Source organism: Callionymus lyra, chromosome 14 (genome assembly GCF_982586985.1).
Source record: "Callionymus lyra chromosome 14, fCalLyr1.hap1.1, whole genome shotgun sequence".
Taxonomy (NCBI): Eukaryota; Metazoa; Chordata; class Actinopteri; order Syngnathiformes; family Callionymidae; genus Callionymus; species Callionymus lyra.
The window spans coordinates 14174236-14246324 of NC_141831.1; the positions used below are offsets into that span (position 1 = coordinate 14174236).

The 72089-nt window shown below is 36.2% G+C and overlaps 1 protein-coding gene across 1 annotated transcript; it reads right to left on the reverse strand.

Moving 5' to 3' along the window:
- Positions 1-1054: 1054 nt before the first annotated feature.
- LOC148066070 (fibroblast growth factor 11-like) lies at positions 1055-58045 on the reverse strand. The gene is made up of 6 exons (XM_087806661.1): positions 57540-58045; positions 56831-57279; positions 29708-29818; positions 29265-29368; positions 2355-2553; positions 1055-1378 (listed from the first exon to the last, which is right to left on the reverse strand). The coding sequence occupies exons 2-6, from the start codon at positions 57021-57023 to the stop codon at positions 1242-1244; spliced, it is 744 nt and encodes a 247-aa protein (XP_087662787.1). The 5' UTR covers positions 57024-57279; positions 57540-58045; the 3' UTR covers positions 1055-1241.
- Between the last annotated feature and the right edge of the window lie 14044 nt (positions 58046-72089).

Here is a 72089-nt window from a genome sequence, read left to right on the forward strand (position 1 = left end):
TAGTATTACTCCACAGTTCTACTCTGAGATTCTCCCTAGTATTACCCCGAGATTAATCGTAGTATTACTTTGTGAGGCTTCATAATAATTGACAGAGTAATATAATGAAGCCACACTATATTTATTTGGTAATTCTTGAAGACTTCAACCCGGCATAATGTATGCATAAAATTGTTGTACTAGTATGTACTAGTGATGGGCTGATGAAGCTTCATGAAGCAGTGTCATATTGTTTAGAGGTCAGTAGTTTAAAAATGATGAGATGAAGCGTCATCAGTCCATCAGTAGTATGTACTAGTATTTAGATATCGCTAATAATAGTCTCCTGTCAGAGCCTCATTCCAGCCAACATGATAAATGGAATTATTTAATTTACCGTATTTTTTTAAATATATAAGGCACACTTAAAATCCTCAAATTTCCCAGAAAGTAAATTGACAGTGTAGCTTATAATTCTTTCGTACTAATTCTGATTGTACTCACTGACCTTGAAGGGATTTTATGAGGAACAAAGCGCTCAAAAATATGTCAAAACTGCTATGATTTGTAACCGTTGACACCCCTAGTGTGCACCATCGTAAACCAAAGCGCCAAAACAATTTAACAAAAAAAAAGTCGGCTTAAGAGTCTTATTTCGTACCCCTGCCCGGAACCAATCTTTGGAGGCCACGTGGCTCTGACCCGGACCCCGGATTCCAGCTGATGTCTTCACTCTTTGAGCCGTTTCATCTTCCTGTGAGCTTTAGCTGACCTTGGTGATTAGCAGCGCCGGATAACAGATGGTGGGTGGGAAACCACGGCGTCACTTACTTCAGGGCTCAAGAGGCCACCCGTCGGTGCGCCTTAGGGTCACTGCTAGACTTGCATTTATTTGAGGAAAAAAAAAAAACTGTACAAATTGGGGGACGTTGGGTGGAGAAACGACGACGTTGTCTGTGGGAGAAAGTAGCCTGAGTCTGATGGAGACATGAAGGAGACTGCATCAAGAAATCATAAGGGGGCGACGGAGCAAGGGAGGAGGTGGTAGTTGGAGCTGCAGTCCTGGGCTGTTTTTTCCTCTTGAGGGGGGGACTCCTCTTTTCATCTTGCGGGTCTGCTGATCGTGTATATACTGCAGCCCGTCTTCTGGTGCACCGTCAGAGCCGCAAAAGCCATCCTCGGTCACGGTCTGGTGAGCAATGAGTTCCCTGGTTCCGAAACGGTCGTCCTTCCGACCAGCGTCCCACCCTCAATATCCTGTGCTATGAGGCGTCTGCTTTAGGGGCATCTTTCGGTCTATGCTTTAAGGACGGCGAGTCCGACGTCTTTACCGTCTTCCGAGGCGGACTCACGGGTTCGCTTGTGAGCTCGTGAAGCGAAGGCTCCTTGTACATCGCAACTGGAAACAAAGAAAAAGGATTGTCATAAATGATCGGTGAAAATACTGAAAAGAGTAAACTGTTGATTGGTTTATGAGGCCTCATGAAACAGCTGTGTAGGGAGGACACTGTATCATGACACCGTGTTTTAATTTTAAAAGTCCACTAAATGGCATTTTAGGTTTGAAAATAATGCCAGGTTTTAATTGAGTAAGTAGAGATCAAAGCCAAAGATTTTTAAGTACTTTCATGATACAGCATTAACTGCTCTGTTGTATCATGAGGCCTCGCCAACCCAATAGCACTGTACTTTGAAGTAGTTTTAAAGAGAAAATCAAATGCTTTGAAAGACTGTTTTGGACTCTAGTTTTCTTGGAAGAATGAATGCAGGAGATGTAATGGTCTAATTTCCAGCAGGATTTCAGATAAACCCCTTTGGGGTATACATATACTAAAAGTATATTGTAAAATTATTTTTGTTTCAGAGTGTTAACTTTTGTTTCAGTACAAATGTTATTGTACAGAGCGTAGGACATTTTCGGTAAGTTTTCTACGTATTAATATTGTATAAATATATATTTAAAATGTTACAATAGCATAAATATGAATGTAAATTGGTTTACATCGTACTATTCTCATTGGGTTCTAGTTCCAGACAAACATGTGTCTTTATAATATCAACGCAAGTGTTGGCATGATCAATGTAAGAAACTAATAATAATACAATACAACAACAATAATGATAATAATAATTTTGGAACATGGAACTTCTTTAATGTAACATTTTATTTCAGATTTTCTGCGATAATTGGTTACAATTTAAACAGTTGAACTCTTATTTTAATAATGGTCTTTGATATGTAACCTTTACCAACATTTTCTGCAGTAACAAAGAAAAACGGTAGGGGGAGTCAGAAGCCAATCTGTTCAATCTCCTGATATTCACTGTAAAATTAATTATAGCAGGTTTCATAGAAAGTATAATTGGATTCAAACCTTCAATAACTTTAGGTAAAAAGTGTGCAGCTCCTTTGGTTTTCTTCACCCGGTTACCCTTCATAACCTGGCCGTCACGGTTGATCCCGATGTACCAGGACCGGCCGGACTGGGTCTGGCGGTAGAGCATGGAGGAATATGTGACGTAATAGTTCTCGAACACACTCTCCTTGAACCGGCATTCTGGTGTAAAATTCTCCTGAAACGAGGAAAAAAAAAAAAAAAGAACAAGGATCAGAGGTGACTTTTATATTAGCATATTTAAATAATTTGTGTGCAAACACAGCTTGTCTTTGAACGTGAACTCTGCAACATGGACGCAAATACTTAAATAGTAATTACATGGATGCAACAGTGACGTTTAATAATGAGGAGAGTGTATCCTGAGGCGAAGAATGAAGACATCTCGACCTCTGCTTGGTGAAAGTATGCACATCGTGGCCCAGTGGGAGTGAAACCCGAATGTGAACCATATGAGAAGCAATTTCCCTTTCGTGTGTGCTATGTTTATCACGATCTCTAAGGGGAGAATATACTTGCAATATAAATATTTGCTTACATTTAATTGAATTAAAGAGAGGCACTATTTAGCCCCCCAACAAATGAACAACAAAAGCTACATTATTTCTTTTTCCTTTGCCTTATATTCTTGCTGTGAAGTTTCATTGTATAATCTCAGACATTTGTGGGAAATGTAATTTCCTCAGGGGCCACATTTTATACAGTGGCTGTTGTGAGGGGCCGCCAAGCAAAAAAATAAAGGAGCAAAAAGTCTTAATTTTCTGGGAACACTAAAACAAAAGGAGAGAAACCCCTGAAATGTATTAAAATCTGATACATCAAGCTGAGTACCATACTTGTTCATTGTAAGTTCTTTCATTTTTTTTCACTTAAATCTTTTTGACAGGTGATAAATACTCACAAAAATGAAGGACAAAAGACCAAAAACAAAAGCCCTATAAGAGCTCAACTAGTAAATGAATAATAAAATACATTTTTTTGTATCTCTACATGATCTGAGCTTTTCTTGGATTTCTTGAGGTCCACATAAATGCAGTGAAAGGGTCACATGTGGCCCCTGGGCCAGGTTCATCTAAGTGCAAAATAAATTATTGTAAATGTATTGTATGTGTGTTTTTTAAGTGGTAAGTAATGGTTATTTGTAAAGCGCCTATCTAGACCATAATCACAAAGTGCTTGAACAATCAAAAACAATATACAGTTAAAACATATACTTTAAAAGGCCAAGACACATAAGACAAACACAAAAGTTCCAGAAATTCGGAGAAAAGCCTGCACAAATAAAAAGGTCTTAAGATGTTTCTTGAAGGAGTCAGTAGATCATCAAACACAGAGAGAGAGGAAGATCGTTCTAAAGCTTAGAAGCAACAGTCTGGAAGGATTTCTCTCCTCTGATCTGGAAGTGTGTTCAGGAACCATCAGTAGATTCTGATCCACAGACCTCAGAGCCCGAGCTGGGGTGTAAGGCTGGATCAGATCACTGATGTAAGGAGGAGCCTGACCATGAATAGATCTGAAAGTAAGAACCAGAATTTTAAAAATTGATCCTGAAAGAAACTGGCAGCCAGTGAAGAGTTTTAAGAATTGGGGAAATGCGAGTTCTTCTACTAGAGAGTTTTGTATTAACTGCAGGAGTGGTAAAAAGACGTAGTATTTGACACTTATAAAAGATCATCACCATTTTTCATCGATTTTTTCTTCAAAGATTGAACGACATTACAATTCAACGGCTGCTAAATAAGTTTATCAAAAAATCCAAAACTAAATACTTTTCAAAAATAAGTGTTTTGCAGTTTCAGTAATTTGGAGCTCCTTCATTCAAAATCAGTCAAAACACACATTTGTTTAAACAATGTTGTTTATGGGATTCTTGCTGGCATCAATGAGGCTTATCGTGGAAGTTTCAGAGCAGACTTTTTTTTTTTGTCCCAGAAAAAAAGCACAATTATTTGTTGTAACAAAGGCAACTGACAACTTGATATTAATGTCTAAATTTGAATGAACGTTGCAGATCAATTCATCCCAACTTGGCTTTAATCCATCCATGGAGTCACTAGTAAACGGCCATGATTTAGAAGGGCTGCCACTTCTCTTCTGTTCCCAACATAAGGACAACTGAACCCTGCATAATGTCTGCTGCTGATATTAAGCAATAGCGACACATATACATCTCTCTTAGCCTCTATCAGGGTCTCGACAGGGTCCTTCTCCTGTCAGAGAGAGAAGCCAATCTACTGGATTGATTAAGTCGGGGCAGCGGGGCAGAAATAGCTGACTATAGGAATTTCACGGAGACTCTATGAGGACACAGGAGGTCCTGAGGAACACTTTTTTTTAAATTCTTTTTTTTTTTAAACCCGTTAATAAAGATCCTAGACACGCTCTGAGACACCTGTCAAAGATCATCTTCTTTCTTTTACGTTACAAATCCAACGCTAGTTGGTAAGTTAAATGACCTTCAAGGTTAAGGGTGGGAGAAAATATCGATCCACTGATAAATCACGATATTTTGTTTAAAGATACTGTATTAATTTTCAACAGAAATTCAAAAAATGTTAGAAAAAATAAAATAATAAGACAAATATTTCTGGCTTTCATACATTTTATTATTATGGGTAATATTTCAATAACATGTGTGTAAAATATATATATTAAAAAAAAACAAAACATGAAAGGTGTTTGTTAATTTCTTTGTTGCAGTTGAACTTCCGGCCGCTAGATGGCAGCAGTCATTACATCCTCCGCAACCAGAGGAACAATGAGGAGTACGAGAGGATACAGTCGACTCCAGCAGCTTTTAAAGCTGATGTAAAAGCAATACAAGTCTGCAACGGTTAAGTACTCGGACAGTACTAAAGTACTTCCTACAGTATCAATATATATCATTTTATATATATATATATATATATATATATATATAATTATATTTAATTATTGTTACCACTGTATCGTAATGCGTATCATAATTATCATATAATATAATAATTTATTAAAGTTGCATTTATCAGTAAAGCGCTATATAAATAAATATTACTTACTTACTTACCTTATACAATAAGTTGGACTTTTATTAACTATTTTCAAACATGTTCTTAGTAATCCAGGCTCATAATAACAGCTGAATGTTTTTTCAGGGGACACAAATTCTAACGCTATATAGAAAAAACTCTAATTAAAAAAAGGTGACAAACGCATCACTGAGCTATTTTGTGAGAGTGGCCTGGTGTTTCCACTGAGCTCACACAAAGAGGATGGGGTCGATAAATGATCACCTTCATTCATTATTAACTGCGAGAGGAGGGAAGTGCCCGGGACAAAAAGGGAAGCCAGAAAAACATGAGATAACTTCTAGGGGACCCGGGGTATATATACCGTCTGTAAAACCTGTAATAGATATCGTATTCATTTCAATACAAATTGGATGTATTTCAATTTTCGGTGGGATCTCCTGCCCCACTTCAAACCCCCTTATAATTGACAAAGGAAGCTTATATTATCCTTCACTGTATGCAAGTAATACATTTGGTTTATATTTCATCAAAATTGGACGTAATTTTTATGGGGGTCCGTAGTCTTCAAGCTTATTTTTGAGCAATTAAAATTATTTATTTGAGCAAGGAGTTTGTAATTCTATCTTGGCAGAGCACATAACTCTTTACAAAGTTATTTTATTTGTTTTGAAACCAAAATATGTAAAAACATCAGCTTTAAGCCGCTGGAGTCGACTGTATCCTCTTGTCCTCAGTCATCTTGTAACATTTAATTCTTCCTTTACCCCGGAGGACGTAATATATATTGCGATATATTGAAATACAGTAGGAACAAGGGTATAATTGTGGTATTTTCGAGTACTTAACTCTGGTGTTGCAGAATTTACAGTGGGCCACATGGGGCCCATTTCACTGTAATTATAATGGCCCTCAAGAGTAATTAAAATATTATTAATTTCAACATAGAACAACACCATAACATGTTTTTTTTGTTTTTTTCCCTTTTAATTTTTTCTTTTTCTAAATATTTTCCCCCCAAAATAATTTTGAAGTCAATTAAAGAAATATTTATTGGAAAATTAATAATAATAAACATTTTAGCTAATTTAGCTTCGTTATGAACTCCTTTTTTCTCTCTTTCTTTTGACTTGACGGCCCCTAAAGTATGTAATGTGACCCATAGGGAAATCAAATTGCCTGCCCCTGGAGTAGAATAAATATAGAGAGCAAGTCAATAAATTCCTTATTTTTTAAAACTTTTTTAGCTTGTTCTTTTGTAGAACATGTGCATCTTGCACCCGGCGACTGACCAGTCAAATAAAACTGTCCAACAATCTCTTGGTGTAACACTCAAGGATGTCACAATCGTTCTTGATTTCGTTCACATTTAGAGTGTTAACATACTTTTGTTTGAGTGTCGCCGAGTTCTGCATGGCTGCCGCCAATTGTGCCCCCGAGCGAGGGGCCGCACAGACTCTCAGACAAATAATGAGAAATGTCAAATATTGTTATTCACGTTACATTCGGGCAGTTTTTTCCCCCCAAACTCTGGAGCTACAGACACTATTGGATCCACTCGTCCTGAGAGAAATGTCGCACTGTCCAGGGCTGACGGTCGGACGGTGAAACATCTTGACACTCTAAAGGAAGGACGAGTGTGACCAAGGTTTCAAGGAGGACAAGACGACTTTTAGAGGCTTAAAATATTCCAAATAAGGTTGTAAGAAGATACTGAAACCCTGCCTTTACACCATTGTTTTTTTTCAAGATGCTGCATCTATGTTCGACATCATGTTATCTAGTTTCATTTTTTTTGGCTTTTAAATCATATTTTATTTTTATCATAGTTATTTGATGGTTTATGTTACAAGAAAGTTTGTGTACATTCTTTAATTTGTTTCATTTTATTTTATTTTATTTAAAATGAACATGTATTCACTGTGTTTGTTCATTTTTGTGTTGCAATTTAAACTTCAACCCGCAAAATGGCTGCAGTCATTATCTCCTACAGAGATATTGGAACAACAGCCCGGTGATGACTGAGGATGAGAGGATACAGTCGACTGCTGCAGCTTTTAAAGCTGATGATTGGACATAATTTGTTTTTCAAGAGCTTCGTCATGTGGTCTGTAAATTCTGCAACACCAGAGTGAAGTACTCGAAAATAGTACATATTATTATAATATATTCTTGTTACTACAGTATCACAATATATGGCAATATTTATGCGATGTAATATATATTGCCATATATTGTGATTGTGGGTAAAGGAAGTATTAAATATTGCTAGATGACTGAGGATGAGAGGATACACCGATATATTGCAATGTATTTTCTAATGATACTGGACCAATATTCAACAGCACTGTATTCATTTTTATTTTATTTATTTATTTTTGGCTTTCTAGTCATATTTTAGATTTGTCATAGTTATGTTATGGTTATATATATTTTAATATAAAGTGTATATCAAATAAAGCAATTATATGTATTTATTTACAATTAACATGCAACACAGACATTTGGGAATATTTGCAATTAAATTTCTTGCCACTATATGGCAGCAGTGAATTAGTCCTCCGCAGCCAAAGGAACAATAAAATCTTGCAAGATCCCGGCGATGACTGAGCATGAGAGGATACAGTCGACTCCAGCACCTTTTAAAGCTGATGTTTGGACATATTTTGGTTTCAAAACAAATAAAAGCAGTTACGACTTCATCAAAAGTCATGTCTCCTGTAAATTCTGCAACACCAGGGTGAAATCCTCCACAATACTACAAATATATCCTTGTTTCTACAGTATCATAATATATCGCAATATATATTACATCCTCTGGGGTAAAGGAAGAAATAAATGTTACAAGATGACTGAGGACGAGAGGATACAGTCGACTCCAGCAGCTTTTAAAGCTGATTTTTGGACATATGGTGGTTTAAAAACAAATAAAAGCAGTTACGGCTACATCAATAGTCATGTGGTCTGTAAATTCAATACCAGAGTGAAATACTCGACAATACTACAAATATATTCTTGTTACTAAAGTATCACAATATATTGTATCGTTGCCCCTGTATCGTGTTACGTATTGTATCCCCAGATCTTGCCAATACACATTGGAGTTCCAAAGATAATGAAATAAAAGTAAGGTTTCATCGAACGATAACTGCCACTAGTGTAACGTCCCGTATAAGGCGAGGAGGAAAATGAAAACGATCCCCTCTTGGTCTGAAACAGGAACAGACGCAGCTCATGATTTGACACTCCTGTCCCTCCGCAGAGCAAACACATCACTCAGCCATAACACCCTTCAGCTCAACCTCTGAAGTGACACCAGTGACAACCACACTCTCAAGTCATCCTTTAATTATCCTTCGTCCAGAAATCAGTGCAACGGTTCTGTCGTCGTTCCTGCTTTACAAACTGCTACAGATACAATCAGATCAATATGGTGAACGTATATATTGAAAATAGCTTGATTACAGTTGTATTGTTTGATTTACAGTTAGGGTTAAGCATTACAATTATTTCTTTGCAGTTGAAAATAATTTAATAAATGTTAAGATTATTTGATTATAGCTTTAAAATGATTTGATTACATACATAAATTGTTAGATTTTTGTTCCTAGGTGAAAATTGTTTGATAAAAAATAACAATTATTTCATAATGATAATTGAAAATGGTTTGATGAATTTTTTTTTTTTTATAATAGTAAAAAATAGTTTGATTGACATTTAATTGTTTGATTAGGGATTACATTTATTTTAATAATATGTATATATATATATATATATATATATTTAGATTAAGGATTGAAATGATTATTGCGTTAAAATAATTTGATTTCATTTAGAAATTGTTTAATTATAGTTTAACATTTTTTAATTATAGTTTGAAAATCTTTGACTATGGTTGATTTTTTATTTTTTTTAATACAGTTGAAATTAAATGATTGAAGTTAAATTGTTTGAATGTAGTTGAAAATTGTAAAATTGTATAATTTATGCAAAACAAAAACTTCTTATGAGTCGAAGTGTAGGATTATTTCAAAAGTACAAATATTACGTAAAAAGACGTGAAGGACAAGATGACATTGAAATAAATCGTTTTTCTTCATGACTTTGATCATTTTTTTTAATTTTTTTTAAAATGTTTTTTTGATTGGCTTGTGACATTTTTTTTTCATTTTTTTATGTTGGTTATTTGTTCCAAGCAACTATGTATGTAAAGCAATATAGTTTATAATATTTGATGTGATGGTAGTGAGAATGTTGCTCAGTCTGTACTAATAAAAAAATAAAATAAAATGTAGGCCCGCAGGGTTAAGACCCCAGTAAAAACATAGTTTTAAAAAATAAGATACAATTCTTACACAAAAATAACATTCAAACGAAAAACAAGCCCCCCGTCCTCCACACACGTCCTCCATCTCCTGTGCCGCAGCTGGATCTAATTCTCAGGTGGGAAACCAGACCAGGAAGTTGCCCCCGGATCCAAACAGAGCAGACCACCCTGGGTTTCGAGCGCCACATCCACCTGCCCCCATGAATTATTCTGGAGTGTGTTTAATATTGTAGCGGAAAAATAAGGGGTCCACGATTCTGAAGGGCGACTGGGGAGTAGTTCTATGTAAATGTCACGGACTGGCCGGTGCGCCGACTCTCGCTCTCTTCATTGACGGACCTGGAAAGACTCTGTTCCTGCGTGTCCCAGGCCAAAATGAATTTAAATGGAATCAGATAAGCAGAGCGATATGTAGCATTCGTGCTGAGAATCCCCAAGATGGGGAAGAACCTCTTTATGATGCAGAGCGGCATTGCATCCACATGCCTGTGCACCCCCCCTCCCCCCTCTTGTCTGATTACATCTATTCCAACTGCTTCAGGAAGCTTAACTCCCCGTGCCACCATCCACACAAGCTGCACTTCCCACCAAAATAAGGGCAATGCAAGACTAATAGTTAGTGTTGTGTATTGGCGAGACTGTGGCGAGACGACAAGTTTCACAATACAGGGACAACGAGATGATATACTGTAGGAACAAGGATATATTTGTAGTATTGTCCAAGTACTTGAATCTGGTGTTGCAGAATTTACAGAGCACATGACTCTTGACGAAGTCGTAACTGCTTTCATTTGTTTTGAAACAAAAATATAACCTAACATCAGCTTTAAAGGGTGCTGGAGTCGACTGTATCCTCTCGTGCTCAGTCATCGCCGGGATCTTGCAGGATTTCATTGTTCCTTTAGCTGCACAGGACTAATTCATTTCTGCCATCTATAGGCCAGTAGTTTAATTGCAAAAAAAAATGAACATAAGCTGAAAATGTATACAACAACCATAAAGTATTGTGAAAAGAATTGCGATATTTTACAGTAGGAATAGTAATTTAGGAGTTTGTATTTGTGAGAAATTGGCAATTTGACATCTATCATAAAAAGTGGTACCGATACGAAACATTGGGATACTGTAGGAATGAGTTTATATTTGTAGTATTGTCGAGTACTGTCGAGTCTCTGGTGTTGAATAATTTACAGACCACATGACTCTTGACAAGGTCGTAACTGCTTTCATTTGTTTTGAAACCAAAATATATCTTAACATCAGCTTTAAAGGGTACTGGAGTCGACTGTATCCTCTCGTGCTCAGTCATCTTGCATAATTTCATTGTTCCTTTAGCTGCACAGGACTAATTAATTGCTGCCATCTATTGGCCAGAAGTTTAATTGCAACACAAAAATGAACATGCACTGAAAAAGTTTGCAACAACCCAAAAGTATTGTGAAAAAAATGGTGATATTTAAGGGTAGAACTAGTAATTTGTGTTTTTATTTGTGAGAATTTGGCGATTTGACATCTATTAAGAAAACCTGGTGCTAATGCGATAAATTGTGATACTGTAATAACAAGGATATATTTGTAGTATTGTCGAGTACTTGACTCTGGTGTTGAATAATTTACAGACCACATGACTCTTGACAAAGTCGTAACTGCTTTCATTTGTTTTGAAACCAAAATATATCTAAACATCAGCTTTAAAAGCTGCTGGAGTCGACTGTATCCTCTCGTGCTCAGTCATCGCCGGGATCTTGCAGGATTTCATTGTTCCTTTAGCTGCACAGGACTAATTCATTTCTGCCATCTATAGGCCAGGAGTTTAATTGCAACAAAAAATGAACATACGCTGAAAATGTATACAACAACCATAAAGTATTGCGAAAAGAATTGCGATATTTTACAGTAGGAATAGTAATTTAGGAGTTTGTATTTGTGAGAAATTGGCAATTTGACATCTATCATAAAAAGTGGTACCGATACGAAACATTGGGATACTGTAGGAATGAGTTTATATTTGTAGTATTGTCGAGTACTTGTCTCTGGTGTTGAATAATTTACAGAGCACATGACTCTTGACGAAGTCGTAACTGGTTTCATTTGTTTTAAAACCAAAATATATCTTAACATCAGCTTTAAAGGGTACTTGAGTCGACTGTATCCTCTCGTGCTCAGTCATCTTGCAGGATTTCATTGTTCCTTTAGCTGCACAGGACTAATTAATTGCTGCCATCTATTGGCCAGAAGTTTAATTGCAACACAAAAATGAACATGCACTGAAAAAGTTTGCAACAACCCAAAAGTATTGTGAAAGAAATGGTGATATTTAAGGGTAGAACTAGTAATTCGTGTTTTTATTTGTGAGAATTTGGCGATTTGACATCTATCAAGAAAAACCGGTACTATTGCGATATATTGTGATACTGTAGTAACAAGGATATTTTTGTAGTATTGTCGAGTACTTGACTCTGGTGTTGCAGAATTTACAGACGACATGACTCTTGACGAAGTAATAACTGCTTTCATTTGTTTTGAAACCAGAATATATATAAACATCAGCTTTAAAAGGTGCTGAAGTAGACTGTATCTTCTCGTGCTCAGTCATCGCCGGGATCTTGCAGGATTTCATTGTTCCTTTAGCTGCACAGGACTAATTAATTTCTGCCATCTATTGGCCAGAAGTTTAATTGCAACACAAAAATGAACATGCTCTGAAAATGTATACAACAACCAAAAAGTATTGTGAAAAAAATTGCGATATTTAACGGTAGGAATAGTAATTTAGGAGTTTGTATTTGTGAGAAATTGGCAATTTGACATCTATCATAAAAAGTGGTAGCGATATGAAACATTGGGATACTGTAGGAATGAGTTTATATTTGTAGTATTGTCGAGTACTTGTCTCTGGTGTTGAATAATTTACAGACCACATGACTCTTGACAAGGTCGTAACTGCTTTCATTTGTTTTGAAACCAAAATATATCTTAACATCAGCTTTGAAAGGTGCTGGAGTCGACTGTATCCTCTCGTGCTCAGTCATCTTGCAGGATTTTATTGTTCCTTTAGCTATACAGGACTAATTAATTGCTGCCATCTATTGGCCAGAAGTTTAATTGCAACACAAAAATGAACATGCGCTGAAAATGTATGCCACAACCAAAAAGTATTGTGAAAAAAATGGTGATATTTAAGGGTAGAACTAGTAATTTGTGTTTTTATTTGTGAGAATTTGGCGATTTGACATCTATCAAAAAAAACTGGTACTATTGCGATATATTGTGATACTGTAGTAACAAGGATATTTTTGTAGTATTGTCGAGTACTTGACTCTGGTGTTGCAGAATTTACAGACGACATGACTCTTGACAAAGTCGTAACTGCTTTCATTTGTTTTGAAACCAAAATATATCTAAACATCAGCTTTAAAAGCTGCTGGAGTCGACTGTATCCTCTCTTGCTCAGTCATCGCCGGGATCTTGCAGGATTTCATTGTTCCTTTAGCTGCACAGGACTAATTCATTTCTGCCATCTATAGGCCAGGAGTTTAATTGCAACAAAAAATGAACATACGCTGAAAATGTATACAACAACCATAAAGTATTGCGAAAAGAATTGCGATATTTTACAGTAGGAATAGTAATTTAGGAGTTTGTATTTGTGAGAAATTGGCAATTTGACATCTATCATAAAAAGTGGTACCGATACGAAACATTGGGATACTGTAGGAATGAGTTTATATTTGTAGTATTGTCGAGTACTGTCGAGTCTCTGGTGTTGAATAATTTACAGACCACATGACTCTTGACAAGGTCGTAACTGCTTTCATTTGTTTTGAAACCAAAATATATCTTAACATCAGCTTTGAAAGGTGCTGGAGTCGACTGTATCCTCTCGTGCTCAGTCATCTTGCAGGATTTTATTGTTCCTTTAGCTATACAGGACTAATTAATTGCTGCCATCTATTGGCCAGAAGTTTAATTGCAACACAAAAATGAACATGCGCTGAAAATGTATGCCACAACCAAAAAGTATTGTGAAAAAAATGGTGATATTTAAGGGTAGAACTAGTAATTTGTGTTTTTATTTGTGAGAATTTGGCGATTTGACATCTATCAAGAAAAACTGGTACTATTGCGATATATTGTGATACTGTAGTAACAAGGATATTTTTGTAGTATTGTCGAGTACTTGACTCTGGTGTTGCAGAATTTACAGACGACATGACTCTTGACAAAGTCGTAACTGCTTTCATTTGTTTTGAAACCAAAATATATCTAAACATCAGCTTTAAAAGCTGCTGGAGTCGACTGTATCCTCTCGTGCTCAGTCATCGCCGGGATCTTGCAGGATTTCATTGTTCCTTTAACTGCACAGGACTAATTCATTTCTGCCATCTATAGGCCAGGAGTTTAATTGCAACAAAAAATGAACATACGCTGAAAATGTATACAACAACCATAAAGTATTGCGAAAAGAATTGCGATATTTTACAGTAGGAATAGTAATTTAGGAGTTTGTATTTGTGAGAAATTGGCAATTTGACATCTATCATAAAAAGTGGTACCGATACGAAACATTGGGATACTGTAGGAATGAGTTTATATTTTTAGTATTGTCGAGTACTTGTCTCTGGTGTTGAATAATTTACAGACCACATGACTCTTGACAAGGTCGTAACTGCTTTCATTTGTTTCGAAACCAAAATATATCTTAACATCAGCTTTGAAAGGTGCTGGAGTCGACTGTATCCTCTCGTGCTCAGTCATCTTGCAGGATTTTATTCTTCTTTTAGCTACACAGGACTAATTAATTGCTGCCATCTATAGGCCAGAAGTTTAATTGCAACAAAAAAATGAACATACGCTGAAAATGTATACAACAACCCAAAAGTATTGTGAAAAAAATTGTGATATTTAAGGGTAGAACTAGTAATTTGTGTTTTTATTTGTGAGAATTTGGCGATTTGACATCTATCAAAAAAAACTGGTACTATTGCGATATATTGTGATACTGTAGTAACAAGGATATTTTTGTAGTATTGTTGAGTACTTGACTCTGGTGTTGCAGAACTTACAGACCACATGACTCTTGACAAAGTCGTAACTGCTTTCATTTGTTTTGAAACCAAAATATATATAAACATCAGCTTTAAAAGCTGCTGGAGTCGACTGTATCCTCTCTTGCTCAGTCATCGCCGGGATCTTGCAGGATTTCATTGTTCCTTTAGCTGCACAGGACTAATTAATTTCTGCCATCTATTGGCCAGAAGTTTAATTGCAACACAAAAATGAACATGCTCTGAAAATGTATACAACAACCAAAAAGTATTGTGAAAAAAATTGTGATATCTAACGGTAGGAATAGTAATTTAGGAGTTTGTATTTGTGAGAATTTGACGATATGACATCTATCATGAAAAGTGGTACTGAAACGAAATATTGTGATACTATAGGAACAAGTTTATATTTGTAGTATTGTCAAGTACTTGTTGAAGAATTCACAGACCACATGACTCTTGACGAAGTAGTAACTGCTTTCATTTGTTTTGAAACCAAAATATGTACAAACATCTGCTTTAAAAGCCGCTGGAGTCGACTGTATCCTCTCGTACTCAGTCATCGCCGGGATCTTTCAGGATTTCATTGTTTCCTTCAGCTGTGGTGGACTGAATCACTGCTGCCATCCAGTGGCAGGAAGTCTAATGGCAAATATTCCCAAATTTTAAATTAGTAAATAAATACATATAATTTCTTTATTTGATACACACTTTATATTAAAATATATATAACCATAAAATAACTATGACAAATCTAAAATATGACTAGAAGCCAAAAATAAATAAATACAATAAAACAGTCACGGACAGAAGTTGCGAAAAAATGTAAAGTTATTTAAGTTTATAATAACTTTTTCTTACACCTCAACTAATAACACACATTCTTGACGAGGCGGACTTTCCCAAGTGTTACAAAGACGTCTCTCTCTGCATGTAATGAGCTGCAGTTGCTTTAAAAATAAGTGAACCCATGAATAATTCTCAATACCGTCTTCACTCGCTTCTCCACTCAACATGCAGGCAGTGCGTTTTCAAGTAATTTCCCTTTAAATTAAGCTTCTAGTTCCGGAATTTCAACTGCCGAACGTTCCTGACATGGCAATTATTCCCCCCCCGCCCCCCTCACACTCCTAACTCCATATACAGTAAACAGCAGAGGTCACGATGTCACGCACGCTCCCCACATCCTATTGACTTGTCCCATCAGCGCTCAAGGTAATCTGTGGTAAAGTGTGAAAGCTGCTCGGCTGCAGTAATCCCACATACTTCTGCTTCCTGCTGCATCACCGCTGCAGCATTTAGAAGCATTTAGAAGAAGCATCGGAACGTAAACAGAGGCACATGTTCGCTGTGATGTGGAAGTAGATCAGTGCCAAAGGAATATTTAATTGTTAAGTTTTCAATGAAGAAGAAAATTTGGATTGTTTAATTAATTCATTTAAAAAATGACCTAATTTAACAACTTTTATGTTTAAAGTTTTTTTATTATTATTATAATTATTGTTTTATTATTGGAATTCGATAAAATATTTTTATTTAAAGGTTTATTTTTTATAATGAACTGTTGTTGTAAACATAACACATTTTAAATATTTTCAAAAATAATAGCATTTTTTAACACATGAGTAAGTAAGTAAGTAATTTTTATTTATATAGCGCTTTTCCAGACCAGGGTCACGAAGCGCTTAAACAATCAAAACAATATTTAATAAAGTATATACTTTAAAGGTCAAGATAAAACTGAAAACACAACAGAAGTTCTAGAAAATCAAGGAAAAGCCTCCAATAATACAAAAAATACATTTCTGAATGCAATATTTTTTAATTTGAAGCCTTTTAAATTCGATATAAAATGTTATTATAGTGCTACCAGACAATATAAAATGAGGACCGAGCTACTTGATCGAACTGTTAAACCGACATTTTGATATTTAACTTGAAAAGTTTACAAATTAAATGTTGAATTTACATCATTATTTACAGAATTATTGGAATTATATATACTATGGAGGCATGGAAATGATATGTAAAAACAAAAATAATGTCTCTAATTATGACAAATGCAAAAATATATTTATAAAAAATACCTCAATATTGAGGTAAGCTGCGGAGGACTAATTCACTGCTGCCATCTATTGACCACAAGTTTAATTGTAACACGTAAATGAACAAATGCTGAAAATATATGCAACAACCAGAACAATCTAATTAATTTAAACAACACTTTATTGAAATATAACACTTTAAATATATATTAAGTAGTTTTGAAAGCCAAAAATACTACTTTGGGGAAAAAAAAAGAAAATTCATACAGTGCTGTTTAATATCGATAAAGAATTTAAAACAATATTTGCGATATTTAAATAATTAGGAGTGTGTATTGGCGAGAATCTGGCGATACAAATACGTATCACGATACAAGGGCAACAATACGATATATTGTGATATTCTAGGAACAAAAATATATTTGTAGTATTGTCCGTTGTCTGTTTTCATTTATTCTGAAAACAAAGAAAAAAGTATTGTGAAAAAAATTGCGATATTTAAGGGTAGGACTAGTAATTAGGAGTTTGTATTTGTGAGAATTTGGCGATTGGTAATACGAGCAGGCCTGGAAATGTTATGTAAAAAAACAAAAACAATGTCTTTAATTATGATGAATGCAAAAATATATATAAAAAGGCCTCAATATTGAATAAAAAGGGAAAAAAAAAGCTGGAGAGCCTACTACTGCAGCTGCAACAAAACAAGATTTCTAAAATAAAAACTACACAATAATTACAATGCCAAGTCAAGGATCAAACCTAAATATATAGGGATCAATAGTGGGGTGCTCTACCAATTCAGCATTACGGACTATTGACGAAATGGGGGTAATTAATAAGAGATCAATTAAAGAATTGTTTAGTATTTCTTGGCCATTTTTTTTTCAGAACTTTGTGTCCACAAATCTTTTTTATTTTACACTGCCATGTCTGGGACTCCGTAGAATAATATATATATATATATATATATATATATATATATAAATAAAAATATAATAAAAAAACAAACATATTTTAAATATATTCAATTTGTTATTAATTATTTTCAAAAAACAAACAAACATTTTGTCAATATATGAATTAAATTAAATTATTCAATAAGAATACAGTCAACATTTCAGTATAGTAATTATTAAATTACATTATTTAAAAAATAATTAAATGCTTAAAAAATGCAATAGAAAATGAAATACAGATTCTAAATGTTACATTCAATATCCTGATGGCACTGATGTACTTCCGTAGGAGGCCACCAGCAGGACGTGTCACTGCTGATGCTAGTCCGGAGCCAGATGTCGACGCCACGTTACACAAGTCAATAGAGCGTGGACCTGCTTATTAAGAGGTTTTTTTTTTTTTTTCTTTCAGAGGATGACAGTCGACGTCGACTCGAGGCACACGTGTATGTTTTCTAATTCCTCACGATAACGGCGTCGCCACTCCGACGGCTGACAGCTGGACGTCTCGCGTCGCTGTGATGCATCCGTGACAGAAGGGCAGCTTGTGTTGTATCAAATCCCTCCTGGCCGACCCTTATTAAGATGCACCTTGGACGACTCAATGACAGTTTTAATCACATCGGTTCATATTAAGTTCATCAGATGTGTTGATTTAATCCCTCGGGAAAAAAAAAAGAAAAGTGGATTTGTTAAAAAAAAAAACAGGATTATTTGGTGCCTACTGACTTTTTACATCTGTATCAAGGGTGTCAAACTCAATCACATTAAGGGATAAAAATCTGTCCACGGGTCAAGATCTAATGTTGACAGGAAGTTCCAAAAATGATCTCTTTGTTTCCTTAAAATTCCCTTAAATTCAGTTGAACTCTCTGTACCATTCAAATCTCTTGCTTGTCTTATCTTAAACACTGGAATCTTAACAATATCCACATGGATTTCACTGGCCAGACTTTAACCCCAGGCCTTCAGTTTAACAGCGTTAAATGTACACACTTAAAACACAGGAAGCTTTAAATATTTAACGTTGTGTTACCATGAAAAATTCAAGGCCCTAATTGCAACATCTAGTGTGTCACTTGGCAGCGACCAATTAAAATTAATAGACCTTGAATACTAGACGTCTCCCTCCGAAAGTAAAAAAAAAAAAAAGGAAAAAAAAGTTTCTTTCCGTCTTCGCCTTCAGATATAACTCAAGTGAATTTTAATTACCTCTTCCAAGAAGGTTACGTAACTCATTGAAATCATTCAATTTTAAATGGATTTTCAGGAACACACTCGTGAACTTCCACGAGGCCGTAGTGACACTTTTTTTTTATTGTTCGTCTGGGATCGTTTTAGGAAAGTTGGATGAATAAATACTGTAGTTTATAGAAGTCTGGTGGAGCGAATTGTAGTACAAATTAAACTGAAGATGTAAACCTGACATGGTTTATGTTTTGGCAATAATAGCTTTCACACAAAGACAGGAAGCAGAGTTAGAAGAGTCCGAGTTGAAGATGCTTCAGGAAGTAGTTTGATTTTCTATATACTTTTCCTCTTATTATTTATCATAATTTACATTCATCATCTCTATTCTTGATCTCATCTTAATCACCGACATCTTTCAAGGTCATCATATCAACATAAAAAGCCGGCCAAAATATTAAATCTATATCTATAATGCAGTTGATTCAGAACTCTGCAGCGAGAATTCTAACCCGCTCAAGTAGAAGAACTCACATTTCTCCGATCCTTAAAACTTTTCACTGGCTTCCAGTTTCTTTCAGGATCAACTTTAAAATTCTGGTTCTTACTTTCAGATCTATTCATGGTCAGGATCCTCCTTACATCACTGATCTGATCCAGCCTTACACCCCAGCTCGGGCTCTGAGGTCTGTGGATCAGAATCTACTGATGGTTCCTGAACACGGCTCAGGACCAGAGGAGAGAAATCTTTTCAGGCTGTTGCTCCTCCGATCCTCCTCTCTCTTTGCGCTTGATGGATCTACTGACTCCTTTAAGAAACATCTTAAGACATTTTTATTTGTTCAGGCTTTTCCTTGATTTTCTGGAACTCCTGTGTTGTTCTCAGTATTATCTTGATCTTTAAAGTATATACTTTTTTGAATATTGTTTTGATTGTTAAAGCGCTTTGTGACCCTGGTCTGGAAAAGTGCTATATAAATAAATATTACTTACTTACTTACTTTCTTACTTGAGTCATTTGAGTCACCCTCTCAGAGGTGCTACAAGGGTCCTTAAGATTTCTTCTTTGGCTCAAAATGACCGCCATGAATCTTTGTCTGAACTAAGCCAGATTTTTTTTTTTGACCTTATTAATTTTAAAAGGATAAAAAGGCCAATGGCGTTATTACTACTAACTAGTCTCTTATTATTAGTGCTACAATCGCGTGAATAGGCTACTTTTCTTCGTCTAGTTCAAAGGAAGGTTTTAAACTAAACCAGTATAAAATAATAAGCAAAGTTACAGCCTTTTAAAAGTCACAAGCGCACCAACATTTTTATCCTTCTTTTAGTACTTCCCGCATTATTTTTCTGAATTGGTCACGATCGGCCAAAAATGACGTTAGCCTCTTTTGAGTCCATGTAAGCATGTTTAAGAAACAATTACATTTTTAAAGCTTAATTACACAGCCTTTGAATTTTTCAATTCCTTTTTTTTTTCGCGGTTTTGCACCTTATAAAATACCCTGGGCAAGGAAAGGTTAGTAGGCTCGTGAGTCTATATTTTGAGGTTGTTTGAAGCTCCCAGTGTCTCAGGGTAAATATCTTATTTACTTTTTTAATTATTTTTTTGTAGAAATTGTCATGTCGAGGCTTCATTGGTACATTACAGATGAGCAGTTTGAAGGACTTTTTTAAGTGAGTCTTTTTGGACAAAGAAAATTAAGCACCGGTCACTACCATCATAGGAATATGCACTTTTGGCTCTAACCAGTGATGTGCTGATGAAGCTTCATGAAACAGTGTTGTATTGTTTAGAGGTCAGAATGTGGCGCCATCAGTTTAAAAACGATGGGATGTTTCATTATGACAGTTGTTCAAAACAAAGGAATATAGTACATAGACCGCCATCTAGTGGACTCTGAAAATGATGACAGTGCTTCATGAAGCTTCATCAGACCATCACAAGTTAAGACACTGTATCATGATACAGTGTCCTTATTTTGAAAGGCCACTAGATGTCGCTCCCTACTTTATTTTTGGCTCTAATCTACTAATTTAAGGAAACCTGTCATAATTTTTAACTTAAAGTGCCATCTAGCGGCCTTTCAAAATGAACACACTGTATCATGATACAGCAACTTTTCTACATGGCAGTGTAACGAGTCTCCACCAACTTATCACTAACTGTAACTTTTAAAAGACACATATTTAAGTATCCCTTTAATGCTTGCATTTATTTTCCGAGACTGGCACTGTAGAAAAATCAGCAAAATAAATATATGGGGCCAATTAAATAAACAACAAATACATGCATAACAAATACATCTTACCAAAACGCTAGTAGCTCATATACACCTGTAAGGTTTTTATGTTGAATAAAAGGTATCAAAAGTCATGTTTTTAGAAGGAAATAAAATAAAAAATAAAAATAAAACCCTTTATGATAAAAAACTGGAATAAAATACTATTTTTTTTAGTATAAATTCTTTTAGTTATTTATGTTTTAATTATCATCATTTATTATTTTAACATTATTATTCTTGTTTTATTTATTATTATAATTATGTTTCAATTGTGTTTTTAAAAATTATAATTACTATTTTTATACAGTTATTAGATAAACTCTTTTTTTTGTGCGGTAACAAATTAGCCACTGCATAAGATACATTTTACAAAAGCATACCATCTACTAAACCAGTTATGTGATAATTATTTGACGAATTTATTAGTAAAAAAGAAACATTCATATAGTATCACTGCGGCTGAATATGAAAGCGCCACTATAATGGACAGAGAACGCTGAAGGCTCTCTCTAGCAAAAATATGATCACATTTATCGTCTTCATACATTTTCTCTTTCTCTGCCCAATTATTATCTCCACTCCTTCTCCTTGCGTCCACATTTTCTCTCGTCCTGTGGCGAAAGTGATGCTATCAGGCGGCGCGAGCCGCCCTGCATCTTGATGAAACTGCCCCTTAAAAAAGAAAACAACACGGCCGTCCATCAACCGTCCGTCTCATCAACCTTCATTAAAGCCCACTCATGCTATCGCTAACAAGCCCGGGCCTCGTTTCCAAAATAGCATCGCCATCTTTATTCCAATAGCGTCCTTCAATTAATCTGTAGCCAAATTGAATTGAGACCCATTAAAGGGCACTAGGTTGGCTGCGTTTACCCTTGCTGACTTTCATCTAAAAATTGAAAACTGTCGCAGATTTGTATTCAAAGAGTCGCCCCGCGCAAATGATGAGGTCATTCGGTTACTTCTCCGAACACCAATTATAGCTTTAATGAAGGTGTTTTGGTGGATACCCAACATAAGATCAATGGAAATTGGGCTACTTCCTGCTCTAGACGATGAAACGGTTTCAGTCGGTGAGTGTTGCTCGGGTACGGCGACGACCGGTTTGATGTGGGAATTCTAATCACGGACCGACATTCAGATAAAAAAAGAGTAAAAAATAAATCGTTTAAAGTTTGTTTTGGTTGAAGGTTTCAGACAGTTATAATCTGTAGGCAATAAATTGTCCAAATTCCTTTTTTTTCCTAACTATTAACAAATGCCTTAAGGACCAGTACTGGTCCATGTACCGGGGTTTGGGGGTCCAATGGTGTTCAGGACACACAAAATTTGGGGCAACTTTATACTGGAATGTCCGTGTAGGGTCTCAATTATCCGGGTCGTGGTTGTCTAGAGAGTTCCAAAGCAGGGAAGTGGACTATATACTGGACTATACAGTATACTGGACTATTTAATGGACTATATACTGTATATATGCTGGAATACTTGTTTCATACTTGTCCCTTCAGTCTAGTGAGAAACAGCAGTATAGGATTGCCATGATGGCAAGAATTACAAGTTCTATGTTAGATTTTTTTATTATGTATTGCATCAAAACTGTCAGGCCTGCATTCTAGTACCAGGTTGGAGGAAGTTCTAAAGAATGGTTAAGTGTAGAACCAGTACATTGCAAAAAGTACTGTAAGTAGAAGTGATAGGTCGATGATACCTCATGAAACAGCTGTACTGCATCATGATAAAGTCTTAATTTTGAAAGGCCACTATATGGCACTTTTGCTACAAATTCTTTGGCTTACTGTAAATCTACTAATTCCATGAACCTGGCATCATATTTAAACTTGGAGTGCCATCTAGTGGCCTTTCAAAATTAAGACACTGTATCATGATACAGTAGAAACGGTTTCATGATACAGTATACACTGTTTCATGATACAGTGGACACTGTTTCATGATACAGTAGACATGGTTTCATGATACAGTAGACATGGTTTCATGCTACAGTAGATACTATTTCATGATATGGTAGACATGGTTTCATGTTACAGTAGACACTGTGTAATGATACAGTGGACACTGTTTCATGATACAATAGACACGGTTTCATGATACAGTGGACACAGTTTCATGATACAATAGACACGGTTTCATGATAAAGTGGACACAGTTTCATGATACAGTGGACACTGTTTTATGATACAATAGACACGGTTTCATGATAAAGTGGACACAGTTTCATGATACAGTGGACACTGTTTTATGATACAATAGACACGGTTTCATGATAAAGTGGACACAGTTTCATGATACAGTAGACACAGTTTCATGATACATTGTCTTCATTTTGAAAGACCGCTCGATGGAACTCTCTGCTTTATGATATGTGGCTCTAATCTACTTATGCCATGAAACGTGGCATCATTTTCAAAGCGCCATCTAGTGGTCAAAAAGAAGACGCTGTATCATGATAAATGTATAGGTTCAAAGATGAGTTGGTAGTTCGGGGGATCAGGAAAAGTGTTGGTGGTACTTTTTAAAAAAGGATGCCCAAGTTGCAGAGAGGCAATATGATGTTGAGTTTTTGAGGTTGGACTAAGTGAAGAGGTCACCATGAGTGCACGGCAGTATTGATTCCTGCTAAGGAAGAACACCACAGATCCAGTGACTGTCTTGAGGATGTTGACAGAGTCAAGTACACACAAGGACAAAAGGTGCTGCTGACCTCGAGAAGACCCTCCCAAGATCCTCGATGCATCTGAGAAAATATTTAAGTGTCGGCGTACACAGAGTTTTATCTTATCATCCATTGATATGGAGTTACAGGGAGTAGAGAAAACTGATGAGTGTTCGGAATCAGTCATCCAGAGTAATAGACAGAGATCAGGGGGATACGAGCGACTAGGGAGGATTCATAAGACTGGTTAAGGTGGAGGAGGTCCACATGCTGTAGCATCCACACATTTTTTTGTGCTGAAATACTCAAAATAAGATGCTTTTTTATATACATGTATAAAAATTGGTGGCTGACTTGGAATATAACCATGACGAGTCAGCAGAACAACTACGCTCAACGTTTTTATTTTTGCAAGCAAAACAAGCTGACATTTTTAGCTCTATTCTGACATCTGCTTTAAGCGTTCTCCACGAGTGTTACATTTAAATAATCATTTTGATATACGTCTTATTTTTGAGCAAAGCTTGGCAGAACAAGCACTTCTGTGATCTTTGGGTGCGAAATCAAAGTGGTTTGAATCACTAAAGTAAATGAAACAATGAAAATATTTACTTTGATTCACTGTTGTGTGGATGACAGTGACAAACTCTCGCACTAAAGAAGAAAAAGCACCGTGAGTGGACATACCTCAGCCAACGGGCATATTTTACTCTTTAAAAGACATGAATAAATAAAATAATCATAAAAAAATAAAATAAATTTCTTTGTAGTTTTAAAAAGAGCTTGTGTTGCTCTTGCAAAACTATTAATTTCGTGTTTGTAAACCAAAAAACATTCAACAGATATGAAATACCAAAAGAAAATCTCTCTGTAATGAATGAATGTAAAATACACAACTTTTTAAATGATAAATATCACACAAGCTTATTTTGACAGGATAAAAATAAAAATTCCACAAAGGTGATGCTACTAGTTCTGGGGTGGCCAATGAAAAGTTCCCAGGGGCCTCATAATTGACTCTGACTGATGTAAGGGGCCCAAAGAGAAGGGCCAAAATGCGATTTATTTTTACTCGAAAAAACACACAAAAAAAAAAGATTTTAAATCAAAATAACTACAGATGAGGTTAAATCTTTTTGTTATAAATGCTTATTCCTATTGATATATTTAGAGTTATTTATGATTTAATTATTATAATGTATTATTTTAACTATGTTATTTCCGTTTTATATTTTAATATAATTTTTATTTTATTTTATTTTTTCTAATTATTAATTAATTAATTAATTAATATTTTAGTTATTTTATGTTTTTGAATGTCCCAATGATTGTATTTACTGATTAAACTACACATTTCCCAATGTGGAAAGAAAAATCAATATAAAATATAACCGGAAAAAAAAATCCAAATATAGACTCGCTGCACACTGCAAAACTTTTCCTGTCTGTGACAAAGTTTTCAATTTAATGTTGAAACGGTTAAAGAAAATAGACACTTTAAGTTGAGGTTCTGAAACAGATCATTCTTTGTCTATGTCAAGAAAAGTTTGGACATCTCTGACCCAAAAGAACCGACAAAGATATTCTTAAATGGATTTTGCAAAAAAAGTAGATTTTTGAGAGCAGCCAAGTAAAAGAGAGAAACTTTAGATCTGTGAAATTGAGACGATTGTCACCTCGGTCTATTTATATATATATAAAAAAACATTGTCCTTTTTTGTCTCAACCATTCTCCTGCAAAAACATGCCTTGAGGACTTTTTTTTTTTTTTTTCCCGAGCACATCGACGGTAAAATGGGGGCAGGAATGAGCCAGGCTCTATTTTCGTATCAGGAGCAGCAATTTCCTGTCAAGTAGCGAAGCTGAGATTTATGGTTAAAACGACGCAGCTTAGGAATCTGTTTGTTAAAGACCGCGGTGGAACCACATCAACGGCCCGGACGTTATGTGTAAACAAGGCTGTGATGTAAGACCTACTCAGTCTCAACATTAGCACGGAACGACCGCGGTCGTAAAAAAAAAAACGAGCAGCGGATGGTTGTTGAATAAAAAAACATTCCTCATCTCAGGACTTTTCGACACAAATGACGCCGCCGACTCAAAGCGAGGAGACTAAACAATGTTTATACTTATATATTTGGAAAAAAAAAAGAGTGTGAGCTGAAGAGAAAAGCAGAAGGTGGTGGATGTTATTTCACGAGAAGACATCTGTTCGCTGCCGTGTGTGAAAAGAGGAAATTCTCTTAAAGAGGTCAGCGTGGGCTGCCGAGGAAATCCCTTCTCTGTTCACAGGGGCGAGACTTCAAACTCCAATGCATACTAATCAGAGGCTCAAAAGTTTGCGGGAGATGGTTTGACTCTCGAATGATGAGATTGACTCTCGAGCATTTGCAGTCCCTTTAAAATGTACAAGCTAGTTTCGTCCGAGGTAGATGATTCAAACTTTATTAAATGTCTGTTGACATTTGTGAGGTCCACAGTTGCATTTTTCTATTTCACGATACTGTATCGACATTCAACTGTTTTGTATAGATTTATTTTTCAAATCAAAACAAAAAACAGAACAAAAACATATATACATACAATATATGGTTATTCTTTTTGGAGCTTTCTAATCTTAATTCTTTTATTGGTTATATTCCATAAATGTGTCCAATTTGGATCAGATTTACAACATATTTAATATATATTATATACAACATACAACATATTTAATATATACTGTAACTATATACAGTATATATATATGTTTTTTTCAGCTCTTTAAGGGTATTGCAAGTTCCAAAATCTGAAGAAAGAATGGAATAAGTTCAAGAGTTCAGGCAGGTTCTGGGACTTGCAATAGCCTAAAGGAGCTGAAAGAAAATAAAAGGTATATTAAATATGTTTTACGTTAATCATCATTGGACGCATTATATGGAATGTAAGTTTAAAAAAAAAAGAGAAAATAACTTAAATAAATAAATATATGATTACATTGTTTGTGGATTTATTACATAAAGTTAGGGAAAATTAAAGTATAATGAAAGTATTAAAGTAATTAACGTATTATAAAACATTTTGAGTTACAATTAACATGCAAATAAACACAGCGTTAATTTTTGGATTGCAATTAAACTCACGCCCGCTAGATGGCAGCAGTCATTATGTCCTACGCAGCTAAAGGAACAATGAAATCCTGCGAGATCTCGGCGATGACTGAGGACGAGGGGATACAGTCGACTCCAGCTTTTAAAGCTAATTTTTGGACATATTTTGTTTTTAAAAAATAAAATAAAAGCAGTTATGAGTTTGTCAGGAGTCATGTGGTCTGTAAAACTGCAACACCGGAGTCAAGTACTCGACAATACTACAAAATATGACCTTGTTCTTACAGTATCACAATATATCGCAATATGCACGAGGCTAAATGTTCTCGATTTTACTTGTTGTTTCTTGATTTATTTATAAAAACTGAAATGTGCAAAAAGTAAAAAGAGTTCAAAATGCATTACAAACATTAACTAGTTTACTAACAACATATAAAATACCAACAAGGAAGAAAATATCCCAAGGTCGAAACGTGGAAAAGACACTTAGTCTGTTTGTGATTCTACAGAGAAGTTGGCTTGAGGGTAATTTTGTCAAAGATTGTCTATCAATGTACGGAGCTCTCACTTTGACAATCTTAACTATAATGTTTATAACAGTTTGCACAATGAAATGAACATATTTATTTCAATCATAATTCCGCCTTTTTGTATCTAACTTGATGAGATAATCAACTCAAAGACAACAAGAGCTGAAAACTTCATCATCATCTGACAGATTGTGGAGGTTTCAGAACTGCACGGTCGCTGTCCAAGGTGCTGATGAGTTTGGACACTGGCGAGCTGGAGCGTTCCAGGAACTGGTTCCCAGATAAAACTGTAATTACCAAATATGGTAATTACAGTTTTACTTTGGAGCGTAATGGTGAAGCTCATCAACAGCTCTGTGTGTGCCCGATCTACAGTTTAGTTTGAATGAACACCCAATGATTGGACACATTATGTTTGGAAACTAAGAGGCGTTTCACCATATTTTTTCGTGCCTCATTAGGTCAGTTTACTGGATAGAACTTTGATTCACAGAGGTCTTTATTAACAAGCATTTCATCCTGTTTGACCTTCAAGACAAAATATTTTGGTTTAGTCTGACTGGAAAAATAAAATGTATAACAAAAAAAGAATAAAAAAGCAGTCTTCCAAAACAAAATAGCTTAAAAAAAAAGTTTAATTTAAGTTTTAGGGCGAGGGCAACTCGATCGGGAGAGCTAAAGACCTCCATGAAAATAAAGAATCGTCATTTGTGTGGTGTTTTTTCAATTTTGGGGGTGCGTCATTGGTTTTCAAATGTCCTTTTTTTACATCATACTTTGTCATTTCTATTCCAATAGCTTCTATTTCCGCTTTTTTCACACCCCAACTAAGGAAAACATCAAACCACGGAGACACCAGGTATTTCATCATTTAGAAAATATATGATCTAAGGAATACTTGGTTAAAATAGTCTCTTTTTGAACATAACAAACCAACATGTTGTCAAAAGCTTCTTCTTAACTTGTAATTTACTCCTTCTATTTGAGACATTCGGCCATCAATGAACCCACTCAACAGTTTTTAGATGATTTTCATGGAATAAATACAAGACATGGGAAACCTGAGGCCCGGGACTCTGTTTAAGCGGCCCTGACGTGAGCATTGTAAACCTGAAAAGACTGATCATGTTTAAATGTTTCCTACATTTATTTGTTTTGTACTATTTTCATTCTTCTTCAATACTAGTTCAACTGTTGAAAAAGTGTATTTCCTTTAGTCTTTTTTTCTCTTTGGGTTTAAGGTTAAAAAATGATTTTTTTTAAGGTGGTTTGTATCATATTTTATTCATAAAATCAACATATAAGCACTAAAATAACATTTACACTTTATTTTTATTTTTTCTATTCCTCCCTTTGTACTTAAAGGGAGACTTCCCATCATATAGAGAAGAAGGAAAAAAAAGGAAGGACAAGGATTTGGTGGTTAAACGATGAGGTTCAGAAAAATGCAGCTACTGAAGAAATCGTGAAATCGAATAGAGAGAAATGGCGACTGAAACCTGGATTAACGATACAGTTTCCTTGTACAAAATCTAACTCAAAACGTTGTTTTCAATATAAATAGATCAATAGATGGATAAACATGTAGTCATTCCTCTTGTTCTTCAATCAAATCAGGAGATATAAACCTGCACTGCTGATAGTTTTTTCGAGAACGCTGTCTCAGCAGAAATGACAATCCTGCGGAGCTCACATGGAAAGTAAGGTCCGGGGTCAAAGAAGGATTTGTAGCCAATACTCACAGAGGTGTACAGGTATCCGTCGCTGTTCATGGCGAGATACAGGCCCGTCTTTGCGCCCTGGATCGCCACAATCCGCAGTCCCACGGGAATCAAGTTGAACTGCGCTGAATTGGATTAGAACAGTAGAGAAATATTACAACAAAAATTGAGAATCAGTAATATTAGAAACATTTTATCTGAGTTTTCTACTCTTTTTGTTGCGTATTAAACTCATATACAGTTGGAGACACAATCAGAAATATCTTCCACAACCTCTGTTTAAAGTAAACAGCAACACAAATGGACCAAAAATACTCATTTTCCTTTCATTTCTAACCTAATAAATCTGAGAGATATTTTTATACAAAACCAAACATTTGGGCTGTGACAGCACCTAGAGTGGGTAAATGGAGGGGGTTACATAATAAGCACACAGATTGTCCAAACGGTCAAATCACACTCACAGAACGCGCTGCTTTCATCCCGGGTGCTGTCCATGGAGCCGTCAGGTTGCATCTGAAGGTAGTAGCCATGTTGGCTGTACAGTCGTGTGACGATGCCCTTGAGCTGTGGTTCTGTGCAGAAACAAAGAGGAAACAAAATGAATTCCTTTTTATAATTTAGTGAAGATGGAAGTTGTCACCAGAACGGTCATTGAAATATTGGATTTTTACTAATTCTCTACTATAAAACGTCAACATTGAAATATATAATGCATAATGGGCAATATTTTTTGCTGAGTTAGAATTAAAACAATAAATTCTGGCTAGGATAAAAATTTCAACGTTGAATTCACCCACAAATCTGACCTAGCCATATGTTGGTCTATGACTGTATTTTTATGGGCAGTTTGAGGTCAAAGCAAAACGATAAAACTTGTAGAAACAAATATAACAGATACTACAAATGTCTTTGTGTAGAACTTAATTTTCTTGTTTAACATGGAGAGTTTTTAAAAACAGAATAAACTCGGAAAACAATGCAGTAACTGAAACAAAACCACTAAAGCGTGCCTGATTCTGTGATTCTGTGATTCCAAAATGTCTTCGCTTTAGAACTTAATTTTCTCATTTCCTGTAGATTCATTTGTCTTGTCTTTTACAGACCTTGAAAAAACCCGTTAAGACATATTGTTTGGGTTTGATTATTCTTGTTAATATTTTTGTAATTTGTTCTAGACTGTGTTTTTCGATTTTAAACTTTTTTCTTGTGTCTCAGATAATCAATAACATAAAGTATAAATAGAGTATAAAGATGAGAGCTAAACAGTTCTTAATTCAGATTGAAATTGGATATTCTATAAGACTGTCCTGTATTATTCTCCTTGTACAAGTAAAATGAATGACTTTAAACCAATTCTGATTTCGTTTGACTTCAAATTCACAGCTTTAAGTCAGACTCCCAACCTGACAGTGGCCCATCTCAAAGGTCCGTGGATACAATACAGAAATAAAGTTTGGCTCAATTGATACAAGTTAAACTGGTATCAGGGTCATCAACTTTTTTGCAACTGCGAGCGACTTTTCTACACACTTGAAATTACTTTTTATATAATATTAAGCCTGATAAATCTTTTTTTTTCTCTAATACATTAATCACATTATTGATCCTCTAATAAATACCAATGTGGCAACTTGTTTCCTGCTGGTCTCGTCTGTTTTCGGAGGAGGGCCAAAAATTGACAAACAATAAACTGTACTGCTTTTTTTTTTATGGCCCCGTTACCTACATCGTGGATAATATTTTGGCACATTTGTGATTGAGTTCTACTACAAGTTTTTTAATAATTTTATTAAAGTGAAATTTTAAAATTATCTAATAGAAAATTACTAATCCTTCAAGCGTTTTCCAGGTCCTGATTGTATTCCAGAACATCACAAAACTGTAATAACATGTCGTAAAATTCATTAATAATATAAATTAATGTATTATACAACGGGTAAAGAACATGGAGAGTTTTCAAAAATAGAATAAACTCAGAAAACAATGCAGCCACCGCAACAAAACCGCCAAAGCGTGCCTGATTCCGTGATTCCGGTTTTTCCGCCACCGCTAGTATTTTTAGTCAAAAGTTACAATGCGACGAGTCACTTAAATAAAAGATGTATATAATCAGGAGGAGGTGCAGCAGCGGAAGCATGTTGGATGGAGAGAGAGAGTGAATGTTTAATGAGGTGCGTCCCTGCAGCATGTTTGTGTTCATCTAACTCTTCTCACACTTCATCAACTCGCCTCGTTGAATTCCCGTGGCCTGCAGAAACCTCAAGTCCACGTCCCTCTACCCAGCCCCCCCAACAGCCCCGCCCTGTTTCCGGTGACTTTCTTAAAATCATTTAGTCCGGAAAAACTGACCGTTCACTCTCAATGCAGATTTAATGAGGTGGATAAAACATGGATGAAGGAGTTTACGGTCGCACGACCCCGGGTATCATCGGGGGAGTTTCCTTTTTAGCGCTGTATTCCAGCCCGTGACCTCCCACATGCTCCCCCGGGGGACCTGGGGGCACTGCGCAATCTGCCTTGTTCTCCGGACTTGCATGAGGAACAAGAGCATGGCAGAGGACACAAAGAAGAGATCTGTGGAACCATTTTCCCAAAGGAAGTGTGCCAGGGTTGACGCATCAGTGAAGTTGTGACCTACTCCCATTGTTACATGCCGCAGCAATCCTCTCCCTTTCAGAGCGGCTGTCAAAATATTTCTCCTTCTCCGTGTCCTCACTTTTCCTCTCTTTCATCCTCGTTTCTTATCAGACGGTGACGTCGCATATCGACCAATCAGAAGGGAATTGAGGGGAATGTTCCATTAGCATTAGCAAAGTGAGATAGTTAAAAAAAAAGGGTGATGGATCTTTTTTGCGCCACAAAAATAACAAAACGACTTAATATCTACAATTTCCCCTTGAAAGCTGCTACAAGGCTCAAGAATAAGACGTAAATAGCATAAAGCCACAGAAAAACAGAACTAAAAAAAGCATAAAATGTTTTTTTAATAAATATTTGTATATATTTACAATTAACAGCAGAGACATAAACACACAATTACATGAAAATATGTTAACAACAATATATGACACATGACAAATGAATAAATTCAATAATACATCTTTAATGCATTCACATTAATGGCATTTGACATTAAAACCAAAAAGAAAATGAAAGTCTATGATTTTTAGTAGATAAGTAGATAAGTTTTATTAGATTTTTCTTATTAATCAAATGTTTTTTTATGATACATAATTACTTAATTGTCACAGCCAAAGACCGTTCAATCTAAGCCGGGTTCTTCTCCGAGTTTCTGTCTGTTTTTTCTTGGGCCCCTGTTGAATATTATAATTTGCTCGGACTCTTTTCTCCACTTTTGTAGTGTTTTTTCCTACTTTTGTGTCTCGAGATTACCCCACAATTTAACTCTTTTAGTTGAATTGAATCATGTAAACACACATTTACAATAATATAGGGCGCAAAATAAAAGGCATATACATACACAAACAAAAAAAAAAGAAGAAATTAGTTGTTTTTTTCATAAATTACAGTTAATAAAATAGAATACATGACCAGAATATAAACTTTATATTTGCATTGTTATTGGTAATGCTCTGATGTCTTAATACGTGTGGAATAAGCCACAAAAAAGATGGAGATATCAGATAGAGTTAAGTGTTTTTCAGATAAAAAAAAAAATGTTCACGTTAAAATAATGTTCAAATAATTTGAACAAAACATTTTTTTTATTAAAAAACTGAATTAGAAATAACTGAATAACAACACGAAACGATGCAAAATAAAAAAGCACATGCAAAAAACCCCCCAAATATTACTTATTGTTTAATTAAAATGAAAATGGACTGTTTAAATTTCTAAATAAGTACGTTATGACTCGTACGAAAACATAACAAACACCAAGGTAAAAAACAAGGCGTTACAAAATTGTTTCATTTTTAGTTTAAAAAACCCATATAATATATATTTATTATTTATTTATTTATATATTGCATAATATATTGTAACAGTCATTCTTAAAAGCCACAGGGAGTAACAAAGCTTCATAAAACGGTGTCCTACTTTTTAGAGCTCAGTAGGTGGCGCCCTTAGTTTAAAAAATAAACATAAAATATAAATATATTTTGTGGCTTCAAAAGGATAACTTCTGATTTAAAAAAAAGGGTCTTTTTTTTCCATTTATTTAATTTACAACAAAGACAAACACAGATTAACAACAAACTAGGACGAAAAACAAAACAAACACCTAAAAAGTCATAAAAAAAAAAAATGTCATGACAGTTATATATTTGAAGTTATTATATATTTCTAAATGTGTAACTTCCAGTTAGGAATGAAATTATATTGTTCAACGTTACTCTTTTAGCCCAAATTCAATCCCAGTCGAATTCTCTTTGAACCCATAAAGCGTCAAGTGCAGCAACACGACTCTGAACATGAAGATAAACAAAGCGTCGCATGATAAAAACAAGAGACTCGGTAGCATCAAATAACAGAGGTGCTCCACATCCCCGAGTGGATTCTGCCAACTGCTGCTCTCTCGCTCTCTCCACAGCATCTGTGGCTGCATAATTTGTGCAAACACACACACACACACACACACACACACACACACACACACACACACACACACACACACACACACACACACACACACACACACACACACACACACACACACATTGTAGGACTAAATCGGCACATTTCCCTGCCATTCTGTCGCGGTAAACGTTGAAATTAGAGTAAATATATCACGTCTCAAACTAACTTGACACGTTGTTACGCCTCGTTAATCAAAAACGGCAAATAAAGTGGGACCATTACTCAACACCGACGCGTGGGCCAAAGTCACATTCGCGTCCTGAAGGTCACGGAAGATACAAACAGGGAAGAAATCGATAAGCTCGAGAGAAATATAAATGCTGAAGGCAGGTCAAGTCGCCTCCAAAAAATGGTCTGTTTATGAAAAATAATTCTGGAAAAAAAAAATTGGGATATTGAACATTTTCTGTCACATTATTAAAGAGACACTAGATTGTGTCTTTGTAATCCAGATAAAATGACAATGTTTGTGGTCAATTGTTGTAGTTGAATTAAATAATAATATTATAAAATTCAAGTAATTTATTTCATTATAGCAATCGCCTCTGAAAAAAAAGGAAGCATATGAGATTTTCAATTAAAATCTGAATGGTTTTGGACTGTGGGAGGAAACCAGAGTGCACAGAGAAAACCCATGCAAGCACGTGGAGAACAGACAATACAGAGGATTACATGGAAACACGGACAAATACGAGTTTGTTTCATTTTCATTGGATCTAAAAATGTGTTTAAATGAATCAAAACTTTACTTTTCAACGTCAGTTTCTAAACAATGGTTGGCAAATAAATAAATAATAAAATAAATAGTTACTGTGACTGTTGTGTTTCGTCAAACCAAAAGAGAGGAACAAAGAGTGAAAATATGATGGGAAAACTTGAAAAAACAAAACAAAGCAGGTAAGCGTTTACTAATAATAAAATAATAATTGTGTGGGGCTGGAAATAGTCACTAACAGGATAAAAAAATGAAGGAACAAAGTCCTTAAGAAAGTTGTATTTCAAGTTAGAGATAAAACAAAAAACCTCCCTTTATTGTAAGTAAGTAAGTAGTTTGTATTTATATAGCGCTTTTCCAGACCAGGGTCACAAAGCAAATCAAATCAAAAACAAAATTCAATCAAATATATACTTTAAGGTCAAGATAACCTCGAGAACAACACAGGAGATCCAGAAAATCTTTTTTTTTTGTCAAGTCTCTAGTACAATACTGCAAAAAAACAGACCAGAAACTGTTTCCTTTAACTCAGGAAAATCTCTAAACTCAGGAAAATGATGTAACAACACGATCTTGAGTTTGTAATCCATGAGTTTGTGTCTTCTCGTCTAGACTATTGCAACAGTTTATTTCTGTGTCTAAACAATAAGGATCTGTCTCGCCTCAAGTTAATACAAAACTCTGCACCGAGAATCTTGACCCGCTCTAATAGAAGAACTCACATTTCTCCGATCCATAAAACTCTTCACTGGCTGCCAGTTTCTCTCAGGATCAACTTTAAAATTCTGGTTCTTACTTTCAGATCTATTCATGGTCAGACTCCTCCTTACATCAGTGATCTGATCCAGCCTTACACCCCAGCTCTGGCTCTGAGGTCTGTGGATCAGAATCTACTGATGGTTCCTCGCACACGGATCAGAACCAGAGGAGAGAAATCTTTTCAGGCTGTTGCTCCTAAGCTTTGGAACGATCTTCTTCTCCCTCTGTGTTTGATGATCTACTAACTCCTTCAAGAAATATCGTAAGACATGTTTATTCGTGCAGGGTTTCTCTTACTTTTCTTGGGGCTTCTGTGTTTGTCTTTATTTCATCTCGGCCTTTTAAAGTATGTATTTTTAACTGTGTATTGTTTTGATTGTTCAAGCGCTTTGTGACCCTGTTCGGAGAACGGAGCTTTACAAATAATAACTTACTCACTTATTTGTTTCTCCTCTATCTTTAAACTTTAAATGATACCATGTCGGTTTCTGCCAAACATCTTGTGTTACTCAAAAAAGCAACATTTTTTTTTTTTTAACTTCACAGGTTTGTCAAGCCGACATGTCTCCAGGGGGAATATTTCTTTTTTTCTCCTCTCTAATCCCCGCAGAACTCCTCTGACAGACAGTAATGGGTTATGACAGCAGTCTACCTCTGGTCGGATTACCGAGGCGCACACTGTTGTTTACATGCACAGCGAGTGTGTCATGATGAGGACGCACACGGAGCCTCCACTGTACCGGCAAACATAAGCCTGATAGCAACTGACTCAAAGGTCGAGCCGAGGCGTATATAGATGGTGATGTAACGCGGCCCGCGACTTTATTCTATGGACACAGCGGCAGATTAAAGTCTCCCTGTTTGTTGTGCGTCGTCCGGAAGAAACAACACAACTGCTGCGTCTGTTGTCACTCGAGTACAGAGACCAGACATGGACGTAATTGGTGGAAGTCGGAGACGCTCGCTACATGAGGGGGTTTAAATGTCGGCATTATATTCAAGATCCGAACTTAGGTTAAAAAATAAATCATATAAAGTTGGTGAATTCACTCATTTCTATTGTTTTACAGGCTTATTTTTTCAGGAAACAACTGCTTCACATGTATTGAGTCACAGGCTCATGTTACTTCAGAGAAAATAGAATCTTTCTTTGGAATCAAAAACACCTTTCAGGGAAGAATTGTTTCTGTGCGGCCTGTTTATCAAAGGTTTTTTGATTTGTATGTATTTTTAACTGAGCCTTGTTTTGTTGTTTAAGTGCTTTGTGACTAGTGATGAGCTGATGAAGCTTCATGAAACAGTGTCATGTTGTTTAGAGGTCAGTAGGTGGTGCCATCAGTTTAAAAATGATGTTATGTTTCATTAGAACAGTAGTTCAAAACAAAGGAAAATAGTGCAGAGGCCGCCATCTAGTGGGCCTGGAAAATAATGACACTGTTTCATGAAGCTTCATCAGACCGTCCCAAGTTGTGACCCTGGTCAGTGAAAGGTGTTTTTTTTTTTACCTATAATCAGTGTTTGCTATCCCTAAATCTGTGAAACGTATCTTTAAAATTTGAAGAGATAAGACACTGTTGATTTTTTGGGAAATTTTTGGGAACACTATTGGGAGACTATTGATAAGAGAAAAACTGATGTTGAGTGAAACATCTTTGGATTTCAAGACAGTTTGGTAAATATTAGGGATGCAACAAATGTGTCGGCCATCAAAAATCTTCAGCCAAAAATGGTTCATAGTTTTTTTCCGGCTTTTGGCGGGAATTTTTTAATTTATTTTTATCATCAATCGACCACGTGAACAGATATTCTGATGACACAAAAACTGACACGATTTTCTTTTTAAAAAAAATCTACATTAAACACATTAGGATTGCTATGGTGCTTTCAAGAGTGAAGGATATATTGTCACATAAAAGCACAGTGTCAATTGTTTTAGTTTGATTATTACTATCTTACATTTTAATTTATGCAATTTTCTTTTTATAATATCTTTCGTAACCTTTTTAATTGTCGGGCAAAAGACAAGCTCAACTGATTAACTTATTTTTCAGCAGTTGCACTTATTGTGAATGAATTTTGTTATAGTAATACTTTTTTTTTTGCTTTTTAACACTTGTTGCCTCTGAGTCAAGGTGACCCGGAGGCCCAAAAACAAACGTGTTCGTCGTATCCCTTGTGTTATTTCTGGGTCAGTAAACACATTAATTTTTTTGCCTTCGGGTCACTTTGAGCCAGAGACAACACAAGGAATAACACAAACACATTTGTTTTTGGTCCTTCTGGTCACCTTGGCTCTGAAACAACACGGAGGATAACACAGACACATTGGTTTTCAGGGCTTTGGGTCACCTTGACCCTGAGAAAACCCAAGGGAAACCACAAACATATTGGTTTTCGGGCCTTCGGGTCACCTTGACCTTGTGATAACATAGGGGATACCACAAGGACATTTGTTTTTGGTCCTTCTGGTCACCTTGGCTCTGAAACAACACAGAGGATACCACAAAAACATTGGTTTTCAGGGCTTTGGGTCACCTTGACCCTGATACAACACAAGGGAAACCAGAAACGCATTGGTTTTCGGGCCTTCCGGTCACCTTGACCTTGAAATAACATAGGGGATACCAGAAAGACATTTGTTTTTGGTCCTTCTGGTCACCTTGGCTCTGAAACGACACAGAGGATACCACAAACACATTTGTTTTCGGGCCTTCGGGTCACCTTGACCTTGAGAAAACATAGGGGATACCAGAAAGACATTTCTTTTCAGTGCCTTGCGGTTCAAAATTGTATACATCTTTCATTAATAATAATTAGCAATTGGCAAAATAAACTTTTTGTTCCGTCTGTGACCTCGACTGATGAAATATTCCAGCCCTTTTATTTGTGGAGCTACAAGCTTCAGTCCGTGACACAAATCGGTGAAAAGCAAAAAGCATCATATTTCGCTCACGTTTCCAACACTCAACCGTGACCACCGGGTAATTGGATCAGCGCTTAAAATAAAGCTGATACGGCTCATAATCACAACTGATTACACAATATGTGTCCTATATACATGCTGTGAATGATTCGTGGCGGCGCCTGCAGACACTGGAGCTCCGCCATTGCACGCTTGAAAGACAAAAAATAGAAAAAAAAAAAGCACATTATCTTTACCCCTGTGCTGCAGAGCTTTTTTTTTTTCCCAATATAGATCCCGATCCCGGGCACCAAGTGTGGGCCACTGTCCCGGGTGTTTTCCCAGGGGAGAATAAAGGAGTCGCATGACTGCGCTCGTCACTCCTGGGACACGTGTGGACATGAGTGACAGGAAACATTCTGTGATCCAGGTCAGTGGAGTGTGGGTCACAGAGAGTTCCCTGTCTGTTTATGTACATCAACGACGCGGGTGTTGTCAGCACTTCCGCACGACATGTTGACTCATCAGCAGGCGCGTGTCCAAGTGACCTCCCCGGCACGCAAACGGAAATGTGACCAGCAGTTTCAGAAGCCGCTGTGTGTGTGTGTGTGTGTGTGTGTGTGTGTGTGTGTGTGTGTGTGTGTGTGTGTGTGTGTGTAGGGACAGCCCCGACCGGGGATGTACTTTTGAAATATTTATACCAGGGACTCGTGATGTAAAGTTGCCGTGTCTTATGTAATCTCGGGGTTAGTTATTATTTCAGGAGACACAGTGGATGAATAGAACAAAGATTTAAGTGAATTATTTCAATAATATTGTTACAAATTAATCCATAACAACAGAAATTGATGTTTTTCATTAACTTAATTGTTACACTATTATATCCCCTTTTTACATCAATATAAGTAAGTAAGTAAGTAAGTCATTTTTATTTGTATAGTGCTTTTCCAGACCAGTTTTTGGGCCTTTGGGTCACCTTGACCCTGAGACAACACAAGAGATAGCACAAACAAATTTGTTTTCAGGGCTTCGGGTCACCTTGACCCTGAGACAACACAAGGGATACCACAAAGACATTTGTTTTTGGTCCTTCTGGTCACCTTGGCTCTGAAACAACACGGAGGATACCACAAACATATTGGTTTTCAGGGCTTTGGGTAACATGTTTTTCATTAACTTAATTGTTATTTTATAAATGTTTTAAACACTATTATATCCCCTTTTTACATCAATATAAGTAAGTAAGTAAGTAAGTCATTTTTATTTGTATAGCGCTTTTCCAGACCAGGGTCACAAAGCGCTTAAACAATCAAAACAATATTCAATAAAGTATATATTTTAAAGATCAAGATAAAACTGATAACACAACAGGAGTTCCAGAAAAATCAAAGCCTGAACAAATAAAAACGTCTTAAGATGTTTCTTGAAGGTATAATATTTTGTATTTTAAACCTAAAGTTTTCATTTATTTTCTAATAGTTTATATATATATATTTGTTTTAGTATTTTAGGTGTCGGATCAAACATTGAGGACAGTAGTTTTACAAAATGTTCTCCTATTAGCCAAAAAAAGAGATCAGAACAACAACATCATGATTCTTTAAACTTAAATTTTACTGCTGTTATAAGTATTTTATAACCGATATTAAAATAGTTATAAATATTCGATGGTGCTTTTATTCAAGCAATAATTGATTTCATTTGAACAGTTAAACAATGCTATAAGTCGTAAAAAAAAAATGCAGCTTTCGTCACGTCCCTCTTCCAGGGCTTTTATTTTGTATCATGGTTTCCTGCTCCTGCCATCTCTCTCTCTCTCTCTTGACAGTCGGCGAGGTCGATGCTCTGCGAGAACCACAGCTGCCGACGGTGAGCAATTGACCGCCAGGTATAAGGACTGGAATCCTCTATGAGACGTTGCCCTTGCTATCGTGGTAATTCTTGCTCCTCCCTGACTTTTTAGACTTTTGCCTGAAGCTCTTGTTGATCATTTTCCTGGCCACTTTTTCGTCAGCGCTTTTTCTTCTCTTTGGTAATTTGGATTAAATTTTTGTTTCTCCTTTTCCCTAGTGGATCTTGCGACTTGCGGCCACGCCGGCCCAACTTTATAAATTATATATATATATATATTTTTTTTTTTTTAATGTATTTTAAAGTATGATAGTTTTATTGCTAATTATTGATTTTATTTTAATATATATATTTATATTATATTTTTAATTAGTACTTACTATACTATATTTTAAATATATTTTAATTTGATTCTCGCACAACCTAATACAGGGTTTTTTAACTCAATCACATTAGGGGCCAAAAACCTCTTTATAGTCCTGTTCACAGGCCAAGAAAAACGTATATACTGTATATATACCAATCTTAAACAGTTTGATCGCAATACTTGTGTCATAATTATCTCCAAATTACTTTTTTTTTTGTTATTGAAATTTATTTTAAACTGGCACCTTTATAAATCACAAAAAAACAATATTCATTTTTTTTTTTTTTTTTTTAATTTAATTTAATTTTTTACATATATTGGATTTCATTCAGAACATCTGGAGGGCCACGTAAAATAATCATCATCAGATTTCTAAGTGAAATGTGTTTAAAATTTAATATTACACAACAATTTATAGACTTAGATTATTCTAGTCCTAAATATAAAAAAAGGTTTTATTTTCCTTAAGATTCATTAAGTAAGATGATGGAAAAAAAAAGTATAATATGAAATCAAATTACATCTTGAGCTTATTTTATAATGGAATTCTATTATTTATTCAAACTAAGTTTTCTCGTCACATTAAAGCTACTTAGTCCCTTAATTTCCTCGGGGCCACATTATTTACTGTGACTACGGGGACGTCAAGCCAAAAGAAAGAAAAGAATTCAATAAAAAAAACCATAAATTTAATCATTTTATTTTGTCATTTATTTCATCTAATGCTTCCGATTGTATTTTATTTTTTAAAGTATATATATTTTTAGGAAATTACATACATTTTTTTAAAAAATATAAGCCATTTTAAATGCATTTAATTTAAATAATATAATATAAAAATACTACGATAAATATGAAACCATATCCAGAAAAAAAGGACAAATAAAAACTCTAAAAAAAGGTTCTTTAACAACCACAAGTAAAGTCAAACTAGTAATACAATTATAGTAATGGGGAAAATGTCTAAATGGTACATTAGTGATGGATAGTGTTGTGATTATATTTAGAACTTCTGAATAAGAACTCTTGACTCTGAAATGGTTCACATTTGGCCCTCTTGAAAAAAAAAATTTGGCACCCCTGCCTTAGGGTATTATTTTTGGCCGCATATCCGGAGTTAGAGGGCCTTATCTGGCCCCTGTGCCGCATTACTCTGCTTATATAACGTTGCTGGAAGAATCGAATGACCCAGAATGAATCCAAAAAGTCATTCATCAGGACACATTTGTGTTTTGCCTCCCTGGTAAAAGTTTGCGTGTGGTCTCTCCGCCGCGCCGGCTGACACCGGGATGCCCCCCTCATCAATTTCCACTCGGCGCTGATAATCATTGAAAAAAAAAAAAAAAAACCCACGAGAGAGCTCGGTGCTAATAGGGCGACCATTCACACGCCGATTATATGTGTGTCAAATGAATTGAGCGAGAAACCCTGCAGGCGATCACCTCATGCATCACGACAGCCATCAAGGACACTTAAACCCTCCGCCGCTGTGTAATTGCAGATGGTTGAGGTTTATCTTCAGCGTTGTGTTGGTGAATGTATTTATCGGCTTGTTCGCTGATATCCCTGCAAACTCCTCTTGATAAGGTTGCAGGTAATTACCAGGGGGGTCTGCATGAGTGAGCCGCCAAGGACGTTTCTTTTTTCCCTTTTCCCCCGACTGAACCAAACAACAGGGGGTTTCCTCTCCTCTATTTGCAGGACTCCCTGACTCTCCCCTCCCTTTTTCTTTTCCCCCCCGAATTTCTTCATCCTCCAGCAGTGTTTCTCTGATTCTAATAAGAGATTCCTTCTTTTTTTTTTTACCTTCCTGCATTCTAAAGTGGGCCATGAGCTTGACGGTGCTGCTCGTAATTATCAACCTTGTGGGAAAGACACAGGGGAGGAGAAGCGAGAGAAGGATGGAGTCATAAAAAAGCCAGATTACAACATTGAGGCGAGACTGGAGAATGTTTGTCCAGATAGAAGCGAAGGAGGAATGGCAACAGCATGCTTGAGGGGGGGGGAAAGAAGGGGCAGAGATGGGAACGATAGAGAGGTACGACGAATCCCAGAGATGGAGGGAGTAGAGGTGGGGCTTTAAAAAAAAAAAAAAGTGTTGCAGTGAAAGAGGGATGGCGGGATGAGGGCGAGGTTGAGCAGAGGAATTCTACCTGCAACTGGAAGTACTGAGTCCAGATGTGTGAGCCAAATGAAAGATTTTCTTTTAATAAATAGTTTTTCAGTCTGTTAAAATTCCTGTTTTGGACCTTTTGTATTTTTTTTTTGCATTTTATGATTGCTTTGCTTTAGCTCTTTTTTATTTTCTGTTATCCAGTTATATCTTATTATTTCATGAGTGCATATTAAGTTTTGGTAGAAGTTTTCGTTTTGGATATACAGAGATGTTGGACTCTGTTTTTTTTTTTTTTAGTATATTTATGATTGTTTTGATTGGACTTCTTGTTATTTATTAAATTGTTTAATATTCTACTTGTATATTTTGTCCTTGGACTCGGCCTCATTTAGATCTTGACACATGTATCTGATTTGTATGTTCCTTTGATTTTGCTAGTTTTCATTCTGTGATTTCTTTACCTTTCTTTACCAAGTTATTGACACCAGTCTAAAAACAATCTGTAATAAACGCTCCTGCAGCTGTTTCTTAAGCTTCCTGGTTCCAATCTGTGGTGTCAGATTGTCCATGCTCGTATGCTGCCAAAGTTTAACCTCCCCTTTTGTTCCTACGGGCTTTAAAAAAAAGAAAAGTATGTTGTAAAGCGATGTTGAACGGAGGAATTTCACCTGGAACTGGAAGTACTGCCGCCGGATTCAAACTCACAACTTGATAATGAGGAGGAAACACAAGCGCCGCACCTTAGAGGACGCTCAACATCCACATTTGTGCACCGTTGTAAGTGATGACCAGTAAAAGAAGAAATAAATAGAATTTAAATTCACTGGTTGGATGCACTACATCATATTTTACAATAATTTATACAACACACTGTCAAAAAAAGCAACACAAATGCTGTTATTCCATATAATACAAAATGTTATATGCATTTCATTTAAATAATATGACAATTCGAAAAATATGAGACCGATACCACGAAAAAAGACGACTAAAAGGCAGGAAAAAAGAACTCAGAGCCTGAGCTGAGGTGTGAGGCTGGATCAAGTCACTGAAGTAAGGAGGAGTCTGACCATGAATAGATATGAAAGTAAGAACCAGAATTTTAAAATAATTTAAATGGATCCTGAAAGAAACTGGCAGCCAATGCAAAGTTTTAAGGATTGGGGAAATGTGAGTTCTTCTACTAGAGTGGGTCAGATTTCTGGCTGCTGAGTTTTGTATTAACAGCAGGCGAGACAGTTCCTTCTTGTTCAGACACCAAAATAAACTGTTACAACAGTCCAAACGAGAAGATACAAACTCATGGATTATAAGTCCCAGATCGTGTTGTGACACCATTTTTTCTGAGTTTTTCTGAAGTTTTAAAGTTTGTTATAAAGCTCTTTCCTGGCTTTGTCCCAAGTTTTGGAAAAGTTTGTCAAGAGTCTTACGGAAGCAAAAACATGCTGTAAAAATGTTCTTTTTAGCTAGTTAGTTGTTTAGGTTTAATGAATCAGTGTCATCATTATTAGAGCTCAATAGCTGGCGCTCTCACTTTCAAAAGGTTTGTGATGATTCATCGAGTGAGTTTTTAGAATTTTAGATTGTGTCATCTATACACCCTTTAAAATGAGGAGGCAGTTCCATGAAACCTCACTAGCACAACAAAGTTTGAACCATATCAGATTCTCTGAACTCAATCCCAGCCAAAGAAGAGATCATATGTATTTGACACTTATTTAGTCGGAAAATGCTCATCAGCGTGGATGTCGGTGAGTAACACAGGAACCATTTAAACGTAGGTGATTTCACACTCTGATTGACACTTTTGTAAATCAATGTTTGATTCCAGGAAAAACAGATTCATGTAAAAATGTTTTCTTGCAAACAAATGATTCCTTTTGTTGTTTTATATTCATCTAAAAAGGAAAAATTTATTTGGTAACCTGGACATTTGTGCTCCAACAAATACACTCTTCACTGAATGAAGTCCAAATGTCTTTACGACGGTGCTACGACATAAGTCTGTGTTGCAAGTTCATTACATCATAAAGCAAATATTGTGTTGTGTGACTGATTTCTTTTGGATTCTCTTCCATATGTGAGATCAGTTTGAACAACTGCTGTTTGAAGTGTAAAACTTGGGTCCGTTTCTCTTCTTACGCAATGATGAAATGTGTTTATCAGCTTCTAAGTGAACCTGATTTTGTAAAAACCAAGCAGGCTGTGAGAATCTTCTCTTGTTGGTTAAATATGCTTCTGCTGGAGCAGCTGAGGAGGAGGATCGCTCAGTCTTGGTCGATCATGGCGAACCCATATGTTACGCGTGTCCTTCGGGTGTCAGTATTCTGAACGAAATATTTATCTTGATTCTCTGCTACTTTGAGAACAGATGCAACATTCTCACCATTACCTTCAACACTCTTTGAAGCTTTTCTCTCAGCTTTATCGTTCTGGTCTCATTATGAGGTACACCTCGCCAGTACTGAGGTCATTCTATCCCCTTCTTTGCCTTCAGTCCACCATGGTTTTGATTCTAGAATGTTTTAGAAACATTCCTTTGGTCCATATTGACATTATCGCATCACAAAGTTGTGGTAGGCACTTTGGCAGCACTTCCTCATTGCAAACCTAGTTGAATGAAATTGTAAGTAAGTAAGTAATTATTTGTAAAGTGCCTTTCTCAGACCAGGGTCACAAAGCGATTTAACAATCAAAAACAATAAACGGTTAAAATACATGCTTTAAAAGGCCAAGAGACAAACACAGCAGCCCCAAGAAAATCAGGGAAAAGCCTGCACAAATAAAATGGTTTTAAGATGTTTCTTGAAGGAGTCAGTAGACTCCATCAAACACACAGAGAGAAGAAGATCGTTCCAAAGCTTAGGAGCAACAGCCTGGAAGAATTTCTCTCCTTTGGTCTGGAAGTGTGTTCAGGAACCATCAGTAGATTCTGATCCACAGACCTCAGAGCCCGAGCTGGGGTGTAAGGCTGGATCAGATCACTGATGTAAGGAGGAGTCTGACCATGAAAAGATCTGAAAGTAAGAACCAGAATTTTTAAATTGATCCTGAAAGAAACTGGCAGCCGGTGAAGAGTTTTAAGGATCGGGGAAATGTGAGTTCTTCTACCAGAGCTGGTCAGAATTCTTGCTGCAGAGATTTGTATTACCGGAGGCGAGACAGCTCCTTCTTGTTTAGGCATGAACATATAATTGTAATAGTCTAAACGAGAAGACACAAACACGTGGATTACAAGCTCCAGATCATGTTGTGACAACATTTTCCTAAGTTTAGAGATTTTTCTCAGTTGAAAGAAAACGTTTTTGGTCAGTTTTCTGCAGTGTTGTACTAAAGACATGTCTTTGTCAAATACAACACCCAGGTTTCTCAGGCTCATTTTGACAGACTGGCCTAAGCAACCCAAGTACTGACTCAACCCTGGAGCTTTATCATCAGGCGCAATAACAGGAGTTTCAGTTTTGTCCACATTTAACTAAAAAGTGTTTTCACTCGGCCATTATTTGATGTGCGGTTTAGATACATTTGGAGATTGGTCCAAGTTTTGATGCATCTCCAGCAACAGGTTTCAGGCTAAACGAGGAATGAAGAGATCAAATTTCTTTTTAGCTTTTTCAATGTTAAACAAACTTCTATTTACTTGCATTTTGACTCGACACCAACTTTAGACCTGCCAGCAGTAGACTAACCCACTTTTATGATGCGACTTGAGAGACAAGGAAAAGAAACGTTGAAGGGTAAACAGAAACGGTGAATGGTTGTGATGGAGCTTTAGGCTAAAGTGTGGAAAAGAATATCTTCTCAAGTTCAAGAATCTCACTCAAATAGCCTCAATATCGGAATCAAGAAACACAAATTTTATCTTTGCAGGTTTACTAGTGGTTACAGTTAACGGTATGTTATCTATGCTAACCTCGGTTATTTGAAGTATCCCAAGAAATAGGATGGACTGAGTGTACTTGTCTTTGAAAGTAATGTTCTTGAGGCCTGTCTTTGTCTCTTTAAACTTTTGTCTTGGGTTCTGTGGTCCTGTCTTGGTCTTGGGTTCTCTCCCTTTTGACCGGTTCAAGTGAGTGGACTCCTCAAAGACTCTCTAATCATGGTAGTGCATTGGTCATTTCAACAGTTCGAAAGGTCGAATCATGAAACTACTTTTTCCGACCTTCAAATTACTTGTGTCCATCTTTTCCACCGAGCGTTCTTCCGATACGACTTACCGGACCCTCATCTTCTCGCCATAACAAAACTGTTTGTCCTCCGTCCTCACTTGCTTCCACTTGTTGGAGGTAAATTCAATCTGTCCTTGTCAGGTTTAATCAAAGCGCCCACAGATTCAATTTAGCAGGTACGTGCGCGAGGGTTAGGTGGCGCCGTTAGGAAACAAAAGGATGTTCTTTGTACGCACAGCCACATCACTTTAAATAAGACTTAAGGCCCCATTGTCAACAGTCTCTCGCTCTCCTTCACTAACCCACTCCATCACAGCGGCCGCCACGTGTTTAATGTCAAATCCGCCTCTACGTTTTCGGAACTGTCAGGAGCCTGTGAATAAATACACAAATTAATCCCTGCAACATGTTTTCTTTATTTTGGTATTCAGGAAGACAAACAAACGATTAAAGCTAGAGGGAATTTTCTCTTTGCCGTGTTTAATCTTCCTCCATCTTGGTCAAAGTTCAAGGGATTAACCGGATCGCGACTTGTGTGCCTAAACAGCTGCATCCTCGTTGTTGAACCGTCATTCGGCCCCGAAACGTAGATCCCTCTGATGAAACGGGTTGCTCAGAAAAGCCGAAAATCCCCAGAAATTGGTGGGACGAGTCCAAAGGCAATCCACCACTAATCTCCTTTTTTTTTTTTTTCGTCTGGGTTATATGCAGATGGACAGGAAAAACTGCAACCCTGAGGAAAACACTCCTGATTTATCTGAAAATAATTAGCTCGTTTTTTTTTTAACCGTCAACCACCTTGTTGCTTAAAAACAAAACCTTGTTGAGGGATGCATGCTCGGTACGAACATTGTAATATGATTACATGAGGGAGGAAATTTGTTGAAACCAATCGCTGATAACATTAATTCAGACTCGGCACCGGAATGCTGTTGAGATGTTTATGAATCCCAAAAGATGAATTTTCATGATTCCGACGAGCCACTCGCGATGGTTTTGTAACAAGGCGCTACAAAACAGCACTTTGAGTGTGTTATTTGTTATTTGGGTATTTGCTTTTTCAATTAGGGTTGTTGTGCAGAGGAAATCATTAAAAACCTGAAGCTGTTATCACAGTTGTTGAATGATCATTTTAATTACCTGCTTTATCTGTTTGTGATGCAGCCTCGTCTTTTGATATTGATGCTGATCGTTTTCAGATCTCTGACCGAATATTTAACGGGTTTTAAATCAGCAACACTTATCTTGTAATCACCAAAATGTTTTTTTGAAATTTAGGGAATATTTAAATATTTAAAGAAAGGTCTGCCAGATTAAGAACATCATTAATTCCGTTTAATTTACTTTAATGAAAGCAAACAAGTTAATCTATATTATAGACCCTAAAAACACTCAACAAAAGTCTAAAGATTTTAATTAGCATGTAGACTTCTGACCTCTCAGTCAAGCATTTAAGAAGGGAGGGCATCTCAGGTCAAGGGGAAGGGGGAGCTTGAAGGGCAAAAGACCCCCATGAAAAATCAAACATGTCCAATTTTGATTAAATCTAAAAATATGTGGTAAATATCAAGGGAAATTTCCACCTTTCACCTATTGTAAGTGGATAGAAAGGGGGGCATAAGACCCCCATGAAAAATGTGATATGTCCAATTTTGATTCAATTCAAACCATATGTGTTACAACCCAAGAAGTAAAGGTTGTTTTTTTAAAGGATTTTAGCTCATTTCACCTATTCTAAGGGGTTGGAAAGGGGGGCAGAAAACCTACATGATAATCAAAATATCTAAAAAAATGTCAAAACAGATTTGTTAAATACTAAGTAAGGAACTTTTCCATGATAATGGCTCCTTTTATCTATTGTAAGGGGGCGGAAAGGGGGGCAAAATACCCCCATGAAATTTAAATATGTCAAATTTGGATTCAATTCAAACCATATGAGTTACAACCCAAATAATGTAAGTTTGTGTGATTTTAGCTCCTTTGGTCTATTGTAATGCGGAGGAAAGGGGGGCAGAAGACCCCCATGAAAATTCAAATATATATATGTAATTTTAGTTCAATTTAAAACATTTTTTACATACTGATTATGGGAGATTTACAGTATTGTAGCTCCTTTGTCTATTGTAAGGGGCAGAAAGGGAGCAGAAAACCCCCAAGACAATTCAAACATGTCAAATTTAGATTAAATTTAAACCATATGAGTAACAACCCAAAACGGGTAGGTTTGAAGTATTGTAGCTCCTTTTGTCTTTTTTAATGGGGAGGAATGGGGTACAGAAGACCACCATGAAAATTCAAATAATAATAGTGTCATTTAGATTAATTTAAATCATATGGTTTCCATACCGAGTATTTTCAGGGTTTCAACTCCTTCCACCTACTGTAAGGGGGAGAAAATGGGGGGAGAATTGAACACCTCTTGCTGTCTGCTTTTATGCAAAGAAGCCATTCTACAGGAAACCACAAACACACTCAAAGGTGACTTTGAAAGAGTAAAATCCAGGCTAGTGTTGCTGTTTGACGATAGGGATTATGCAAATGTGTAATCTTTAGATTAGGCTAATAAATAATTCGGGGGGGAAATCAAGTCCATTGGGGTCCAGTTACCTAAAATAAACTTTCGATTTATTACTATAAAAGCAAAGGCGACATCAGGGCATCTATTTTCCCTGAGTAGAACATTTTGAACAGTTGTAATTACATGTTATTACTGAATAATTGCATTATATTGATCTAAAAAACATGGATAATATCACTTTATCTTTTATTTCTAAGTTTGGAATAAAGTTGATCTCTCTTCAACCACAGTGATGTTGTCAAGACTGGATTATCCAGACTGTCAAACAAATTCTTTTCTCACGTCTAACTAAATTATGTTGCCGCTATATTTTCTAACAACTCCGGAGAGCCATTTTGGGAACAAGAGAATTACATGTTTGCATTGAAAGTTAATATCCAGCCCCATGGTTTCTCTTCTCATCATCTTCTCCACATGCCTCCTTACTGACAAGCTGAATCACAGCTCTACTCGGTTACACCCACCTTCCCTTTAATCTCCACCGCCATCTCTCTCTCTCTCTCTCCGTGTTTTTGATTACCTCTTTATCTGCATCCACCCCCGGCTTTCCCATCCACCTCCACCTTTAGACACACTTTTGCCTGCATCAGTAATTACTTCTTTAGTTCGGCTTTTTTACCCACAGAAAAGTGTTTCCCCCCCCTTCCACACGCTCGCCTCTCTGACCCCTGTCGCAGCCAGTAACTGATGAGGGGCTGCCTAACACTGCATTGTCTGATCAGGTGTTGTTGAGTAAGCTAGTTTTACCGCTCCTGATCTCCTGGGGTCAGATTAATGCTTTCCTCGGCTGGATCTCTCTTTGTAACCCTGTCTGACGCTCGCCAGTCGGTGCCCAACGTTTGTTCTCCGAACCGTCACTCACTATGTTGCCAACCGTAGTATTTTAGTGTATTTTTTTTCTGAGGTCGTTCTGGCTGTCACTCTGGATCCAACCAATTGGACGAGAGTGTGCGTCCTTTAGTCGTATTATCCAAGTTAAATAGTAGTAGTAGTTGAAAAGGTCCAGGTAAATAGATGCATTAAATTAGATTGATCTAAAAAGGTAAAAACAAAAACTAACTATGGATATAAATGACAGAAGATAATATAAAACATACATCTGAAAAAATAACCATGAAATATCGAATTACAGAGGGTGGGAGGACAGAAGAGAGTAATTAAAGGTGGATTATGGGCTGAGATTATGGAATATAAACCTATTAAATAATTATATAATATGGTATGAAGGTCTGGAAATTGGAGAAATTTGAATTTTCAAGGGGGTTTCGGTCCCCCTTGTGACCCCATGCAATTAACAATAGGAGTTGAAATTCTTGAAATCTTCCCTATTTAGTATTTAATACATATTCAAATTGAATCAAAATTAGACATTTTTCAAGGGGTTCTTCGTCCCCCACCTTTTGTCCCCTTAAAATGTAAAAATAGTAGCTAAAATTCTGGAAATTTCCCCTACTATGTTTTAAAGTTTAATAAAAATTGGACCTTTTTTAATTTTCATAGGGGTCTTCTTACCCCCTTGTGCCCCCTTTACCTTTACCTTCTGTTAAAACAGTGCAATTCAATTTCCTAATGGACCACATATTATGTTGTGAGGGGCCATCAAGCAAAAATGAAAGACAGAAAAGTATAAAATCAAGTTATAAAATCAAGATAGATATACTAAAACCATTATTTTTTTATGTCCTATAAGAAAAAAAAACAACCTATAGTCATACATAGAGACTAGTTATAAGTAATCCAAATAAAATTTAAATAAAGTTGTTCGTTTCTACATGATATTTGACCTCAATAGTGCCACAAAAATACAGTCAAGGGGGCGCACATGGCCCTTGGTCTTCCTTAAAAACCTTCACCTACTTCAGGACCTCGGACAGCGACTACTAATACGCCACACAGATCACAGGATCCATGAAGCAGAAGCACATTCCCACATCTGTGACACATCTTGAGGGTCATGTTTAGGTTGTTCCCATGTTCAATTTGATACAGAAAGGTGAAACAAAGCAGGGGGCGAGAAATTCAATATCCCTCCCTCTCAAGTCAGATTCCACCTTGAACAACCTAAAAGGGTGATTATTGATGAATCGCTATACATTAATGAGCCGAATTGATCTGAAAAGAGGCGGCGTTGCAGATCATTAACGGCATTGGACTTCATTCAGCCTTTGAAAAGGGTCTCTGGAGGAACTTTGTAGAAGGCACAGACTTCTTGTTGGATTGGAGAGAGAGAAAAAAAAAAGAAAGTGATAAATGAACAGGCGATGTGAGATGGGTGACACATAATAAAGGATGTATCTCTTTTATTTCCTGGCCAGTGCTGAAGCGAGCTTACGTGATGCCGATATGCCAGCCAAGAAAAAGTCTCTTAAACAGGTTGTTGGCTGCTGGAAAATTGTGTTTGAGATAGAAAAGAGTTCTCTTTACTCGGAATGAAAGATATGGTCAGTGGAATTCCAACTGAAATATCAATCGAAAGCCTGTGACTGAATGACACTCTATAAATAGATTGTGGAAACTTAAGTGGAAAAGTGACTTCCAGAAGCCCGAGATAACATCCAAGGAACCTACTTTTGGTACGACTGTGTCAGTCTCTATTAAGATTTATATCTTGTATCTTTTCTCCATGTGTAGAATTTTGATTCAAAGGACTCCACTACTAGTGTGGTGGGAGCGACCAGATAATCGTACTAGCAACCACCTCTGACCACTGGTGATTGGTTGATGCACTGTATCATGATACAATTTTTTAAATACCACTAGATGGAACTCTCTGCTTTATAATCTTGGGCTATATTCGACTAATTCACTAAAACATGACCTCATTTTTTTTAACTTCGACTGCCATCTAGTGGTGGATGGTGGTGATGGGCTTATGAAGCTTCATGAAACAGTGTCATGTTGTTTTGAGGTTAATAGGTGGCGCCATTCGTTTAAAGATGATGTGATGTTTTTTTATGACGGTTTTTCAAAACAAAGGAAAATTGTGCAGAGACCACCATCTAGTGGGCTCTGAAAATAATGACTGCTTCATGAAGCTTCATCCGCCCATCACTCGTGGATGGTGTATCATGATACAGTGTCTTCACTATAGCGTTGTTTCATGAGGCTTCATAAACCCATCACTTAAAGTCAAGGTTTCATCATATTTAAAGAAGAGAGAAAATAAAACTAATGGAAATCTACCAGTACCGGTAAAATAGTATTAGTTTCTATTTTATTCACGTTACTTTGTGGCGCCAATGATTATAGAGTTGTTCAGGCATAACATGGGTCACACCAGTAAAGCGGTGGATTTACCAAATGAAGTTTGATCGTTTTTAATTCATAACTAAATAACTACTAAATAACATTATAACTGGAACGCATCTACTATATTATGGCTTTGCTTTATCCCACAACATTTAATTTTTTTTCCCCCCACCGCTCTTGCTAAATAAAATACCAAAGTCAAAGCGTAACAGGAATAAAATGCCATGATTTCACTCACTGTGTAGTAAATCAAATTTTGGTCTGTGTCTGGATTACTACGGTGATATCTATCCAATAGTGATGGGTGGCTTCATGACACTGTATTATGATACAGTGTCTTAACTTTGAACGGCAACTTATTCACTCTCTGCTTTATAACCTTCGGCTGTAATACATTTCAATTAAACCTGGTATCATTTTAAAACTTAGAGTGGCCTTTCAAAATGAAGACACTGTATCATGATAAACTGACTTTATTTCAAAACGTTTCTTGCTCTATTCTAGTGATAGGATTTCATTGGAACAATTCAAAACAAAGGAAAACAGCGCAGAGACCGCCATCTAGTGGGCTTTGAAAATAATGACACTGCTTCATGAAGCTTCATCAGACCATTCGACTAATTCAATCAAACCTAGTTAGAGTGCCATTTAGTGGCCTTTAAAAATAGAAAGAAGTTTAGATTATTTAAACGTAACTAAAGATTCTACTGAATAATGCAACATTTAGCTTCAAATAATTACAATTTTGATCCGTTAAAATCCTATTGTTTTCATAAAAGTTAACTTAATCGAAAAGAGAAATCATGATTAAGTGTTAAAAGAGACGAGGAGTTTTAAAAGTGCTTTTGCTTTGATGTGTCATCGCAATACGTGTGATTGACAGGCCATCTCACTGCACCGACTGTTGATGACTAATAGTCGGATCAAGGATTCACAGGGAAAAGGTTGATATTGTAACTTGTTATTTGATGCTGTTAGTTTTCTGCGTGTTGACTGGAAAATGATGTAGCGTTTAGTATCTAACAAAGAACAACAAATAATCACACGGAAACTTCCTCAACACGCCAAGAACGCTCATGTATTATAGAGATGTGTTGGACCTACATAGAGATGTAGATGGTAAGTAGAATGTAGTGTTGCGTTGAATTATTCAACCGGGACCAAACGTACGTAACACATTAGAACATACACATGATTATTTAAGTGTTTTTTTTTTCTATTGTTATCATTGTTTGAATCTATGGTTTATTACATATTAATGTGGGGAACATTTATTTGTGTGACACCAGCGTGAAAACAATTATTGTTCAGTGTTGTTTTTTCAAACTACAATCTTTACCATGCCATACCCTGCATGTGTTGTGCTGCTCCGTATGTTGTCATTAACCATTGAACCCACTAAATATAAATATACATATATATCTTTTTTTTAAAGTACCTTTTTTCAACAGTACATACATTAAAACTCCATAAGAATTCTCCAGGTTACCACTTTTTATTCCTGACCTTAGATAAAGTGACTCTGTGTAAATTCAATACTTCATTATTTAAACACTTGAATGACAATGAAACACATCCTTAAATTAACATATAATTTCCCACAAATATATTCACTTTGAACCCCCCCCCCCCCCCCCCCCCACATTCATGACTAATTTTTGCAGAACCAAATCCATGAAGCTTACATTTGTAATGCGACTCAAACACATTCATAAGTCATTATAATGCATTTAAAAGATGTTATGTCAATGTATCAACATGTATGTCAATTTATGAGAAATAAGTATTGCAAATGGTGGAGGTTAAGAGCTTTAAATAAAGTTGCTTGTAATTACACTGTAATAACTGATAAATCTGCGTTCGGTCCATCTAAACATCCTTTCACTGTGTGATATTATATTAGTAATGATTGTGTTATTAGTAAAAAGGGTTTTCCTTTAATGTCCACCACTTATAAAACGTATTACAAGTTGCGATACATGACTATTAACCGTCAATAATTGTTTTCTCTTAATGCATTGTAAGGTCTCATGATGGTCCTCATAATGCCTTACACACCAGCTTCATTAAAGGTGTAACCCAAATCTGTAATTGACGCCAGGACTCACTAGACTTATCGGCCATAATGTAAATAAAAACAAAAACATTCCTCTTGCATGACTTGAACCAGTGGTTTCATGTCAACTGGACTTCTTTAGACTTCTATTTAGAAGCATTTTCGTGGTGAGTAGGGACTTTTGTTTTGAAAGTTAATCATCCATGAAAGCTTCCTTTTAAGAGATATTTATTCAGGTATATTTCTTTACAATGCATCAACAGAATACATTGAATACTAATGAATGGATAAGGAAGGGCTGAAAAAAATCTAATATTTTTGTATTCAAGTGTTACAATATTGAGTATTAATTAGGTTTTAATTGCTTTAACAGTATTCAAATTACTGAGGGTAGTAAGTGATGATGGGGAAACACATATGATAAGTGCTGCGCTAGACATTTGTCCCATTTCTTGGCAAGATGTAACGACAGTGTTGCCACTACAAAACACAATTCTGCTTTGTAAGACTGAGGAGCTTTGAAAACGACAGGACATCACACAACCTGACAGAAAACACTAGTTTCCCGGCGGATTTACTCGTCTGGCAAGTCAAGCAGGCGAAACCTTTGCTTTGATGTTTTTTGTTTTTTTTTCACGCGAGTGTGAAACTTCGACTGTCCTGTCGACGTATCGGGGAATATTTTCAACATGGTATTTTAAAGTGTGCCTGGGATCTGGTGATGAATTCGATTTTATATCAAACAGTAAGTAGCTGCTGGTGTGAGACGGTGAATATTTATTGCTGGGGCAAAACCTTATCTTTTTTCTTATTTTTTTAATTTCAAAACACAAAGGAAGAAAATGTTATAAAAAAATATATATTTATTTTACTCAGTTAGTGTTGGTGAAGGGGTAGGAACACTTGTACCACACAATACTCCCTATTTAAAATTAAACCAAAAAGTTATTCTACTAAAACATGTTTTCCTAAAACTGAGGGGCTAACATGCTAGCATGCTAATAAATGTCCTTTATACTGTTTCAAACACATTCCAGCCAAATATATATATATATATTTAATATAATTAAATGTAAATATATATAGTTTTTTCCTGCAATTAGTTCTTGTAAAAAAAGAAAAACGAAAAAAAAACACACCAAAACAATTTTTGGAAAATGTTTGCCATCATGAACACATCATGGACAAGAAAACAAATCAGAAATGATGGCAAGGTTTCCAGTTTTAGATTATTTTGCTTGGAGCTAAACCATCAGTTTGCAGTTTGAAAGATAAAAAAAAAACATTAGCATAAATATCTATTGCAACCATTTCCCAGCAAAATGTTATGTAAATATTTTGACTGTGAATTCAGGTTTTTGTTTATGACGTAAATTAATGATATAAAAAAATATATAAAAAGACTCATTCCAAACTTTTTCCTTAATCATGCCTACATTTTTGATAAGAAATATGGCATATTTGATATTGCAATATCTAATTCTCACTTCAATTACTGCAGCCATGTGTGCACAATTACACATACACATTCATTTCTTATTTAAAACAGTCAATCCAACTGTGCTTAATAAATGACTGTACAATTACTGTACATATCACATACTCATTGCACAGGAATATTTTCTGAGCAATACACACAGTTTCACACCTTTAAAAGATGCTAATGCTAGCATGCCACCTTTACAAATCACCCATAATCTGAAATAGCTTCTATTTTATTAATCCATTCAAATGATCTGCTTGATTAATACGACATAGTGTACTGTTGGTTATTTTCGACTAAACAAACATATAGGCTGAATTGTGTGCAACCACATGTTGTGTTGTTCATGCATACACAAAAAGTAACTTCTACTAAAACTCTTAAGCCTGAGTGGGAAAAATTTGCAAGTTTGCTTTTTTTTAACAGCAAAATTTCTTCTATGCCAACTATGATTTTCTGCTGAGGTGACTTTTTTTCTCCCCTTTAGCTTTTCTGCATTATGATCCGCTAGCAATTGAAATAATGACATAGTGAGGTATTTTGTGAGTATATTTCATGTTAAGCTACACAGTGAAGACAAAAACGTTTTAGAAAAAAGATAATTTTTTTTAATGATTTTCAAATGACTCTTGTTTTTGCAGTAAACTTAGAACTTGATCTAAAACACGTTTTTGTCCAACCATTGAGAAAATGAAATGGAATCCCAAAAAAACGACGGCGAATAAGCTTTTTCGACTCACCTGGTCTTTTTTCATTGCGACTTTTCCGACCTCCGCACAGTCGTACCTTCGAGATCAGGACCAGGATCTGCTTCTGGCATAAAGACTTGTTGCTTTTCGGACATGGCTTCCGTTTGTTGGCTACCGGTCGATTCTGCTGGTCGTCCTTGACCGCCCGTTTCTGTCTGATGAGAGAGCTGGCGAGAGCTGCCATCTTCCCCCCCTCTCAACTTTGGGAGGGGGGGCTGGGGTGGGGGGGGGGTGGTTGTCTTCCTTCCCTCTACCCTCTCTGCCGGTCTGACGTTTTTTGCTTTTTTTTTTTTCCTCAACAACTAGAGCAGGACGGTCGTTTTAGTGAAGCCCCCCGCTGGGGAGACGGGAGCGTGTAAGTGGGTTAACCAAGAAGAGTTTGAGGGTTCCCCTTGGAGGATGTAAGGACGAGGAAGTTCACCTGCAGTCAGTCCCGGTGTCTGGCAAAAAAAAGATATAAAATCTGACACACAACGAGCACCAAAAAAAAAAAAAGAAAAAAGTCTCACATTTTCATCATGTAAAAATTGACAAGGAAGACCAAGGTTAAAATGGGTGACATGGTTCCCCCCTTCCTACCCTGCCTCGCCGCTCATCGCTCACGACGAAGAAAAAAAAAAAAAAATGTCCCTCAAGTTCAAATCTTTAAAAAAAACAAAACAACTAAATTAAATAATTTCACATATAAAAACACTTTTACCGAGGAGGAGACGAGTCATGTCGGTTTCACGGAACCGCCTGGGAACGCCGGAACGCATCAAACTGTTTGTCGCCGCTTGCGTAGTCCATGGTCCAACTTTGCCTCCCATTTAAACGCGGCAGCATGGGACGACGAGACGAGCGACGGAGGGATAATCCGGACGACTTAGTAGATCCAGAGGTAGGACAGCAGGCGGAACGTTGACGCTGATGTCGGTGGTGGTGGTGGTGGTGGCCGGGGGTCCGGGAACGAGGGAGAGACATGGACACACACAGACAGACATCCCTCTTCTGCCTCCGTTGGCATGCTCTTTTCCCACAGTCCTCGCCGTGCACCCCTCTCTCCTCCCTCCTCCTCCTCTTCTTCCTCCTCCTCCTCCTCCTCCTCCTCTTCCCATTCAAAGTCAGCGAGTGGCTGCTGTGTGAGTATATGTTCGTGGATTCCAGCAGCCACCATCAGTAGAGGTGACATTCATGAGAGAGAGGGAGAGAGAAAAAGAGAGAGAGAGAGAGGGAGTAGGGAGGGAGGGGAGCACAGGATGTGTGAGAACACACCAGCAACCGAGACAGACACTTCATAAAAAAAAATGTCTCAATTTTATTTCACAGCTTTTATTCCTTGAGGAAAAAAAAAAAGGAGAAAAATTGACAAAGAGGGGCAGCAGCAGCAGAAGAGAGAGAGAGTGCTTGAGGTGCAGATTCTCCGTCTCTTTTCTGGAAGAACTGCATGTGCTTCTCCCTCTTCTTATTCACTATCAGCATATTCCGGACTTCCCTGCTCTAATAGTCAGATTTCCTCTTCATCTTCTGACAGCCACTCACGCTGTGGAACCCCAACACACACACACTCTCTCACACACACACACACACACAGACTTGTTCACACCACCGGCAGTCTCGCTGAGATATGTTTCCTTGAGCTGCTGCTACACATGAAATGAAAGCAAAAAAAAATAAGTACGTTTAAGAGACTTTGTTCTTTTAAAAAAAAAAGAAAAAAAGCGGCCTTTAGTAGACGACACGGTTGACTCGTGGCTTAACCCTGGCAGGAACACGACTGGGACAGATCGAGTTAGACAGGTGAACGCTGACTTAAAAAAAAACAAAAAACAAGCCACATATACTTTGACTTTTCAGGACTTACATGAACAGGCAGTATTTTTTTTTAAAGAGGTTAATAAATAGTTGTGTCATTTTTTTTTCTCCAGTAATGTTTTGACAATAATCAATCTTAATTGTCTTAACTAACTAACTGCTGTAACTAACAAGGTGGAAAAGGTACTGGGAGTTACGTCTGCTGTCTTTTGTCGCAATTTTGTTTTTGATAACATTACTTTTTTTGGAGGTATTTCAATTTACCTATTGATTATCGTATTTTAATGTTTTTTTATTTATTATTTGACTTTATTATCTTTACAGATATAATGATGGGATGGACTTTACTCACTGCAGTTTGTCAAATTAATGCATAAATAAACAACATTTTACTTAAGGGTTACTCAGTACTTTTTATTTTTAAAGAAACAGTAGTTTTACTTTACAGTACAGTACAGTTTTGGGGTACTCGACCCACCTTTATTCTTCCCAATTTCGGGAAATGTAGGGTTAGTTAACAACAACAATCCAACAATAATAAAATAATGATTTTAAAATATTAATAATAATAATGCTGGTATTCATTATTTCACCAATCTTGGCTTTCAACTAGTAATGGTCTGATGAAGCTTCATGAAACAGTGTCATGTTGTTAAGAGGTCAGTAGGTGGCGCCATCAGTTTAAAAAACGACGCAATGTTTCATTAGAACAATTGTTTAAAACAAAGGAAAATAGTGCAGACACCGCCTTCTAGTGGGCTGTGAGAATAACGACACTGCTTCATGAAGCTTCATCACTAATTTCAACAAGACAGTATGTATAAGGCGCAGTTCATCAAGTGTCCACTTGAGGCTAGAAGACCAGAAGATGAGGTGAGGTATTAAAAAACATTTTTACAGCCCTGGTCAAAAACCAGCTTTGGTCTTGAACGCAATCTTTTTTCTAACATTTCCCTTTCGGTTATTTTCCCATGTGTCAGATTATATTAGTATAGGTTTGAGTATAATCTGTTGTCGCTTTAAGATAAAAAGGTGTGGCTTCATTGCCCAATCAATATTTACCCAGCATGAAACCTATTGATATACAAGTCTGTCTTACCAAGATGACTGCAATTTCAAAATGGCCGATCGGTGGATAATGTCCATATCTTTAAATTGGCACTTTGTTCTCCCAACGTTTATTTCTGAATGCATTTTTTTTTCACACTTTTGAACTATAAAGCATCAAAATAAACATTTAAATGAAAATAAAATGTTATTTCAAAGGTATTTTTTTTATTTAAAATATCAATACAGTATCAGGAATAAAAATATCGCGATATATCATTAATAGCGATGTTTTCTTCCACCCCTATTGGTGACCAACCCTTTGTACTTACAACCCTACAAGCAAGAGGATATTTGAGCTAATAAAGTATAATAATTCTGTGATATATTTTTAAAAAGGTTAAAAATAATCTAAAGATAATGAACAGGCACTGAAGAAAAGTTGATTTTGTGGAATAAAAATGAATAATCTTCCCCTTAAAACACAAGTAATTCATGTGACCCTGGTCTGGAAAAGCGCTATATAAATAAATATTACTTACTTACTTACTTACTTACATTTTTGTTAACTATCAAAATCATTTAAGCACAAATGACATCAGAGCTTCGCACCAGAATCCACCTGGACTGCACCAACCTGCTTGGGGGGGGGGTCCAATTTCTTCCCTTGAAAAAGGTTAGAAAAAATACTATTTATATCATGTTTAATCAAAACATTCATTTAAACCACCTTCAATGCTCACATCTCCAGTTGTGAATAATAGACATGATGTCAAACTTGACATTTAAAACTCAACATACACCCCCACTCCCCCCAAAAAATTAGTGGTAGCACCCAACGACCTCAACTTCGAGGTCATACAGGTGTTAAAAGCAGGAACTAAACTGTCCTTCAACCGTTTGCCTCTGGACCACATGGTGAGTAAATGATCTTCCTTCCTTTGCCGACTAAATAATGAGGAATTATTTAAGGGACAAGAACTTTGTCTCAAATTACTTATACATTAGTTCTTGACCGGTCTCCCTGGAAAACATTTAGGGGTCGTCCTAACAAATGGTTCTGGACGGTGGGAGTAAATCCAGGCAACTACGCCTCACAGAAAAGCCACTTGTGCCTCAGGCAAGGAACCCACAACCTTCCCGCCGTGAGGGGACGTCGCCTCCCATTCTTCACCTGACATCAACTATTTCTCAGGGAAGATAAGGGGTGGAGGTCACGAGTCGACTTGATACCGCAACACTGCAACTTTAAGACTTTTCTCTCGCACTTTGGCACGAACCAGGCAGCGATACATAAATCCCGCTGACATACTTTTGCACAGAGTAGTGGGTGTTGGTAAATGACAAAAGCCCCGCAGTCAAGTAAATCACAACACAATGTTGTGTGCGTCTGATTTTCCATTCTGCTAAATAACACATCTTGATTGAGGGATGTGCGGCGGGGTTCGGAGGATTGGGAAACTGTGCAGCTCTATTAAAACCTGAAATAAGAAATTCCCACAGGATGTTTACAAGCAGGCGCTCTTTTGACTCTCGTGAATGTTTGCGGTTCCAAGAAAGACTCGGATTTTGCCCTGAAACAACAACAACAACTGTATACAAATAAACATGTATGTGTATGTGTAAGTGTGTGTGTGTGTGTGTATATGTGTATATATGTGTATATGTGTATATATATGTGTATATGTGTATGTGTATATATATGTGTATATGTGTATATATATATGTGTATATGTGTATATATATGTGTATATGTGTATATATATGTGTATATATATGTGTGTGTATATGTGTATATATATGTGTATATATGTGTATATGTGTATATATATGTGTATATGTGTATATATATGTGTATATATATGTGTATATGTGTATATATATATGTGTATATGTGTATATATATATGTGTATATATATATGTGTATATGTGTATATATATATGTGTATATGTGTATATATATATGTGTATATATATGTGTATATGTGTATAAACCTCAGTATTTCAGCTTCTTCCAGCAATTGTAAGGCCATTAAATAACAAATATATTAAATTAATACATTAAATGAATATTGGATGAGGATGATGTACATAATTTTCACCTTCTTTCTGCAATTTATTCAGATTATTTACTGTTTTTTCTTATTCAATATTGAAGATACAAACAGTCCATTCTGCTTTATTATTCTCACACTTTGCCTTTATAACTATGATCTTTTTTTTACTATTGGAAAAAATAAAACAGCACTAATGTGGCAGACAAAGAGATTAAAATAGTAATGATGTGCTGATGAAGCTTCACGAAGCAGGGTCATGTTGTTTAGAGGTCAGAAGGTGGCGCCATTAGTTGCAAAATGATGTGATGTTTAACACAGTCTCAATGTGATATGATGTAATTTAACACATTGAAAAAATAATAAAAATAGATTAAAAAGTTGGACAACGGGGAGCTACCAAATAGTATAGGAAGAAAAAAAGGAATAATCGACCCATCAATCCTCACTTGTCAAAGCTATTAAAAAAATCTAAACACAAATTATACGACGCCAACTATTGTGTCCTGCCTTAATGATTTATCTTACAATAAAGCTAGTTTCAGTCTTCATGAACCTGCACCTGTCCTCTGTGCATCTCGTTGAAGTGAAGGGCAGCTCATTACTTTCAGCTTTTTTTTCCACTCGTCTCATCAGATCATGCTGTTTAATGTTTTTCTATTTCACTTTCTCCACGTCGAAGCCGCCCAAATTTTTAATGATTTCTTAAGTTCAATCATCTGCAGTAGATGCCACTCTGCCAAGTGCAACATGAAATATAAATTCTGAGTCCAGTTATTTTTTTCTTCTCCAAACCAAAGTTCTGAGTCAATTAGAATCAGACTCTGATGATAATAACTTCTGTTGGTTTAACTAACTTGAGTTATTGCAGTTAACTAGTGATGGTCGGATAAAGCTTCATGAAACAGTCTCATTATTTTCAGAGTCCACCAGATGGTGGTCTCTGCACTATTTTCCTTTTGTTTTGAACAACTGTTCTAATGAAACATCACATCAAACTAATTAAACTGATGGCGCCACCTACTGACCTCTAAACAACATGACACTGTTTCATGAAGCTTCATGAGCACATCACTACAACTTCTGAGATGTTGCAATTAAGGTTTAAAAATGTTGTTTTTGTTTCTTTTAATTCCATTAGCTCGGAGGTGTCAAACTATCTCTCTCTTTTCAAACACAAGCTAGACAATGTATCTTTCTATACGGTAGAGTCAAGGCCCGGGGGCCAAATCTGGCCCGCCAAGTCGCTTTTATGTGGCCTCTCGGATTTTCTGCTCAAATCAAAGTAGATAAATGCTCATGTTGATATTTTGACCTATGAAGACAAATGTATAGAGACTTTTTAAAGGATTAAAATGATGTTGAAAGAAAGTAATTCACGGGAGTATTTGATTAAGACAAACGGAGATTATAAAGATAAATAAAAATAAAATATCGCAATCAGACATTTTTTTTCGACTCGCAACTTGGTCGTCTGAAGCATTTTGGCACCTTGCGTGATTTTAGTGAACACCTCTTGATCTATGGCATCGTAAAGGCCAATTTTGTGTCTCAATTTATTTTCTTTACGACCACGACCAGACCCAAATGGTTCGGAGCCAAGGCAATAAGCGATTAAATTAAAATGTGTTTTTCCTCTTTTAATGATGGCCAAAAACCATAATTTCCCCCTTTTGATTCCCCCCCCCCCAGCTTTTCCCATTTTGATCCACAGAAAAAATATCTGTATTTTATCTGAAAAGAAAAAAACGAAATCTCGCCGAGGTGCTGATTGAAGTTCTTTTGAGATCCAATAAGTCGAGGCTTATTTAGCTCGGTGTCTCTTTTACGGGCTAATTGCTGCAGAAGCAACTTGAAAATGCACGGTCGATTCAAATTGTTTCTAACAATGCCGACCAAGGTCAGTGTCCGTCAGGTCTTGATTGGCAGGTGACAGGAGATGGTGAGTGTGGGTACACCAGTCGGGAAGGGGGGGGGGATGGGGTAACAGGACACTGATGGGATAATGCAGTTTGCATTGACAACAGGAAAGATGCATTTTTTTTTTTTTTATCTTCCCGACAAATCTTTTGTGTATCGTCCACTGCTCTGTGGCTCCTGCTTCTTATTCTGGGATAAGAATCAATCTCCTAATGGACATCACATCACACGCATTGCCAGAGGTTGTTCTCCATTTTTTTTTTTTTTTTTTGTGTCCGTCTGCAATCACTGGCTACACCAAAAGAAAGCTAAGTGGCATATCTGTTTTCGTTACTCTCGTCTCAAGGTTAAGAAATGTTTCCATCATTATAATGAAATCCCGTGCCAAAAAAAAAAAGAAAAAGTAAGTGGGCTCATTCCGACTGAAAGCACTTTTCATCCCCCCTTTTTTTCCCAGGAGCCGCCGAGGGCACTGGACAACTTTTGCTGGCTTTCAGGATTCCACATCTCAGATATTAGTTTATTTGCATTTAGATTATGAGATTGTTCTGAGCAGATCGCGTTAATGATCTTCCTGGGAATACACAAAAAAAACACATCCCGACTGAATGGGGTTCATAAGAGTGAAACGGGAATGAGTATTCCACTGACTTTCATCATGTGAAAACACCACAAAAAGGGGATTAAATGCAGCTGTTTTGCTCACAAATCTAAAATAAAACTGAAACGTTCACTGCATGCGTATCAATTTGCATGGAAGCCGGGGGGGGTTTTAGCAGCATATCCCTTTTCTGCAGATGGAAAGTATAAGAGCTTTACTTTTAATTCTCCCGCTATAATGCCTTCCCTGCATGCATATTACCTCGGCAAATGATCTGTAATCTTTGTGAGATTAAGTGAACGCGTTTGTGAGGTAAATGAAGCGGTGCTCGAACTAGGATTTAAGTCGATAAATAAAGACGACATTCCTGTCGTCCCGTTTCCGGTCTAACCCTCCATCCATCCATTCATCCATCCTTCAACGCTTACGCAAGGTTCTGGAGTGGGGGGAGGTGCCGACTTTTTCTCTCACCAGAAGCCTTCTGTTGTCGTACCGGGAGAATACTTCGGCGTTCCGATGCCAACTGTGAGAGAGCCTCTGCTATTAGACTCCAATTCACACGATTCTGCACTTACACTTAATATTTTGAGTGCACCAGTGTGCGGAAATGTCGCACCCTTAACGGTCACCGTCTTGTTTTACAGTGTACTGTAAAGCAGTGCATTTAGAGAAGTGCAAGATTTGAACACGGCATGTATATACCATATTCTTTTGGACTATATAATGCACAGGATTATAGGGTACTTTAGTCTAGAGCATAGTATCATTATAAAAACGCAAGGCTCCTGATAACATAGTGGTGTAATTTCATAGTTTCCCAACATTTGGATGGATATTTGAGCACAACGTAACATTTAAAACCGGGTTGAGGTTAGTAAATACAACCTGAATTGAAAAATAAGGCATACAAGATGATGAATCAATTTTTGACAAAACTCACAGATTTAAACTTCGCCTTATAGTCCGAAAAATATTGCAATATGGACTTAATATCAGTGACGTGGTAAGTTTCAATTTCGGTCCCTACTATCGTCGGCACTTCCTACGTGATGACAACAAAACACCAACGCTAACGTCTTTTCAAAAACTTTTTTTTTTTATTAGTTTATGTTGTGGACAATTTTTACCGAAACAAAAAATGTATATTATCAAGAAGAGACATTTAACTTGCACCCTAATGGAATGGGTTCGTTTCAAAATGTGACGACGCTGCTGTTTGGCTGAACCATGTCCCATGCTACTTATTAAACGTATTAGTAATCACTACATTTCAATCGTTTTTTATTTAGTAAAGCTGTTTGTTTGGAAATCCCTGTTGACTTGAATGTTCATATTGCATTGGAAAGACGGATGGATCGAGGCACTTTTAAAAGGCACCTCAACTGTCTATCTTATATATTATATATGATATATTATATATGATATATTATATATGTTATATTGTATATTATCTTTATCTGGTTCCATCTTGAGTATCTCCCGAATGCCTACCTTTGGACTCCCTTCGGAGAAAAGTAATTTTTGGCCACTTGTCACTTAGAACTTGTTCTTTCGGCTGCAAATTTGATGACCATAGATTTAGTACTTTAGAAGCTTTGTCTTCTGGTTCAGCTCTTAATTTATTTAGTCCGGTTACTGAGATACTTTTTGAATAATCATCTCCTATAGTATGAAACCAACTATGTAGAAAATGTTCTTTTTTACGGCGCAAAAGAAGAAAAAGCCTCTAAACGTTGACCTGGATCCGTACGTTTCAATGAAAAAAACAATATGTCAGAGGGAAGTGCTTGGGAGTGTGTACACAACAATAGTATTTGCAAACAAACAGACCCGTAGCCAAAGAAGTTAAGCACATCAAAACAATTGGCCCAGTTCTGTCTCCGTCTCTCTCCTCTCATCACTCTCTCTCTCACTCCCCCAATCCCCTCTCAGCTCATCTCATGTCCACAGATGACAGGAGGTATTCTTTGCTAATCCCCGTCCATTATGCTCCCGTGCAAAATCGGGGAGCTTCTGTCTTGCATATAGAAATGATATTTCCCCATGTCTACGGGGGCCACGAGTGGGTCGCTCATTAGCTCCTCTTATCTCAACATGTCGTTGGACTCGACGAAGAGTTTTCGGCTTCTTGACATGTCGACATGTGTATCGTGTCTGTCATCATACCGTCCACTTCCCTCCCTTTTTCTCCTTCTCCGGCTCTGACTTCACAAAGAGATTCATCAATGAGAAAGAAAAAAAGGGGGTCACACCTTTCAGAGGTTGTCAGTGATTGCTGCAGTATTTCAGGGCTTTCCCCGCACTCTGGTCCACACGGGCAGATAAAAAAGAAAAATGGGGTGTTTCATGACACTAACAAAAGCTTCACCGTTCAAATATATGGCAGCTTTCAACACTTTATTGGATATGATGGCAATAACAATTTCAACAATATGTATACACAAATATATATTTTTTAAGCTGGTGTGTAGTGAAGACATTGTTTCATGATACATTTAAAAAAAGGCCACTAGATGGCACTCTGAGTTTTGGTTGATTCTTGCTAATTATAACAAGATAGAGAGTGCCATCTAGTGGAAAAATTAAGAAAATGTACCACGATACAGTGTCTCCACTACTAATGATGTGCTGGCGAAGCTTCATGAAACAGTGTCATGTTGTCTAGAAGTCAGTTGGTGGCGCCATCGGTTTAAAAAAAGATGTTTCATTAGAAAGGTTGTTTTAAATAAAGGAAAATAGTGCGGAGACCGCCATCTAGTGGGCTCTAGAAATAATGACACTGCTTCATGAAGCTTCATCAGACCATTACTTTTCACTAAAAAGGTTTCAAGACTTCTACTAACCCATATCTAATAAAGATTTTCAATCACCTTTAATTTTTTCTTTTTATGTTCGTCATTTAATTAAACATATTATTAATATAATGTGTTCGAAAAATATATTTTTTAAACTAAATTAATACATTTCTATATTATTTATATTGGATTTCCTTTTAATATCTTAATATAGGTTTGTCGTGGTCAACAGGGTCGTGCTTTAAAAATTAAAGGGGCCACAATATATTCAGTGACTATCATTAGAGGCCATCAGATTAAAAAGAAGGATGGGATAAATGTCATTAATATAATCTTTGAACTTTTGAAAAAGAACATCCAAAATTGCAAAATAAAATGGGGTAAATTGTATTTTTTTATTGTATATTATTCACTATGATATATAAAACAACATCTTTAATATACATTTTTATACAGTATATCATTTTTTGAATTACTTTGAGGAACAAGAAGCTCTCACAAAAAGTATTATTAAAAACAAAGAAGTTGTATATAGAATAGTCAAATGCTCTGCCTCGTTCCTTTGTCGAAAGACTTTATCGTTGATATATTTACATTTTTTATGGTTTTGAGTAAAAAATATGCTACTGAGCTCTAAACAATACTGCTTCAAGAAGCTTTGTCAGTCCATTGCTTGCATATTTATACTCAAAACCATAAAAAATATATTTAAAAAATGTAAATATCTCAACGATGGTCAGATGGCCACAATAAAAGTCGCAGGGAAAAAAAAAAAGGCAATTTGTCATTGGTGACCTCTCTGCTGTTATTTCCTCATTGGATGCCGGCCAACAGTAATTTTATTCACTCCATCTGTTCCTGAGTTGTTGAATTTCAAATTAAAAGAGAATTAATTCATAGTCGCTCTTTTACATTTACAATCGAAAAGGCCACAGTTTTTCAGGAGATTTTTCTCTTTACAAGTGTGTGAATGATCGTGTCTCGGTCAAAAGAGCGTTGCAGCGGTTAATCAGCTCGTTTTTCCAAGTGGATCTCAGATGTCAAAGCATCTCTTTGATGCCCTAAAACATGGTCTAAAAATCCACAATAATATAGAACGTTACAAGACCTGATTGTTGTTGAAGTTCAATAATTTTCCTTTGACTTCCTTTATTCCGCTGTTCGAGATTAAATCTCAGCAGGTGGATCTACGGGATTAAAGTTCAAGATAAAGTAGGAACCATCAAGGATCTAGAACCATCACTATCTTGACTCATTTATTTTTTCTCTCTTTCTACCTTTCTTTGACCTTAAAATGATATACATTTTATTAAATAGTCATTATATTTTAAATAAAAGGATTAATCTGTTTGTTTTTTTAATCAGAAACTAACATTTATGTCATGTTTCTTGTGATCACAAATAAAAATGTATTATTAAGTCAAATTAATGTCTCAAACAACAAGCGTCCTCTTTGTATTTCTTCACTTTCTTTTTCACAATTTCCTTTTTTTCTTGGATTTCCATGTAAGTTTAATGATAATTTAATGGAACTTAAAGTTTTGTCCTTTCGCTCTGATGGCAGAGATATCAACCACTAAAATTTAGATTTTATTGGCAAAAAGACCCTTTACATCAGGGGTCCCAAACTCATCTGGGGGGCCAGTTGTCGAGGCTATTTATCAGTGGGGGGATTTTTTCCTTCACCTCTTTTATACAAATTTTATTTACATTTTGTTGTTTGGAATTTGTGGTTTTACACTACATTTCGGACAATAATTTAAATTATTTGAAATGATTGTTCATTCCTTAACCATCAGATATCGTACGAAAATTGAGTTATTTTTTAATTAAGTTTTACCTTACCTTCTTGACCGCATAATGTCATCTCACGGGGCTACAAATGGCCCACGGGTCGCAATTATGAAGCTTCAGATCAAGATTAAGAAATGGGAAATGTGACTTTACAATAGTACAGCTTGGGTTTCGTGGCAATTTCCAGCTTGCGTAATATGTATTAATGGTTAAAAATGTGTCGTAAATTACTAAAGTGGCCATTCTATCCAACTGTTTATGTAATCATGGGCCAGATGTCGTGTCATTAAACTTACAGTCAATTCATCAACTATTCAGGGAGAAGCAAAGATGAAATCTGTTGACACAATTTTAAACAAAAGTTTTTGTGTGTTTGTTTGTGCTGCATTTGAACCATTTTCACATCCTACTGAGATTTAACTCTAAATGTTTTTTTGAATTTTCCAATAGTAATGACAAAAAACGGATACAAAACTATTCACAGCAAGTATTTTCTTGGGTATCATCTTTCTTATGGACTTGTTTAAGCTAAAATAAATACATTAAATGTTCTTAACTCGTACAGACAGACATGGAAAAAACGCTTCTAGAAACAAAGACTATTCATATGTAGATGTTTTCCATGGTTTTCTTGAGGTTCCCATCAGAATGTCTTGAAGTCCTGATTATGCTTCTTCAATATGCATCTAAATTCTGCATCTGCATCCCCAGCAGTTTCCCATCATGCTCTTATAAATCACACTGTATATGCATACGATTTGCACACAAAGCAGATCACTGTTATCATTGAATATTCATTCTCTACACAGCTCAACTTCTAGTAACTTTGAATCCTTATGTTAGAATAAGAATGTGATTCTTCTATGACCTAATTTGTTGCATCAGTGTGTTATTATTGCTGATTATGTGTCTATAAAGGTGCGTTAATGCCATTTGATCTCTGATCTGAAATGCGCTCCCAGTAAATAAACCGCACTCATCAAGTCGACTTTTATGGCGGAGCTTAAAAGGGTCGTTCGAGAGCTACAGCCTGGTATAAATAAAGTTTCAATTCAGGTGGTTCTTGGCGTATCCTATGAGCCATTAGATGGAAACCTACCATCAAAGATGTTCCCTTGATCACGGCTTTTCTGAAACAACTATATGATCCTCATTTCAAGCTGACAAATGTAAACCAGTTTTCCTGATTTCCGGGTCAACTCACTTGTTGTAATATCTATTATTCGAATCAGATCAAAGTAAAAATAACTACATATGTCTTTGGCCATTTTTGTTTCATAGAGGGTCATGTTGGAAGGGACAGTCCGACCAAAGGAACTATGAGATTATATGAGTTGTTGGTAGTGATGGGTCAGCGAGGCTTCATGAAACAGTTGATGAGGTATCATTATCTTCTTTTTTGAACGACCACTAGATGTCACTCTCTACTTCATAATATTTGACTCCGATCTACTAATTTAAGCCTTTGAACACACTGTATCGTGATAACTTACTAGCTTTTTCGTGAAGCCTCATTAACCCACCACTAATTTTTGGGAAATAAATACTAAGGCCACAATGGCGACAATAAAATTCCATAAATAATGAAAACAACAAATGTATATTTGCCAAAAATCGTCTTTATATCGTATTTACAAGCAATTTTTATTCAATATAATTTAAGTAGTTAAAAGATGATTAATTACTTTCTGAAAGACCAAAAATAAAGAAGAAAAATGCACTTTGTTGACAATATTTATTAAGTATCCACAACTTTGTCGTGTATCCACAAAAGTAACAATTAAAACACATTCATCAAACTAATCACTATAAGAACCATTTTATATATATATATATATATATATATATATACATTTTTAGGTAAAAAACTGTTTGTCAATTTTCAAAAAGTATTATTTAAGCAACAAAAAATATATATTTAACTAAAAAAGCCTGTAAAAAAAGAGCCTATAAGTGGAGCCTGCCTTCTCCCATATTGTGATCTATTTTCATAGATATAATTGGATACCTTGTTTGGTCAAACTTGAATTGGGTCAATGGGACAAGACCGCAGGTGGCAGCAACATACCAGAACTTTCTTGCAACCCTGTGAAAAAGTGGGAAAGAGAGTCAGCCATGCATGCACTACATATGTTATGAAATCCAGACGTGTCTTTTAGAACACGGTTAACATTAATAATCTCTTCTTTTGTTAGATTTTGCTTTTGGAAAGATTAAAGCTGGCAAGAACCACCTTGGTGAAGATGCTGTCGGCTCTTTTTTTTAAATAGTTTTGTCTTATACTCACTTTTTCAGTGTAAACTGAATTTGGATTTATGGTTCAAACTAAAGGAGTTTCTCGTTTTCTGCCCGTCATCAGCTAATTTCACCTAAAAGTGATCATAGATGAATGAAGTAAATTGACAAGTATACCAAGAGTAAAGTAGTTTTCCATCTTTTTCGAGCAGTATTTCAGGCAACAATATCCCTCACTCTAACCCTAAACATACCCCTAACCATAACCCTAAACCTTAGCCCTAAACCCAACCCTAACCCATACACTTGGATGTCTTTACCTTTACAGTCCCCGATGACACAAGGTCTTGTTGTAATTACCTTGTATTTGAAGCAGATGTTCGGCCAGCAGAAAGCCAGATGCTGCCCTTGAAAATTAACAACTCACAGGTGAAGTTTGGTGTGTATTACCGTAAAGAAGTGCTTAAGCAGAAGGACCAATTATACTGTTTAGTCTTTAGGAGATTAAAAAACTCTAGGATTTAACCTGAAGACGCTGGGCTTTCAAAGATATTCACATATTTTAATGTTACTTATTACAGAGCTGAGGGAATACTTAAATGTCAGCTCATGTCGGGCCGACTATTAGTAACGTGGATGCTTTTGTCACTGCCATTTCGAAAACAATAGAGACAAGAAGTGTTTATTCATCTTCCACAAAAAAAAAAAAAAATTCATCAATCAATGTAAAGGGCAACTTTTTCTTTTGCGAGTTCTTGCATGAGTTGTTCTTGTTTTGGCAACTATTAGAGGCAATAAAACAAAACACCGAAACGTTAAAACTGTTTAAGTAAATCCAGGTGAAAAACCAAACCAATCCTCCACGTGTCATTGTATGTTTTTGAGAAAAGAAAAATTAATAAACAAAAATAAACAAGACCATAAAGTAATCCACTCCTTGTAGGGATGTATCGATACACCTCATATCATAACACGATTCAATATGATATATTCAGCTCACGATGTAATT

Excerpts from the sequence above, each read along its gene's own strand:
- LOC148066070 (XM_087806661.1), bottom strand. The coding sequence starts at position 57,023 with ATGGCAGCTCTCGCCAGCTCTCTCATCAGACAGAAACGGGCGGTCAAG. Across the intron at positions 29,819-56,830 it reads TCGCAATGAAAAAAGACCAG|AACCACAGCTCAAGGGCATC; the intron begins GTGAGTCGAAAA and ends GTTTCTGCACAG. Across the intron at positions 1,379-2,354 it reads TTTACCTAAAGTTATTGAAG|TTGCGATGTACAAGGAGCCT; the intron begins GTTTGAATCCAA and ends CTTTGTTTCCAG.